Raw genomic sequence first — 72,089 nt, 5'->3', positions numbered from 1 at the left:
GACCCACCATTGCCACGGCAGAAGTGTTTGTCTCAACATTGCTATGGCAGGAAACTCATGCCATCACCACAGCAAATGAACTATCTATACATTGTTAAGGCAGGAAGATAACACCACTGCCCCAGTAGAGATTTATCTATACATTGTTAAGGGAGGAAACTGACTGACACCATGGAGCAACAGGGGAGGCTGATCCTGCAAAACTTAACCAAACCCCTGTGCATGTGCCCAGACCCAGGGTCAGGGGGATCAGGGTGCCTGGAGGCCTCTGAGGACCACCTGATGACATTGGGCACGTACACCATCGTTGGGTGGAAGGTATGGTTAAGCAGAACAGCTTGTAACAACTCTATAAAAGAACAGAACCAACCAACGTCGGACAGAACGTTCCCCCACCAGACTAGGAAACGAATCGGACTGTCGGGACGCCGCAGCTCCGGGGTGGTAGTTATTGCTGTGAACTCTTTCCTTCTTTCCTTCTTTCTTTCCTTCCTTTCTCTCTTTATGTCTCACCCTCTCTCCCTTTGCATTCGCAGATTTCTTGTTTGGCAAATAAAGTTCCTTGGCTCTTGACTCCGTTTTGAGTCTTAATTCCGTTCCTGAGAATACAAACAGAACCACGCTCTGGTCTCAGACCGGCATGCAACAGTCAGACACAATAATACACAATTATCACTGGCCATAAAAATACAAAGAATGATTTTTAAGAACTCATAAATAGGATAGCAGATAAAACACTACCTCATGTAAGTAATTCATAAGATTATTGTGCTTCCAACTCTTAATGTAACTGCTATAGTTCAAAAGGAAAGCATCAGAAAATATTACTATTTTCTAAATTAGCCAGTGTGATACTCATCTACAAGAAGGGCAGGAAGGAGGATCCAGGGACTACAGGCCTGTCAATCTCACCTCAGTTCTGGGGAATGTTATGGAGCAGATCATCCTGAGCACCATCACAGAGCACATACAGAACAACTGTGTGATCAGGTCCAGTCAGCATGGGTTTATGAAAGGCAGGTCCCACTTGACTAACCTGATCTCCTTCTACGACAAGGTGACCAATCTAGTGGGTGAGGGAAAGGCTGTGGATGTTATCTACCTGGGCCTTAGTAAAGCCTTTGCCCTGGTTTTGTCTAGGATAGAGTTAATTTTCTTCTTAGTAGCTGGTGCAGCACTGTGTTTTGGCTATGATGTGAGAACAATGTTGATAATGCACTTATGGTTTTTAGTTGTTGCTGGAAAATGTTTATACTAAGTCAAGGACTTTTCGGTTTCTTGGGCCCTGCCAGCAGGTCAGCTGACCTGAACCAGCCAAAGAGGTATTCCATACCATGGGACGTCATGCTTGGTATATAAACTGTGTGTGTGTGGGGTGTGTGTGTGTATGTGGTGTGTCTGGGGCCTGGCAATCACTGCTCAGGGACTGGCTGGGCATTGGTCAGCAGGTGATGAGCAATTCTATTGTGCATCACTTGTTTTCTTTCCTCCCTTCCCTTTGGATTTCATTCCTCTCCCCTTCTCCCTCCTTTTAATTATAACTGTTATTTTTATTATTTTAATTGTTCTTTTGGTTTTATTCTATTTCAATTATTAAATTGTTCACATCTCAATCCTCCAGTTTTCCATTACTTTCCGATTCTCCTGTCCATCCCTCTGGGTGAGGGGGGAGTGAGCGAGTGGCTGTGTGGTACTTACTTACCAGCAGGGGTTAAATCACAACAGTCTCCCACAGCATTCTCCTGGAGAAAATGGCTGCTCATGGCTTGGATGTGTGTACTTCACACTGGGTTAAAAGCTGGATGGACATCCGAGCCCAAAGAGTGGTAGTAAATGGAGTTACATCCACCTGGCAGCCAGTCACAAGTGGTGTTCCCCAGGGCTCAGTACTGGGGCCAGTTCTGTTTCATGTCTTTATTGATGATCTGGATGAGGGAATTGAGTTGTACCCTCAGTAAATTTGCAAACAAAATCAAGATGGTGAGTGGTGTTGATCTGCTTGAGGATAGGAAGGCTCTACAGAGGGTTCTGGACAGGCTGGATCGATGGGCCGAGGCCAATTGTATGAGATTCAACAAGAAGTACTGGGTCCTGCCCTTGGGTCACAACAACCCCACACAATGCTACAGGCTTGGGGAAGAGTGGCTGGAAAACTGCCTGGCAGAAAAGGACCTGGGGGTGTTGGTAGACAGCCAGCTTGAATATGGGCCAGCAGTGTGCCCAGGTCACAAAGAAGGCCAATAGCATCCTGGCTTGTATCAGAAATAGTGTGGCCAGCAGGACTAGGGAAGTGATTGTCCCCTGTACTCGGCACTGGTGAGGCTGCACCTCAAATACTGTGTTCAGTTTTGGGCCACTCACTTCAAGTGGGACATTGAGGTGCTGGAGCATGTCCAAAGAACTGGTGAAGTGTCTGGATCACACATTTTATGAGGAGCATTTGAGGGAACTAGGGTTATTCCGTCTGGAGAAGAGGAGGCTCAGGGGAGATCTTATTGTTCTCTACAACTACCTGAAAGGAGGTGGTAGACAGGTGGGGGTAGATCTGTTCTCCGAGACAGCAAGCAGATGTTACAGCATTTCTAGTTGGCTACATTAATAACTGCTAAGTTTATACCAACTATGCAAGATGATGTAAACAGCAGAATACATACTGTAAAAATCAGAGCAGCCTATTCAACAGCTTTTTATAAAAACTCTGATGCATAATCTAATTAAGTACAGGAAATTATTTTAATGGGTAAAAGATTTTTCAATTAATAATCTTTGAGCTTTTAAACCTCCTTGGTAGCAGACAGATTGTGAAGTGATGCTAGTTCTAGTGAACCAAAACACTTTAAAACACACCTCCTGGATCAGAGAATCACAGAACGGTCAGGGTTGGATAGCAGAAAAAACTCAAATACTAAAAACAAAGAAAAAAAATAATCACAAAACATAAGTTTAATTGCTACTTCAAAACATTCCAAAAACAGACAAGACAATACTAAAAAAAGGAAAAAACTGAAAACACACTGTAACAAGACTTACAGTACTCTGGAATAGCAACACATCTTTCATAAGATTTATGAACAGGGTATTACTAGTTTAAAAAACATCTAACACCACATTTATGAAAATAAATTTAGAAGTGTATTCTCTTGGAACTAAAATTTTAGAACAGTCACAGGGCAGAGAAGCTGAAAACTAGGCTTATTTATTGCTATGTTTAACTTAGTAGTGTTGATGACATTGTAAATGATCAATTTGATTACTGACAAATTAAATGGTATGAAAAAAAAGCAACAAACCAAGGTCAGACATAATTTAAAATAAGTTAAAAGCACTTTTGAAATAAGACATGTATACATTTTCATGTAAAGGGCTATGAAGCATGAGAACAGCAAATAAAAATTCTGCATGAAACGAAAAGAAACCAAAAGAGAATGTGAGAGAAGCAAAGCAAATCCTGTTAAAAGTTAACAAGTGGCACAAGAGAGACATTTGAACAAATGTTGGATTCAAATACAAAACCATTTAAGTCCAAGGCTGAAGTCACAAATTAATGTTCTTTAAACTCTACTCTTAGACTAAAGAAAGCTCAAAAATAATACTGCTTGTTTTCACTGTACACATGTAGTTCTACAGCATGTTGTAATAGCATTTGGTACAAACTTGTATAAAGTCAATGTTTTAATCATTGGTTGCTGGTGAGATAAGATCTTAAAAATTCTTTACTAGTTTGATGGCAATGACAGAGAGTTAACACACGCAAAAAGTCATCCAAGCCTAAAACCTACTGGTGTTCCCAAGGTGAAACACTTCAGTCAGTACAGCTGTCAGATATGTTCCCTTGCATTAATGTAACAGAAGGTATAGACTATTAAACTATTGTTCCAATGGGACAATCAGTACAGCAATAAAAACTATTATTTAAAGTCAGTATTTTGATTTTGCTATTCCATATTTACTGCAAGATGATCAATGCCAAAGAAGTTGTTACAGAAATAAACTGTGCCCTTTAGTTCAAAGTACTGCTACAATTAGAACTACATCCAGTTTTCAAGATCGTACTGGTTATCAGAATTACTAATCGCACCCCGACTGCCCACATTCTGTACGTAGCAATCTGGCCATCAGGTACTATCTCAGGTACCCCAGATTTACAGAGGTATCTACTCAAATTCATATTTTTAAGTGTATTCTTAAGCTCAGTATTTAAAACTGACTCACTGAAATTAGATCAGAAATCTGACTGTTCTCAGCAGAAACCAAGATTGACCTAATCTAATAATCCTGTTGTAATATTTATGTATTCAGCATGCAAATACCTTAAAAGTATGATACTAATTGAAATCAGTTCCAGCTTAGCCATGAAAAGTAAAAGCCAGATGAGTGAAATTACCTTCTCACAAACACTGTTTTCCAACCTCACAGGGAATACAAGCAATAAACATATGTATCAAAAATCCACCTAGAAGTAATTAAAATAACTGGGGCTCATTTTTCATAAACAAAAGAATCCTTAACTTATTGAAAGTAGATTAAATTGTTTCAATTGAAATATTCAGCAGATTAATGTTTAGTAAAGCTTGCTCTAGCAAATAGATGAGTCACAATATACTGCATACAACCACCCTTTTTTAGGCCATCAGTCCTCACAAATCCCAAATTCTTAGCAATGCAATAGATGTATTTTCTAGCTACTTTTTTTTTTTTAACACAATAAATGTTAGCACTAAAAGAGAAGCCATACAGAAGATAACAGAAGTTTTGCCTCGTGCTTCATAGAAAATGTTTGATTGGTTTTAGAAATAATCATGGGTCACTTCAATATTTTTACAAAAAATCATGAAAGATAGTGAACATTTATCAGTCACAGGGTTCATAAGGAGAACCTGTATGTACATTGATAGGAAGTTACAGCTACGTGCAACAGTGCAAGAAACCCAGATATAACTAGTTAATCCCATGCACTCTAAATCTAAAGTTTAGGTAATACGTGTTTCTTAAAATCTGCTTTTTCTACATAAACTTCTCTTAAAGGATTAAAAAGGAGCATGGTACTTCATCAGCTAAAATAAATACTAAGAATATATCTTATATAGTTAAAATACCTTATAAATACAGTTAAACTGTATAAGCATAAAATTCAATACCAGATTCTTACATTAGCTTCATAGAGGAATAAAAATTAAGACAGCATTGCAACTATTCAAGTGAACCTTGTACTCGGAAGTCCTGAACAGCAATTTCTAGAGATACTGTAGGAGACTAGTTCACTCATCTCAGAAAAGCTATATAGCAGTGTCCTGGTTTCACCTGGGATAGAGGTAATTTTCTTTTCAGTAGCGGGTACAATGCTGTGTTTTGGATTTAGGATGAGAATAATGTTGATAAGACACTGATGTTTTCAGTTGTTGCTAAGTAATGTTTCTACTAAATCAAGGACTTTTCAGTTTCTCATGCCCTGCCAGCGAGAAGGCTGGAGGAGCACAGGAAATTGGGAGGGGACACAGCCAGGACAGGTGACCTGAACTAGCCAAAGGGATATTCCATACCATAGAATGTCATGCTGAGTATATAAACTGGGGGAGTTGGCCAGGGCCTGGGGATTGCTGCTCTGGGACTGGCTGGGCATTGGTCAGCAGGTGGTGAGCAATTGTACTGTGCATCACTTGTTTGGTATGTTTTCTTTTGGTTTTTTATTCCTCTCCCCCGTCTCTCCTTTTCATTACAATTATTATATCATTATATTTTATTTCAGTTATTAAACTGTTCTTATCTCAACCCATGAGTTTCACTTTTTTCTCCAGTTCTCCCCATCCCGCTGGGGCAGGGGGGAGTGAGTGAGTAGCTACGTGGTACTTAGTTGTCGGCTGGGGTTAAACCATGACAGTCCTTTTTGGTGCCCAACATGGGGCACAAAGGGTTGAGATAACAAGTCTCACTAGAGTGTGTTAAAACAAAATTGTTATAAGTCCATGATCTCAGGGTTTCATTGTGTACTTTACTTGCAGTATGTGTTCCCTGGGGCCTGGGCTAAAGTTATCATTGTGTTGTACTATATAGTGCTGGCTTCTGATAGGATAGACACGCTAGCTGTGGCATTAATCTAGTCTGTTTACTCAGTATTGCCATCCCCTCTGTACTTTGGGAGTCATCTAATGGGAACTATTAATAATTACACCTTATCCCTTTTCTCCTCAGAGAGCCAATCTATGGAGGAGACGTCCTCACACATCTTCCCCTTCCCCATCAGGTTAATTACAGTAGCATTCGAGAACTTTGAAAAATTTTAATACCTTTGAGATGTTGAAACCAGAATGATCCTACTGCTAGGAATGCTGAATGTGCTCCAGATCTTGTTTAGGGTTAAACAACTATTTAAGAATACCACCCAGAGATCTGCCCCAAATTTGGATAGTTATGAGTGGCAGGGTGTGTGGGATAGTATAGGCAAGTACCTAGGACAGTGGGCACCTCCAGTGTTCTGGAACTTCACACATGAACAGCTGCAGAATCCAGAAAAGCTAGTAAAATATTTGGAAAGAGCATGCTGTCACCCTGGCAATTCCAGAGAGGCACAAATTACTGCAACGTGCTGAGGCCTAGCCCATGCCTACTGAGCTCTGTTCAACACTATTCAGTACCTTCAAGGGGAAAAGAAGCTCTCTGGAATTGACAGCAAAGCAACAGGCTGCGGCGAATGAAGAGACGGGACGCAGCTTGATGCAAGCAAATGTCAACTTATTGTACAGAAGCACGCGTTTTTATACACTTTCAGAAGCTGCGCGTTTTAAACTAATTGGTTCTTGAAGCTAAGCCTTGCATACTAGGCAATCCCTGATTGGTGGTTAACTACCAGCAATTAACAGCAAGGTGTTGCCTTTCCTTGGCGCCATCCTTGGCGCCATCCGTCTCCCACTCCCCCGTGCTCTGTAAACATGCCCCATCATGTTAATTGTTGTCTAGACAAGCTCGAGCACATTCCCCTCAGCTAACTGATTGCCACGCGTGGTCCTAGTTTCCAGCCCGCTCCTGCATCTCCCCCTTCCTGTTGCACAAAAGAACCCCTGAAACCGAGCAAAAACAAGGCACAAGTAATAGAACAAATAAAAAACCAACTAAGACACATTATCAATGTCAAAATAACCCACTGTCTTTGTTCCGTACAATTTTACAATTTCCCCTTTTTGTTTTTGAACAGCTAGTACCAGGTTTGCCATGTTCTGCAGGGCCCTTGCAAACATGACGGCAACCAAGGCAATAGCAAACAAACAATACTGCCAATTGAGTGAATGGATGCCAAAAAAGGCTGAAATTTTCTCAGATTTTGATAACATGTTGCTGCAATGGGGCGCCTAAAATCCACGCAGCACATACCATCAAAATCCTCACAGCCATGTCCCTGAACCAACAACAAAAAGCAGTGGCAATTTTGACTCACATTCTGAACTGCCTACCAAACAAGGTGATTTAACTCTTTAATGCTTTCCCTGCTGTTACTCTGGATAAGAGAAGAACCGCTGCGACACGTTCCCATCATAGCCTCCTACTACATTAGCATTGTGAGAAACTATGGACTAGGGTATTGTTTATTAAGATTTATGTTAAGCCCAATGTAAAGGTCAGACAGTGTGAGAAACTATGGACTAGGGTATTGTTTATTAAGATTTATGTTAAGCCCAATGTAAAGGTCAGACAGCAAAAGATATAAACAGCCACAAGATACCGCTTGTGCAAGATAAGATAACCACCAGATGTCCAGGAACCGACAGAAACAGGACAAACTACCCCATATAAGGACATATGAGTGAGGGGTCAACTATGGGACAAAGGAGGAAGACTTCTTACTTCGGCCTCAATGACCACCAGGAGGCAGAAAACGACCCCCTAACAACAACTGAAGCATGCGCAGAGTACCTCCACTACCTCATGAACACGGGAGTAAAGATGTATAAAAAGGGACTGTTTGAACTGCTCAGGACGGCAGTTGGCGGAGTGCAGACTCCCCTGTCGTCCAGCGCTGTTTTTGCTCATATTCTACTTGCTATAATTAATAAAATTTTAATTGGATTATGATCCATTGTGGTCTCAATTTATAACAATTTCTGGTGCCGTGACTCGGATAAGGAACGGTGGGCTTTGGTCCTCCGGGGAGGCGCCCCGCGACAATCCGCGGCCCCGCGACCGACAGCCTACCTCAACCTTACCGACGAACCTAAATTCTAGAATAATGAGCAAAGGAGAAACCGGTAAAATCCCATAAAATTCTGTGCACGGGAGTCCGGACGAAGACGCAGGACGCGTAAGTATATTGCGAATTTGTTCGCGGGTTTGCCGTTCGGGCGGGATTGGGTTTCCTGGGATATAACGAGTAAGAGGTTCGATATACTGAACCAAGCGAGTGTGGACTCTTAAGTACTGCGTTTCCCATCTCCCGCAAGGGACTGGGCCAGGAACAAGGGGAGCGAGTGAGTGTATGTTTGTGGATATTCCAGAAGATGGGGGCGAAGGGCAGCAAGCCTTCGACTCCCATGGGAAGGGTACCCACTGTACCTAAGAATACCCCTCTGGCATATATCTTAGACAATTGGAGATATTTCCCTGGAACCCTAGGGAAAGATAAGCAGAAGATGATAGAATATTGTACTAAGATATGGGGAGGGAAGAAGATTTCTAAAAATGCCTTTTGGCCAGTCTATGGGTCAGAAGAAGATTGGGTAAGACAGCAATTAAACCTCTGGGTTAATAATAAAAAACCCCTTAACCCGGAGGAGAGTCAATATGCGGAAGTGTGGCTAGAAAGACCGGGAGCTAGACTTTACCCGCTGAATGAAGTAAAAATTAAACAAAAGAAGAAGAAGGAAGAGTTAAATGAAACCCTTCTAACCCCCCTCCTTACATTCCTCCTCCTGCTCCCGCAGCCCCTCCAGAGGTCCCCAGAGCGCCCACTCCCCCACCAGAGTCGGAACAAGGGTCTCCCCCTCCTCCTAGACGCGTAACTAGAAGTCAAAAAGGGGCGGCTCAGATGTACCCCCTAAGGGAAATACCCATGGGGGGACCTCAACCTGTGATCGGATATATTTCCGTACCCCTAAACTCGGCTGACCTACGAGATTTTAAAAGAACCGAGATGGGAAACTTAATTGAGGACCCACTCGGTGTGGCAGAAAGATTAAACCAATTTTTGGGACCAAACCTTTATACTTGGGATGAGATGCAATCTATCCTTGGTCAATTATTTACTACCGAGGAAAGAGATATGATTAGACGAGCAGGAATGAGACTGTGGGATGCTCAACATGCCCAGGGACCCCAAGCAGATATTAAATGGCCACTCCAAAGACCTAATTGGGATAATCAGGATCCGGTGCATAGAACTCATATGCAGGACCTGAGAACTATAGTAATTCAGGGGATTAGAGAAGCAGTACCCCGTGGCCAGAATATCAATAAAGCATTTAATGAAATGCAAAAGAAAGATGAAAGCCCTACTGAGTGGCTGGAATGACTGAGGAAAGCCCTTCAGCTGTACTCTGGGGTAAATCCAGACAACCCTTTAGGGCAAGCGCTCCTCAAAACTCAGTTTGTGGCAAAATCATGGGAAGATATCAGAAAGAAGATTGAAAAGTTAGAAGACTGGCAGAATAGAGGGTTGGATGAATTATTGAGGGAAGCTCAGAAAGTCTACGTAAGGCGGGAAGAAGAGAGCAGCAAGCGACAAGTAAAAATGATGGTAGCAGCAGTCAGAGAGGATCGCAAAGGGCAAACTGGTGAACACAGATCTGCTGGAACAAAACAAGGGAACGTAGTAGTAAAGAAGGAACAGAGATGTTGTTTTTACTGTGGAAAAAAGGGACATATAAAACAGAATTGCAGAGAAAGCATCAGGGATGAGGAAATATTGAAAACGGAATAGGAGAGCCAGGGGCTCTATATCTTAGGGGACCGGAGTCATCATGAGCCCTTGATAAAATTAAAAATAGGTCCCCATAAACAAGAGTTCACCTTTTTAGTAGACACTGGGGCTGAGAAATCAACTATTAAGCAAATACCTGAGGGATGTAAAGTTTCCCCTGAAAAAGTACAAGTAATTGGGGCAAAAGGAGAACCCTTTAAAGTAAGCAAAATCAAAAATGTGGTATTCGAAACTGAAAATAAATTTGGAATGGGTGAACTCTTGCTCGTCCCTGAAGCAGAATTTAATCTGTTAGGACGAGATTTAATTGTTGAATTGCAATTAGAAATTAAAGTAAAAAATCAAGAGCTAACAGTGTCTGTTTATCCTTTGACCGTGGATGATCAAAACCAAATTAACCCCGATGTCTGGTACTCTCCGGACACAATTAGTAGACTGGAAATCCCACCGATTAAAATCCAAATTTCCAAACCCCACATACCTGTGAGGGTAAGACAATATCCCATATCCCTAGAAGGACGGAGAGGATTAAAACCAGAAATCGATCGATTGTTAGCACAAGGAATCTTAGAGCCTTGTATGTCACCCTTTAACACCCCCATTCTGCCTGTAAAGAAACCAAATGGGAAATATCGGCTCGTACATAATTTAAGGGAAATAAACAAAAGAACTATCACCCGGTTCCCTGTAGTAGCAAATCCATACACACTGCTAAGCAAGCTAGGACCCCATAACTCCTGGTATAGTGTGGCTGATTTAAAGGATGCCTTTTGGGCCTGTCCACTGGCAGAAGAATGCCGTGATTATTTTGCCTTTGAATGGGAAGACATAGAGACAGGCCGTAGGCAGCAATTGAGATGGACAATGCTTCCTCAAGGGTTCACTGAGTCCCCTAATCTGTTTGGACAGGCCCTGGAAGAGCTCTTAAAAGAATACCAAGTACAAACAGGAAACGTACTGTTACAGTATGTAGATGATCTGCTCATAGCAGGAAATAATAAGGAGGATGTAAGGAAAGAAAGCATTTGACTCCTAAACTTTCTTGCACAAAAGGGACTACGGGTATCACAAGAAAAGTTACAATTTGTGGAGGAAAAAGTGAAATATTTGGGGCATTATTTGTTTAACGGCAAGAAGATATTGGATCCAGAGCGCATTAAAGGAATTCTGGAATTACCTATGCCTGTCACTAAGAGGCAAATTCGGCAGGCATTAGGGCTATTTGGGTATTGTAGGCAATGGATAGAGAACTACAGCTTTAAAGTTAAATTCTTATATGAACAACTGTCTAAAGACAAAATACCCAAATGGACCCCTCAAGATCAAGAGCAGTTTGCCAGTCTCAAAAGTGAGCTAAGTCAAGCACTGGTTTTAAGCCTCCCAGATTTAAAGCGGCCATTCCATTTATTCGTTAACATACATGAAGGAACAGCATTTGGAGTATTAACTCAGGAATGGGCCGGACAAAAGAAACCGGTGGCATACTTATCAAAGCTGTTGGACCCTGTGAGCAGGGGTTGGCCGAGTTGTTTACAAATCATTGTTGCTGCTGCCTTATTACTTGAAGAAACGAATCGTATTACCTTTAATGGAGAAGTTGTCCTATATGCGCCTCATAATATAAGGGGGGTGCTTCAACAAAAAGCAGAAAAATGGCTTACAGATAGCCGACTACTAAAGTATGAGGGAACACTCATAGAATCTCCAAAACTATCCCTAAGGACTATCGGAGCTGTTAACCCTGCAGAATTTTTATACCCAGGGGAAAGTACTGAGTTAGTACATGATTGTCTTCAAACAATTGAACAACAGACACGCATTAGACCAGACTTAGAGGAAGAAGAACTACAATGTGGAGAAGTACTATTTATAGATGGGTCATCACGAATAGTGGAAGGTAAACGATTGTCTGGATATGCCATCGTTAAGTTAGAGAAAGGAGAATTTAAGACAATAGAATCGGGCCCCCTAAGTGTCAGCTGGTCGGCTCAAGCCTGTGAGCTGTATGCATTATGGAAAGCATTAGTGTCACTGAAGGGAAAGGATGGAACTATATATACAGACTCACGCTATGCGTTCGGAGTGGTACATACCTTTGGAAAAATATGGGAGGAAAGAGGATTTGTTAACTCACAGGGAAAAGAACTGATACACCCGGAATTAATTCGGCGAGTTCTGGGGGCATTGAAAACGCCGAATAAAATAGCAGTTGTATATATAAAGGGACACCAGCGAGGTACAAGTTATCAAGTTAGGGGAAATAATGCAGCTGATATAGAAGCAAAACGAGTGGCAGGCAATTATAGTATGATTTTGACTATGCAACAAGTACCTGTTAGTAAAAATTTGAGTTTTGAGTCTGCAGAAAAGGAAAAACTAGAACAAATGGGAGCTAAGGAACAAGATGGTAAGTACATATTGCCAGATGGAAGAGAAGTCTTGCCGAAGGGCATAGCACTCGAAATATTTTCAAAAATACACAGTAAAACACACTGGGGAACCCAGGCGTTAGTTGATCATTTCAATCAACAGTTTGCCTGTATAGGCGTATATAACATAGCAAAGACAGTCACGGCAGCCTGCGAGACCTGTCAAAAGGTTAATCGAAACAACATGAGACAAAAACCTCTTGGAGGACGTTCCCCAGCATACAGACCTTTCTCACACATACAAGTGGATTTTACTGAACTACCCAGGGTAGGGCATTACAAATATTTATTAGTAATGGTGGATCAATTAACACATTATGTTGAGGCTTTTCCTACCTCCAAGGCAACTGCTAACCAAGTTACTAAAGTGTTACTTGAACACATTATACCTCGATATGGAGTACCTGAAGTAATCGACTCGGACAGAGGAACACACTTTGTGTCAAAAATTGTTAGAGATCTAACAGAAAGCTTGGGTATTAAGTGGGAATACCATACGCCATGGCATCCACAAAGTTCGGGAAAAGTTGAAAGGATGAATGGAGAAATCAAAACTATTTTGACTAAATTAATGATAGAAACCAAATTATCATGGATTAAGTGCCTACCCATGGCACTATTAATTCTCAGAACCAGACCCCGAGCAGATGTAGGAATATCAGCGTTTGAAATGGTGTATGGAATGTCCTATAAAATCGAAAGTCCACAAACAAATGTTTTAATTCGAGACCGTGTGATTAATGAATATGTTTCACAATTAGCAGAACATCGTAACAAGCTTTGGGAACGTGGACTAATTGTGCAACGACCTCCGTTGGACTTAAAAATTCACAGTGTTAAACCTGGGGATTGGATATTAATTAAGGTGTGGAAGGAAGAAACCCTAAAACCCAATTGGGAGGGACCTTATCTTGTTCTGCTTACAACAGAAACGGCTGTCCGGACTGCTGAGCGTGGATGGACTCATGCCAGTCGCATTAAAGGCCCAGTGACGAGACCCCACTGGAAAGTAATCAGTACACCAGGTGACACCAAGATAACATTGAGAAGATAAAGCTATGATAGAGATTTTATTTTATTATTTTGACGCATTACCTTTTGGTATAAAGTGTGTATTGTTGTTTACATTTGCTATAGTTATCTCTCTTTTTATCTATTATATATGGAAGAGTAAGAAGTGTAATTGCTAAGCTCATGCAGCCACACAATATTGAATATAGAAAATATGCTGATGTGAATGATATATGCATTTTGGATATACGAATTAGGTGTAATAATTTGAACTGCAATTGTTATCCATTTGCTTGTTTTAAATGTAAGGTATGCCAGGATAAATGGTGGACACACTGTGAATTCGGATACCCTCCGACAGGAGTTTGCACACAGTGTTGGAAAAATTCAAAGAACTCTCACTGAGTGGAGACTAAAACAATTAGAGTCTAAACAAGAAATTATTCGGGAATCCCAAGAGTGGTGGGAAATTTTTGCTAAAGGAATAAACCCTCAATATTATTGTTACCACTCCAACGAACCAGTCCCCTTTGTAGCTGAAATTTTAGTTATAAAGTGCAGGAGGGAAGTACTAACCGTGTCTTGCTTGGCCCCATTAATTAAAGCTGTGAAGTAGGAAGCCTATGTAAACAGGCAAAAAGCCCGGAACAGCTATTCTCCTGAAGAATTCCCTTGCTGCCGAGAAGATGGTACACCCCGTGGCTCGAAGCAACCGAGTCGACGGGCGAGGCAGAGGAGAAACAAACCGTGGAGAAAAGAGCCAGAAAAATGGGATGCAAAAGCAGCCATGGCCGAACTTCCCCAGGACTGGTAAGAATATACTTAAATTGGCAAAATTAACAAACACCCTTTTTCCTGGTATACCGTTAATTGTGCTATTGATAATAACCCAAGCAAAAGGGGGAAACCCACATGAACCATTTAAGTGGGAACTAATATCTTGGGAAGGAACGAGAAAACAATAGCCACTTTTAGCAACCCAGGGCCACCTGAATTCGTAGTGAAACTTTGTAATTTAGTACCAATACCTTGTGAAAAAGGACCTCCATTTTATTTATGCCCAGCCTCTGGACAGCCTTACTGTAATTATCCCGGACACTATTATTGTGGTTATTGGGGATGTGAGACAATAGCCTCGGGCTGGACAGTAAAGGCTCCTGATAAATATATAAAAGCAACCTGGACTCCTAACGGATGTGTACCTGAACAAACGGGTGTAGATCTTACAGGTCTGCGCGACGTGGATTATGTAGCTCCACGTAACAAAAAAGTCTGTACCCACATCAAATTTCAAGTATTGCATCCCCTAGAAGACGAGTGGTTAGTAGGACGAACATGGGGAATACGTGTCTATGCAGGAATCCCTAAAGATTGGGGAGGGCACTTTCTCATAAGAAAAATTAAAATACCATATGATTCACTCCCTGTTGGGCCGAATAAAGTATTGAATTCACCCACTTTCCCTAAGAAAAAGATTGTCCCCACAAGTGTTACAACCACTCGTCCAAACTCCCTATCAGTAACAGATAAAACAACTAATGACACGGTGACTGAGTCCTCTTTAGTTAGGGATTCAGGAGTGTCAGAGTCTAAAGACCCCTTATGGGATTTAATGCAAGCCTCTTATCGTGCCCTTAATGAAAGCAAACCAAATTTAACTAAGGAATGCTGGTTATGTTACAATGTTAGACCACCATATTTTGAGGCAATTGGAAAACCAGATAGGATTCAATGGTCTAGTGGTTCAAACCCACAAGAATGCCCATGGGATGACCAGAGGAACCATATGCAAGGAATTACTATTCAATTGGTAACAGGTCAAGGAAAATGTATAGGTACAGTGCCTGAAAAGTATCAGCCTTTGTGCAACCGAACAGTCACTAACACCAATATAGAGAAACACAAGAATCAAAATGACAAATGGGCTATCCCGACACCAGGAGCTAAATGGGTTTGTTCAGACTTCGGAGTAACGCCTTGCCTATCCCTAAACGTGTTTAATCAAGCTCAGTTTTGCGTACAGGTGATTATTGTTCCTCGTCTGATCTATCACACCTCTGAGGAGGTGTTACGCCACTTTGAAGGAGACCTGAATAGACAAAAACGAGAGCCAATTACAGTGGTAACCCTAGCTACACTGCTGATAGCGGACGAAGTTGGAGCAGGTACAGGCATAGCCTCCCTAGTAAAAGGTCAGGAATTACAAAGTTTGCAGATGGCTGTAAATGAGGATTTAACAAGAATAGAACAATCTATTAAAAATTTAGCCACTTCAGTAAAGTCTTTATCAGAAGTAGTGCTGCAAAATAGAAGAGGATTAGATCTATTGTTCTTAAAAGAAGGAGGGTTATGTGTAGCTCTCAAAGAGGAATGTTGCTCTTTTGCTGATCATACGGGAGTAGTCCTGGATGCCATGTCTGAACTCCGGAAAAGGTTGGAACAACGTAAAAAGAATCTTGAGGCGGGCAGGTCATGGTATGAAAACTGGTTTAATATTTCACCTTGGCTAACCACTTTGTTGTCTGCTTTAGCAGGACCACTTATTATGTTGATTCTAGGACTTATATTTGGGCCTTGTATATTACGCTATATTTTACATTTTATTAAAGAACGGTTTGACATAGCTAAATTGCTTATTTTAACTACGAGGTCTGGGGCAAAGTATAAGAGTGTATCTATTAATGAGGATGAAGATTGTTGCGAATGCGTTATGCCACGTGAGAACTATGCCTATTGTAATTGTGAGGTATTACCTTGTGAGTGTTATGATAAATGTTGGGATTGTGGAAAAAGGTTTGTTCGCAGTGCCGAGAATGAAAGCAGCGTCTAATAAACAATAATAGGATAAAAAGAAAAAGGGGGGATTGTGAGAAACTATGGACTAGGGTATTGTTTATTAAGATTTATGTTAAGCCCAATGTAAAGGTCAGACAGCAAAAGATATAAACAGCCACAAGATACCGCTTGTGCAAGATAAGATAACCACCAGATGTCCAGGAACCGACAGAAACAGGACAAACTACCCCATATAAGGACATATGAGTGAGGGGTCAACTATGGGACAAAGGAGGAAGACTTCTTACTTCGGCCTCAATGACCACCAGGAGGCAGAAAACGACCCCCTAACAACAACTGAAGCATGCGCAGAGTACCTCCACTACCTCATGAACACGGGAGTAAAGATGTATAAAAAGGGACTGTTTGAACTGCTCAGGACGGCAGTTGGCGGAGTGCAGACTCCCCTGTCGTCCAGCGCTGTTTTTGCTCATATTCTACTTGCTATAATTAATAAAATTTTAATTGGATTATGATCCGTTGTGGTCTCAATTTATAACAGCATCTACAGAAAGACAATTATCGACAAAGTGTAAAGAATATCAGCTTCTTTTGGATTAACATTATACATGGGTGGAAGGGCACACCAAACAAGAACTGGTTCAGTCAAAAAGTTCGAAACATAGCATGCCTTCTCTGAACATACCTCGGGGTCATTCCCTTCATTCCTTCTCTTTTTTATGCAAAGAGAAACACTTTTACCATAACAGAGAAGCCCCTATTTACATCTCTGAGCCCGGACACAAACCGCAGCTGTATGCGCCACCAGGCTCAGGGCAGAAACCATTCATGTAGTTACATAACTATATATCTCTACAAGTGTGCAGACACCTATTAAACACTAGATAACCATGTTTATCTTTCCTAGTCTCCTTCACAATACCTAGTTGTTTTCTCATCTCTTGTTAGGTCAAATACTCTCCAGCTTCCTCTCCTACATCTCTCTTCAGACATTCTCTATCCTCCTCTCTTTTGCTTGTTAATTGCGACAATGCAAAGGTTGTGTGTAGCTGGGTGACCATGACCTGATTTATGTTACAATCAACTAAACACTGAATACAGGAAAAAAAAAAAAAGCATGGGAGACATAAGGCAAACATCAATAAGGTGGTTAAAGATAATTATAATAAAACCTGTAATACTTTTGAGTCGTGGCCCAAAGTTTCCCAGCCATGAGAAGAGACCAAAGGCATCCCGCCCCTGGCTCTGTTGCAGATCTTTGTTTTAAGGCTTTTGAGTTTTGTATACTTTTGTAAATTAATTCACAGTGGTCACTCAGATTCACGTAACACATCCTATCAAAGTCTTCACACTTGTGTCCCTGTGCTAATAATAAAAATCAATAGCAACTCGGTTCTGTAGCAGCATATGATGGACAGAATCAACATCTGTTAATAAGCCAAAAAAAAATAGTATTTGTAGTATTACTTTGTTTAGCAAGCTAGCAGCCTAATTTACTAAGCAAGTTAAGAGCGTGTACTATTCTTACAGAAGAGATTAGAGAAGCAAAAATCTGTTATGCTGCATTCCAGAACTCAGCCTGAGAATTACAGTCTGCTGTGAGTTCTGCGTTACAATCATTTGACACATGTTGGGGTTGCGATTGTGAAAGTTGCCCGTTTACAATTTTCATTGACATTATCACAGCTAGTTGTTTTAAAAGCAACCCTTGAGCTTCCTGATGTTCGACTTGTTGCAAAATATTCTGAAGCCAATCAATCAAGTTAGTATTAAAGTTAGTGACTCTCTAGGACCCTGCAAGACTGTGGCAAGACTCCCGCATCCTGACTGCCTTAATACCCATCTCATTCATTTGCAAACAGTTGTCCCTGGGATACCTTGCCTGAGTCACAGAATCGGCACAGTTAATTGCTCCAGCCAACTGCTCATAGTTAACAGCAATTCCCCGATTAAGGTTTTCAGTCAAGGCCACTACACATAGCTCACAAAAATCAGATAACCACATCATATACTGTATCAGTTAGTACCATACAAAGCAATAACTTCCAATCATGCAGTGTGAGTGTATAAGGCTCTGCCATCACTTCAAGAAGGGACATAGCAAATGTATTATGAATCCTCCCTTCCCGCACTGCTTTGCTTAACTCTTTAACAGCCTCGTATTGCACAGGCTGCCACTCTGCAGGTTGATTTGTCTGACAAAATACTGAACATGCCCTAGCGACTCCCAAATCCCCTCGCTTAAGTGTTTCCCACTTGCATTCCTGCCACCAATCCCTCAGACCCCCTTTCACCCTCCCCCAAAATACAATCAATGCATCAGGAGAGACAAGGGGGTGGGGGAAAGGAATAGCTCCTTTTCCAGATCTATAGGACCTGGATCAAAAGGTTTATCAGTGTCAATGGAATCATTGTCCGAGTTGTCCTGTTCCCGTGCTTGGTCCTGTGTTGTGAGGGTCGCTGCAATCAGTGACAGAAGCTTTGGGGGCAGAAGAGGTGTGGACAGACTCGCCGTCGCTGACGGTGTCTTGAGAAGAGTCGCGCTGTCGGTGGAATTTACAGCTTCCTCTGGTTTAGCACCGTTAGCAGAATTAGTCCACACTTGGCAAAGAGTAGTCAGAATTTGCCACCAAGGTGCTAAATGCATTCCCGACACGGAGTTCCCCTCCGCGGCAGCATCATACAATTGGCTGCTGTCTGTACACACTTTCATTCTTTCAAAGTCTCTAAGGTTTCTTGGCTGCTCACCTGTCTCGATGCATACAGGCGTTATCCTCGGGGTTTAGGTTGTCCGCCTGGTCCAGACAGCAAGACGATCGTTCAGCCAAGCCGTCTCCTCTGGAACGCAGCCCTCTTCCACGAGCTGTCTTTTTTCCGTCCTTATTCTTCCAAGGCTTCGGAACACCACCATAGGGGTCACCATTTGAGGAGACTGAGGCACGGACTCCCTGATCTGACTAGAAGACCCTTCATGAGTCCATATACGTCTCTTTCTGGGGACGAAGCCTGATTCCCCGTTACGGATTTCCCACAGCTCTCCTCTCAACTCCGGAGGGATTTCAGGCCGGCTCCTGCTTCCTTTCAGCAGATCATTCAAAGTTCTGTGGGATTCGCTGCATGTCGCTCAGTTAGGCGATTCGAGAGCCCTTCACGTCAGATCCTTAAACGCATCACGTCGGGGTCACCAATTTGCGGCGAATGAAGAGACGGGACGCAGCTTGATGCAAGCAAATGTCAATTTATTGTACAGAAGCACGAGTTTTTATACACTTTCAGAAGCTGCGCGTTTTAAACTAATTGGTTCTTGAAGCTAAGCCTTGCATACTAGGCAATCCCTGATTGGTGGTTAACTGCCAGCAATTAACAGCAAGGTGTTGCCTTTCCTTGGCGCCATCCGTCTCCCACTCCCCCGTGCTCTGTAAACATGCCCCATCATGTTAATTGTTGTCTAGACAAGCTCGAGCACATTCCCCTCAGCTAACTGATTGCCATGCATGGTCCTAGTTTCCAGCCCGCTCCTGCAACAGGCACCATGGCTGAACCAGAGAACAAACCTGTGCCAGTATTTGTCGCCCATATACACAAGAAGAAATGGACACGGAAAACAGCTCGTTTAGTAAAGGAAGATGAAGCAGGGCCATCACAGGAATAGGAGAAGAGGAAGAACAAGAGGTAACCACTTGATCCCTATCCATGAATGAGCTGCAGGACATGTGAAAAGATTTCAGCTGTCATCCAGGTGAGTGCATTATAACCCGGTTGCTCCAATGCTAGGATAACAGGGCTAATAGTTTAGAACAGGAGGGTAGGGAAGTGAGGCAGCTGGGATTACTTTCTAAAGAATGGGGCATTGACAAGGCAAATGGAAAAGGGACACAAGCCTTCAGTCTTTGGACATGACTCCTGTCAAGCGTGAAGGAAAGGTATCCCTTCAAGGAGGATATTACGTCACCCAGGCAAGTGGACTGCAATAGAGAGAGGTATCCAGTACCTCAGGAAATTAGACATGAAAGAGCTGATTTATTATGACCAGAAGAATGCAGTTACACACAGATCCCAACGAAGGCCAATGCACACAACCCATGTGGCGGAAATTTGTACGGAGTGTACCATCGTCATATGACAACTCATTGGCAGCAATGAACTGGAAAGATAAAGCAGCACCCATGGTGGATGAAGTGGCTCACTAACTCTAGGAATACAAAGATAACATCTCTATCTCCCTCATCTCAGCTGTGGAGAGGCTAGTCCAGCAACTCAAAGAGGACAGATCCTACTCAACAACTGTACAGGCCCACATCTCAGCTATTAACAGTAAGCACCCTTCTGCTCGAGAGAAAGAATATAGGAGATACACACCACCGAGTACCCTGTGGTTTTACCTGCGGGACCATGGAGAGGACATGAAGAAGTGGGATGGAAAACCTCTCTCAACCCTAGAGGCAGAGATATGTGAATGTTTTTCCTTGCAAATCACAAATAGGGGTTCTTTCAGGAAGGTTGCTGCTCCCATCTCCAGAGGGCAGTTTCCCAGACAGAGTGGAAGGACTGATCTTATTCCTGATACTATGAAAATGAATTCTAATCTATTTTTACAAGTAGTAAGTGGGCAGGGCTGCTCCACGCTACAGCTGCTCCACACCGCTTGCTGCCCTGGTAGAAAATCCTATGACCAGGACTAGAGGGGCCATGCCACCAGCCAGGTGGAGGAGAGGGACAACTAGGTTTACTGGACTGTGTGGATCCAATGGCCTGGCACATTAGATCCACAGGAGTATAAAACACCAGCAGATACCGGTGCACAGTGTACCCTAATGCAATCAAGCTATGAGGGGGCAGAACATATTAGCATTTCCAGAGTGACAGGGGCATTCCAACAACTAACTGTATTGGAGGCTGAAAGAAGCCTGACTGGGAATGAGTGGCAAAAGCACCTCATTGTGAATGGCCCAGAGGCTTCGTGCACCCTTGGCATAGACTGTCTTAGGAGAGGATGCTTTAAAGACCCAAAAGGGTACCAGTGGGCTTTTGGTATAGCTGCCTTGGAGACAGAGGAAACTAAACAGCTGTCTACCTTGCCCAGTCTCTCAGAAGAACCTTCCATTATGGGGTTACTGAAGGTTGAAGAACAACAGGTGCCGATCGCTACCACAGTGGTGCACCGGCAGCAATACTGTACCAACCAAGACTCCCTGATTCCCATCCAGGAGCTGATTCGTTGACTGGAGATCCAAGGAGTGATCAGCAGAACCCGTTCACCCTTTAATAGCCCCATATGGTCAGTGCAAAAGTCTAATGGAGAATGGAGACTAACAGTGGACTATTGTGGCCTGAATGAAGTCACACCGCCGTTAAGTGCTGCCGTACCAGACATGCTAGAACTTCAATATGAACTGGAATCAAAGGCAGCCAAGTGGTATGCCACTATTGATACTGCAAATGCATTTTTCCCGATCCCTTTGGCTGCAGAGTGCAGGCCACAGTTTGCTGTAACTTGGAGGGGTGTCCAATACACCTGGAATCAACTGCCCCAGGGGTGGAAACACAGCCCTACCATCTGCCATGGACTGATCCAGGCCGCACTGGAACAGGGTGAAGCTCCAGAACATCTGCAATATATTGATGACATCATCGTATGGGGCAATAAAGCAGAAGAAGTTTTTGAGAAAAGGGAGAAAATAGTTCGAGTCTTTCTGAAAGCTGTTTTTGCCATGAAACAAAGTAAAGGGCAAGGGACCTGCACAGGAGATCCAGTTTTGGGAATAAAATGGCAAGATGGAAATCATGAGGTCCCAATGGATGTGATAAAAAAAATAACAGCTATGTCTCCACCAACTAATAAGAAAGAAACTCAGGCTTTCTCAAGGCACTGTTTGTTTTTGGAGAATGCATATTCCAAACTACAGTATGATTGTAAGCCCTCTTTATCATATGACCCAAAAGAAGAATGATTTTAAATGGGGCCCTGAGCAGGGACAAGACTTTGTACAAATTAAACGGGACATAGACCAAGCAGTAGCCTTTGGGCCAGTTCGGACTGGGCAAGATGTAAAAACATTGTGCTTTACACCACAGCCAGGGAGAATGGCCCTACCTGGAGCCTCTGGCAGAAAGCACCAGGGGAGACTCAAGGTCGACCCCTTGGGCTTTTGGAGTTGGGGATACAGAGGATCTGAGGCCTACTATACTCCAACTGAAAAAGAGAGATTGGCAATTTATGAAAGGGTTCAATCTGCTTTGGAAGTGATTGGTACTGAAGCGCAGCTCCTCCTGGCACCCCGATTACCAGTGCTGGGCTGGATGTTTAAAGGGAGGGTTTCTTCTACACATCATGCAACTGATGCTACATGGAGCAAGTGGGTTGCACTAATTACATAATGAGTTCAACTAGAAAATCCCAGTTGTCCAGGAATTTTGGAAATTTTGATGGGCTGGCCAGAAGGTAAAGATTTTGGGATGTCACCAGAGGAGGACGTGACACGTGCTGAAGAAGCCCCATTGTATAATGAACTACCAGAACATGGTAAGCAATATGCCTTGTTTACTGATGGGTCCTGCCATATTGTAGGAAAGCATCGGAGGTGGAAGGCGGCTGTATGGAGTCCCCTACGACAAGTTGCAGAAACTGTTGAAGGAGAAGGTGAATCGAGTTAGTTTGCAGAAGTGAAAGCTATCCAGCTGCCTTTAGACGTTGCTGAACGAGAAAGGTGGCAAATACTTTACCTCTATACTGACTCATGGATGGTGGCAAATGCCTTGTGGAGGTGGCTGCGGCAATGCAAGCTGAGCAACTGGCAGCACAGAGTTAAACCCATCTGGGCTGTCGTATTATGGAAAGATATTGCTGCCTGGGTGGAGAACCTGTTTGTGAAGGTATATCACATAGATGGTCATGTACCCAAGAGCCAGGCAACTGAAGAGCATCAAAGAACCAGCAGGTGGATCAGGCTGCTAAGATTGAAGTGGCTCAGGTGGATCTGAATTGGCAACATAAGGGTGAATTATTCATAGCCCAGTGGGCCCATGACACCTCAGGCCATCAAGGAAGAGATGCAACATATAGATTGGGCTGTGATTGAGGGGTGGACTTGACCATGGACATTATCATACAGGTTTATCCACAAATGCTGGACCCAAACTAGCCAAAGGGATATTCCATACCAGCTGGGGTTAAATGACAACTAGGGTCTGTTTATTTCTGTTTGCATACAGCACTATTTGTTTGCTGCTTTTAAGAAAAGCTATGAACTGGAAAGCTACCATCCCAGGAATTACACCCAAGTTAGAAAGTGCGAAGCACAAGTATTTGCAGCAATCACCTGCTGACTCCTAAAGACATATGTTTGGCAAACAAGCATTTGCTGAAACATCTACCAGTATTCACAATAATGAATGTCTCAACCACCTGAAAGGCCAGAACTCACAGGAGTCATACACCTGGCAGATACAAAAGTTTAATAGTTACCCCACAGCACCAGCTGAGTATTTGGAAAACACAAAGCACCACTTCCATTCAGACCAAAACTAGATTAAAAGTTGTCATATCCTTTTCCTGTAATGTAACAAGTAATCAAGTATCCACTCAACACATGCAAGTAGTTAGGAAGGCAGTTCAAACAATTCCATACATGTACTGGAGTCTACACTCCATACATTCTGGGAAAAAAATTACCCTTAGCAAGACACTCGCTTTGGAAGCTACAGTACTGTGTAGACACTTCTTAATCTTCACATAAAGAACTTAATTATCAGTGCACGCTATGGTAGATACTGCATTGAGGTGTTTCTGCTGACTCAGCTGTTTCAAGTGATTAGCAAATAGTAGTTGGGAATCAGAAGTGGAGTCAATTCTCTCCAGTCTGATTCTCGTGAAAGACAGATGATGCTTATGTTGTTTTGATCTACTGAGTTATACCTTCTTATATATTTTGAGACCTAGAGTTACAGAATCTTACATTCTTTTCATCTCATCTGAGAAAGTCTATGTGGAAGGAACAAGCAGCAAGGAAGGATTTTTCTTGTTCTGCTTCTCCCCACAGTAGAGAACACGAGGTTATTAAACAAATGCTAGAGTGATGTCTTGCCTCATAGAAGTCTATGGCAATTTAAGGGATCTTAGTAGTGCCAGGATTTCACACTTCATTTTTCTTCAAAGACTGCCACCTCAAATATACAAACTGTTCCTTTTGCTAGCACAACTATGTTTATTCAGCATGTATCCTTTATAAAAGGAGGAGACTGGCTGTTTACTTTCATACTCTGATGAAGCTCAATATCTAGTGGTTAAAAACAAATAAAAATATCAAGAACACTTGAAGAAAGGTGATGAATCCCAAAAGGAAGTCCAACTCAGTATTTTAAATGTGTGTATCCTGTGTCCCATATGGTTTAGTTATACCCTAGTGTTTTTTAAAAAAATAATAACTTCCTTACAAATAGGATGAATTAACAATCAATATTTCATTTTTAAGCCAGCTTTCCTTTTTTCTTGGGTGGACCTTTGTAACCTTTGGCCTTTCTGCGCAAATTTCTCCGATCTACAATGGGTACCTCAATTTCTGCTTCCTCAGAGCTGCTGTCAGCAGCCCTCTCTGCCACTGTCTGCGTGTACTGATCTATCTGCTCAGCAGATTCTTCTGAGTGTTCTTCCAACTGGTTCTTCTGTACTTCCTGTCCAGAAGGCTGCTGAAAAGAAACACCCTCAAGTTCAACCAATATCAAAGAGCTCTGACTCAAGGCAACAGGAGCCTCCTGTGAGTTGTGCCCTGCTTCCTCATTTTGATCTTCCAATGAGGAAGCTGTTTTGGGCAATACATTTTCAGAAACGGATTCTTCTGCTGCTTCAATTACCATAGAGTGGGGCAGGCCAGAGGGTTCTTCCTTGGGTGCTGAAGCAGCTGCATTTTCAGTGGATGAGGACTTCTTTTCAAATTCTTGGTGTTGCTCTTCAGTGTCCTCCTCCTCTACTGATGTGCTTTCTTCAGTCAGCACGTCTGAATCATTTGCATTTAAAAACTGCAGGGGGAGAGGAAGTGTGCCAAAACAATCAAAGGGACAATTAATTGAAGATACAAGAGGCTGAACAACTACTGCCTCTATTTAGCAACCTCAGAAGCTATTTTAGCATTCAGCATGACTACATGCACAGTCAACAAACCAGTCCTCTCTTCCTTTTTGCACAAGACTATTTTGTGAACTGCATTTGATCTCCAGAATTGCTCTCCTATTTTCAAATTCAAATTATTCAATGGATTATTCAGGTACAGTAAAAACATTCTGAAGTTAATCCGGGGGGAGAATAAAGTTGTTTTACTTTAGACAGATACAATCATCATTTTGCTAGCATATAACAATCTGCTTTTGCGCTATAAACAAAAACCAGCAAAATCTGTGTTCTAGAAGGGTATTTTACCATTAATTAATTGCTTGTACACTTCACCAGGGCAGAATTACTAGACAAAGTAAGGACGTGGCTCTTCACTCATATCTAACTAACATTTTAGTGAGAAATAGCTGTTTCATTACTGCCAAGGCAAACTGGAGCAACGTATCTTTCTTTTTGGTATCACATACTTATATGCTCTACTCCTGCGTATTAAAACAGAAACATTAGTATATTCTGTTTATGGACTTATATCATGTGGCCTAATAATTGCTTCTCCCAAGAATTTCATATAATGGTAGGGGCTACTTTCTATCTGTTACTTAAGAAAAGAAAAAACAGCAAGGTGTGTACGCTCTGAAGGAAAGATGACCTGACACTTCATTTCAATTCTCTCACCTCTGATACAGTGTCTTCTGAAGGTTTTGCTGGAGACTCCAGGATTAATGGAACAAACAATGTTAAGGGTTCTTCTCCTTGACTCTCAGACTGCAATTTTGATTCACCACCTAGAACTTCATTTTCTGTTTCCTCTTCAGCCATAAGTGAGGTCTTACCAATTTCTTCTGTTACCTCACCATTAAGAGGTTCAGATGGAGTTTCCTAAAAATCACATTTCTAAGTCAAGATTATGCCCAACTATTGTTCCCAAACACTAGTGGGTGTGTCTGTGATCCATCTGAGAAGCAGCTAGCTCAGGTACCTAGAAATTACTAAGAAGGTATAGCTTAGCGTAGAATAGCTATCCAACTACTTAACCAGCTTGGTGTTGTCACCTGCACTGTTTCTGACAATGGCTTACACTGTTAGGGGCCAAGCCGAGTAGTTTTTATGCATCTCACAAGGACACATGCTGAAGTCCTTCCTTGAAACCATATGTTAACAAACCCAACATAGCATAAGATCCACTTTCTCACCAATCAGTAAGAACATAAAACCCTGGAGGTATTGCTAGGCACAGAGGGTACTCCCAGATTTTAATTCAAGCTGGTAACAAGTATTTGTAGACCAAAGTTGGATTTTAAAAAATCAAAGCAGGATTTTAAGGGGAGAAATAAATTATTTCTTTAAGGGGAGAAATAAAAAGTCAACAGTAGCCACCAAAGCATACCAGTTATCTTCAGAGATTTTTTTATTTTTTAAAAAATTGGAGATACTGGATCAGATCTTGACCCTACTGCAGTTCTCCACAATATTTGAGTAGGACAAATCAATTAAGAAAGTTAGGTTGATAGACAAGCTAGAAATTTGCCTTACTGAAGATCCTATGAACTCTATCATTCAAAATAAGTAAAGGAATATTCCCTGATACTAATTCTATAGTAGCTTTAGCTTCTCAGATATACTTCTCAACAAAGCATTGGTTAAAAAAATGTAAAAATAATCAAAGAGTTGATAGTCACGTGGATCAAGGCAGCAAGGACCATACTTAAACTGTAGCTGTATTTCAAACTTCTTATCTGCTATCATTATCACATCCAGCTCACCTCCTCCTCATTCCATTTCTCAGGGGGTGATGCACATGACTCCATTTCTGATACAGATCGGTCCTCATTTTCAACAGTCATTTCCTCATCATTCTCAACAGCATTCTCCTCAGGTTCTACTACGTCTTCAGAGCTTTCAAATGTGTGGGTAGGAAGTTTCAGCCTGCAGCAGGTTTTAAGATATATAACCTTTAAGTCTTTTAGATTAATACATAACTTTGGTGATCTCAGCAGCAGGGAAATTCTTTCATGACCATTTTTCTACTGCTGTATCACATACTTGCCATAGGAAATACAAATCCAGAAAACTAAACACATCTAAAACTAGCCAACTCCTAATTAGGAAAAATACATTAACTAAAAAAATTGCTGTGACAATTATAAAATGAAGACATCTATCCCACTTCCATTTTGTGAATAAGAGTCAGACATGTGTTTAAGTTTATTATTTTAAATTTAGAAAGCAGTAATCAATTATTTGGAACCTACAAAGAGGTGAGAACGGAAGCAACTTGTCCCAGCCTCACTGAAGAAACAGTTTAAAATTGTGGATCTATAAAAGCAAATATGCTTGTATAAACATTTAATATACATATATTACAAAGACCATAACTGGAAAAGAATTCAAGGTGATAAACACATCAAGGCTGAAGAAGATTCAAATCAGCTTGAGATTAAATTTGCAAAAAGCTAAAAGATGAAGCTCTGATGCACCTGGTAGGTAGCAACACCATCTTAAACATTTATTTTTGAGATGATAAAACTTAGATGTACTGGAAGTATTATATACAAGCAAAGAAAAAAAGTACACACAATAGATTTGCAGGAGGCTGCTTCACAATCTCATAATAAAGGCAGTATTGGAGTGTTTTATCCCAAGTGCCAGTCTTGAGATGAAGGCAATCCAGAGGAGAGTCCCTAACAGAAGGCCCTGCTGCATTTGCTAATGTGTATGGAAGGGAAGAATCAAGCTGATATCCTGCCCTGGTGCCATCAGGATTCACTGTAGCTCTGCTCATGAGCACCATCTTGTTCAAAGTAGTGGCACCTTGTTGACTCCACCTTGCAAGGACTAAAATACTGATGTTCAAGAACAGGCTAGTCCTCTCACATACCAAGTAGCCAATTAGTAGTAGTAGCAAAGAATTTCTCAACCTGTGGCAGAGTCACGCCATGCCATTTGGCCTGTTCTGAACCAGCTTAGGGCAGCACACTGACAGTGCAGGACAGCAATTCTGTATCTCTCTAGTTCCACAGGGCGATTTAAATGCAAAAATTAGGCTGTAGCTAGCTGAAGAACTCTGCCTCACAGGAAAAGAAAAACAAACAAAAAACCCACACAAAACCAAAACCTAATTTTATCTGTTTAAAGAAAGCTAATGGAATAAGTTTGAAGGATTTCCCAGAAAATGATCATGTCATCTTCAGTTCCCAAAATGAGGGTTTGAGGGTTTGTGCTTTTTTGTTTGTTTATTGGGGGTGAGGGTTATTGGGGGGGGAGGAAGGATCTATTTATTTATTTATTTTAAATAGGCATAGCTCTGCTTTCTGGATGGAATCCAATCCAAATTAGTACTTCAGGCCCTGTCTTGTATGACCTGTTATAGAACACAACTGGTACAATTTTTCACATCCTCACTGGATGGTTATTATACAAGATAACATTCTTTAAACTGGAGACGACACAGTATTTGTGGATACATGTCCAGTCATATTATTGCAAGAAACTATACTGTATGAATACGGATGGTTTTACCTCAATGCATACTCAGTTATAACAGAACACATCCCCTTGTACATACACCCTCAGTCCTCACCATTTTCTTATTGTTATTTCCAATATCTACTGAGCTTTCAGAGACACCAGACATTTTGGTGCAGTCACTCTTTAGGTGATGTCTCAATTTCCTTTCTCACACCAGGCAATTTTAAGCAATTTTCAGCAATTTTAAAATCAAGCACTTAGAGTAGAAAAAAAGCAGAATAAATACCAATTAGCACACTGGGAGACAGTTTGTGACTGCCCAAACAAAATAAGAAATAATCAATTAAATACGGGCTCCTTTACCTGCTTTCTGACACATGAAGAACATTGTCCTCATTTCCTTGGGAAGTTTCAGGTTCGGATTCCTGGCTATTTTTTCCCATCCGAAGACGTTTTAAATGACTGCTTCGTGTCCGAATGGAAACAGGAGTTATGTCAGGGTCTTGAGGAAAAATAAAAAATAAAAATAAATAAATGCAAGTGAAAAAATGCAGTCTGTAAGATCTGCACATATTCCTCCCCCCGCCCCAAGTTTCATTAAAGAAACTGAGTGCAAGTAAAACATTTCACTGTGGTACTTATTTTCTGAATATACATGCATAGTCTCTTTACCAAGACTCATAACAATTTTATCTGAAGACCTCAAAATATTTATGAGTTGAGCCTCAGCACCTTAGAGGAAGGCCTGGGGATTTTGGGGTTTTTGGTGGGTTGTTTTGTTTTGGTGTTTTAGTGTGGGTTTTTTAATATGCTTTGCAGATGAATACACTAAGCTTGAAAGTGGTAAGAAAGCCTGCTGGGCTACTAATCCCCAGTAATCACAGTAATGATAATCAAGGTTATTTTTACCTTCAGGTGTGCTTTCATGGACATCTATTGATTCTTTACCTTTTTGAGAATCAGCCTGTGAAGCAAAAGCAAGGCAAATGTTATTCCAAAAACTTCTGAATTGACTGAAATACCTTCATCTCCCTACCTGTGGTTGCATCTTTCTAAAGCACTCTTTCATAGTAATATTCCTATGGAAGAGCTGCTATCACCATTCTAAATTTAAGATACTTATAGGTATGTATCTTATCTCCCAAAAGATTAAATATTTTTTATCTTCTTTACCACAAGCATGACTATTTTTTTCTGCATTTTAATTCTGGCCTCAACATAGAAGATAAGACTTTAAATTAACCTGACATTATAAACAACACTACCAACTTTTTCCTAACCACTCAGTTTATAACAGGTGTTCACAGAATTAAATGCTAGAAGACTTTTTTTTTTTTCTTTTTTTTTCTCTCTCCTCCTTTATGTATAAACCCAGGGGACTGTACTACAGTAGTTGACAAAATTTATTAGGATAGTTTTATTTTTATGCTTGTATTCTATTTTGTAGCCTGTTGTGGTTTAACCCAGCAGGCAGCTAAACACCACACAGCCACTCGCTCATTCCACGCCCCCCCCCAATGAGATGGAGAAGAGAATAGGGGAAAAAGTAAAATTCATGGGTTGAGATAAATACAACTTAATAGGACAGAAAAGGAAGCAATAATAATAACAGTAGTAATAGTAATAACAATGATAAAAGAATTAGAATACACAAGTGATGCACAATGCAATTGCTCGCCAAGTGATGCCCAGCTAGTTCCCAAGCAGCGATCAGCCCCCAGCAAGCTTTCCCCCTAGTTTATACAATGAGCATGATGTCATATGTTATGGAATATCCCTCTGACCAGTTTGGATCAGCTGTCCTGTCTGTGTCTCCTCCTAGCTTCTTGTGCCACCCAGCCTACTCGCTGGTGGGGTGGTGTGAGTAAGCCAAAAAGTCCTTGACTTAGTGTAAACACTGCTTAGCAATAGCTAAAATCATGTGTGTTATCAACATTATTCTCCTCCTAAATCCAAAACACAGCACTACACCAGCTACTAGGAAGAAAATTAACTCTATCCCAGCTGAAACCAGGACATAGTCTTATTTCTATTGTGGCAGGCAATAAAATATGACAGCCCATGGGTTATCTTAGAAGACAAAAAAAGAAAGGAAAAAAGAAAAAAGAAACCTAGAAGAGAGAGATAAGACAAGGAAAAAAACAGAACTTAGTGGTTCAAGTACTTCCAGTACTACCCAAGAAGGCCAGAAACAAGTGGCCATATCTACATTCTGGTGCCTGAAATAGTTTCAGGTAAGCTCTAAATACATAAGAATTTGTAGGCTAATGATAAATCATTCTAGCATCAAAACACACAAAAATAGGGAGCACTAAGTGAAAGGTGAAAATGTAATTTGTGGAAAGTTTTTTTCTGGTTGTGGGAAGGTGAGGTGTTTTATTTTTGTTTAGTGGTCCAACAATTTTCAAAGCATTGCAGAGCTCATTACAGATAGTGCAGGTGCCAAGAAGAGAGCTGCCAGCAATTCTACCAAGCTATGAGGATTTGGAACACTTTGGTATCTATCATCTTCCTCTTCTGGAAGAAGAGGAGAGTCAGGGCTTGAGTTCTTAACTCACAGCCACAAAAAGCCTAAGAACTAATAATATCCTCTTCTATTTTCTCCAAGTATATCCATGTAGCTTTACAACCAAAACATAAATTTTTGAGATCATTTTGCTGATACTATCATTATTGGAATCTGAATCTAGAACCCAGTGATGATGCTCAAGACACTGTTACAAATTAAAGATAACTATGAGTTGTTGCTTCTGATCATTTAAAGACTGAAAACATCACTACTTTGCTGTCAGTTTTGCTTTGGGAAACGCTGATTTCCCTCATCTGGGAAAAGGGACGTTTGATTTACATTTCAAATCTAAAGTTCAGATACGAAGAGCCGAGAGTACCAATTCAACCATTATTTCCTATTTTTAATTAAAGCATTGACTTCTATGAGAGTATGGTCATGTGAATACTACAGACAGTCCTGAAGCACACAAATCCATCCTCACTGTATTTGGAGCTACAAGTTTTTCTCAGGCACATTCTGTGTGGCCTCAGAATGCAAACGAGACAGAATATTATGAAGCTGTTCCTCTAAGAGAAATGTATTCATGACCACATATCCATATGTAGCTGAAATGTGGTTGAGATTTCAAATATGTACAAAGGAAGCTGCAGTTCTCCTATATGGTCAATGTATAACTCTGAATGCAAGCTAAACACTTCCCATTGTATTGAACTGTGATGTGAATGTGCACTTCTATAAACACTTTTCCTCATTCTCTCCACTCTTATGATGACTATACTGTTCAATAACCTTTCTAGACAGTTTAATCTCAGAGCCAGTTGAAAAACTCTCATTCTCTAAACTGCTAGCAAACAGCTCAAATTACTAGACCCTGACAGGTGTGACAGAACCCTCTATATTCATAGGGGGACATATTCCTCCTCCCTTCCCCCCACAAAAAAAAAAAACAAACAAAAAGTATTTTTAATCCCAGTTTTGTCCTCGGTGTTACATCAGTGGAAAGCATAACAATCACCCAAAAAGTAACAAAAGCATTTGTCTTTATATATAGTGCAGACTTGAGCCAATTCAATTATAATGAGATGGTTTAAAAGCATTTCTTATATTTTATGGGGTTTTTAGCAACAAAGCAATCCAAAAAAAGAGGTATCACTTTCTGGTGATGCCTCTAATAAAACCATGGGCTCTGTCAGACTGGCTGCTACTTAGACAAAGTGAAGAGATATGAAAAGTACAAGATCTCTTGCATAACCCAGGACTGTTCTTTGAGAACTTGCAGTAGAAATATAAAGCAAGCATAACATGCAGTTGATCAAACATCCTAATCTGCTGAAAACATTTTTTAATTTCAGAAATGCATTATTTTGTAGAAATTGAAAATATTTACTGAATATAAAGAACAGGTAATTACAGTCAGAAGAACAGGACAAGATACATTACATGATTATAGAAAACTCTTAAAAGCTTTCAAGTCTTTTTAATATATGGAAAACAGTCTGTGTACCCACACTTAGACATGTTTCTAGCTCAGTCTTTTGTCCACTTACTTCAGATTCTGCTGCAGACTGTTGAAAATAATCCTCTGCTTGCAAACTCATATTTTCTTTCTCAGACACCTCTGCTGTTAAGTTTTAAAAGAGGAAACAGGGAAAAGGAAAATTATAGTACCTTTATACAACAAATTAACCATTCCAAATATGATTCTCACTGATCTCAGGACAAATTAAAATCTTTCTGCTAGTTTCCATGGGCAATGATCACAGAAGTCACTGTCGAACAATCTACAGTACAACTTTTACAAAGTATCAGAAAACAAAACAAAGCATCCATACCTGCAATTCTGAGCTTTTCCCTTTGCAATGCAGTGGTAACAGGTTTTCTCTGGAACCAATATCCTGCTCCCTCCACTTCCCACAAAAGGTTATGATGCCCAGGGTGCTTCTCAAGATAGTGCTTACAAGCTGAACAAACATGAGAAAACACATCTTACTATATAGTATATATATATACACTATATACTCAGCTGTACCTCAGTTTTTAAAGTTTATCTGAAATCAAATTAATTTGCAATCTTCCATCATACACATAAACCACCACAGAAAGAACTGTTCAACAAAACTGTCCAGTCTCAAATAAACATAATATTGCTTCACCCTACACCTAGTCATCCTTCTCAATAAATCCTTTCTTCAGGTTTAAGCACTTTCCATTATTATCTTAAACTGCAAACAAAGATAGATGGGGCTTTTTTCTCTTCTTCTCTAAGTGCCCACTTTGGAGTTTCACAACTTCACTGGTCACTGTCCCTGCCAATCACAAGACCCAACCAGGATGGCAAGGGCTCTTAAGATGGAGGATGTAGTCAAGTGATTTTAGTTACCTCATACTATAGCCGCTTGTGAAAAGCACTCTTTGAGAACACAAACACATTGCCGTTGCATGGTTTGTCATCTACTCACTGTTCACTTTTGGAATATTTTCTTCTCTGGTAGCCCTCCACCTCTTTCCTCTCAATACACATACTAAACATCCACGTGGAGAGGAATGTTTTGATGTTCTGTAGTAGCTACAAGGAAAACTACCATTTTTCACCTGATTCACTATTGATGCATAATCTCAGTGGACAAGATGCCTGCCATATCATTCCTTGGTCAGGGAAATGGATTAGTTATTAAATTCTGCTCAAGACAGTTTGCTGGTTGAAGCCTGACCAACCAGGTCTAGACAGATCCAATAGCAGACAGTGGTACCTGGAAAAGCAGAAAGTTTCCAGTGCCTAAGTAAGAAGGCCAGATGAAAATGTTAAATAGAAGGAAGCCTGACAGATAGCCTAAGAGTAGGCCTTGAGAAACTGGACAAAGGAAATGCTTCTTGCCTGAACACAGTCCCAAGCAACATCGTTTCCAAAATGTGTGTCATTTCCTAGCTGACATAACCTTCTTGGGCTGTTAATAGAAGAGCCATAAGTGTTTTCCTTGTATATTAGAACTGTGCTTTCTTATACCCACGTTAAAATAGCCTAGTATGTCCACTTGACCAGAAGTTCTGAGAAAGACTGAATTAAATGACCTTGTGAGGCTTAGGAGTGAGCAAGAGAAAGGTGCTATGAAGATGTACATTAGGAGATCATACACAAAGACAATTCAGCCCACTCTAGAGTCTTGGGGCTGGGGGGGGGGGGATATAGTGGTAAACTGCACATTAGCAGAAAGCCAACAGAGATCCAATAACCTAACCTCACACAGAGGATTAAAATCTAATCAGGAAACCATCTTCAACAAAACAGGATTTTTAACCTTCACTGAAGAGCAGGACATTTAATACAAAAACTGAGGATGCAGCCACAAACATGAAGCTTGAACAACAGCACTCATTTGGACACATAAAGAACGCACAAAGAAAAACAGAAGAATAAATCAAAGAGCTTGCCTATGTACACAAAGGATGACAGTGGGTATCGTAGGCCAAGAGCGTCATCAGTAAAGGAATCCACAAAATCTTCCAACACAATTAGCTCAAAGTCTTTCCCACGATGTTTCTTTCTTACAAACATTGTGTCTAGCACTGGCAGCCGATAAGTCTGAGTAAGAGAAAAGCTACAAATACTTCCTGAAATAATAGGGGGGGAGGGGATAAGAAATCCATTAGTACTTCAGCATTGACATATTGCCACATGTATTTTAGCATATTCAGATAAAGACCTTTATAATTTATAAAAATTACATCAAACTGTATTATTAGTCATAAATATAAAAAGTTATATTACAATTATAAAAATAAATAATCACTAACAGACATTTATTGGTCTTTGGGCAGGCTCCATATAATGATGCCAAGATATATCATAGATTAATATGTTTGAAAGAGTCTGCTAAAGCAGTCCAGTAATACCAGAAAAGAACAGCAGAGATAGAGAGGAAAGGATCATTTTGAAATCCAACTATACAATGCCATAGGAAAACCATACTAAAAAGGGAGGAGGGAAAAGGAGACAATAAAATGCTTGACTTGTGTGTTTATGTAGATTATATAACTCCTCAGGACAAATACGAAGACTACAATTCAGCTCTTGTTTAAGGACTAAAACAATAATTCCAATTTTTTAAATGAAAGCACAAAAAAATCCTAGGATGCTTTACATTGAAATTCTCCCATAAATAATACATTATCCATAATTAAATGAAGATGAAACAGACTGTCACAACACATACGTACTTCAGCATCAGAGGATTCAAAGGGTAGCTTATGGACTCAGTGGTGAACAAAGTGATGCCATATAATGCCATTAAGATAGCATGTCAACTATCCAATCCATTTTCAGGCCCTCATTTTGCCAGTCAGTGTGAATAATAAAAAAATAAAAAATAATAATAAAAATATAGCCCTTTCCTCTGACAAGGCCAAAGAGAAGCATACAGTCTATACAACATATTTTGTCTTCACAACCTTGTACTTTTGAGACCAATGAACATACTTATCATTTATCAAACAAGGAAAATGTGGGCAGAGAGGTTACATTACTTGGGTACCTTTTGAAATACCAGTCAAGCTCCACCACTCTTTCCTAACCATCTGTATCCAGAGTTGCCTTTCTCCATATGGGCTACTCATTTAGACAATACGACACACAATCAAACATGGGAGAAATATCGATAATGCCTTCGGTGTTTGCTAACTCAGGACAAGTAAATGGGAGAGCATCATAAAAACTATAACAAACAAGCATGAGTATAGCAAAACTTCAGTGACACGTAAACAAGCGTCCCCATTCTAGACTAAAAATAGAACCACTACTCTAATTTCCAGCTTTATAAGGCCACAACAAAAGCCACTGCAATGCAAATACTGCTTTGTGACCACCATGCTACAGCATTTTTTTTACATTAAAAATAATACTGAGAATTATACAAATTATGCAATGCATCATTTATTTTTTTAAGAAATCCACAAAAATATAACAATCAGAACAAATCAGCTGGTTGCTTTCCTATATTGATTGACAGACCAGAATAGGTCAGTGATCTGGACAGTTTACTACTGTATTTTTAACGGTTTGCAAAGGCATATATGTATGTCAGATGGGGGAAGTCTCCAGCGAGCCTCCAGTATCACCATTAATCCTGAATTCATAAACCCCCTCTAGAGATCAAACAAAAGTGCTAGACTGTTTCTTCTTGATCCAAAAGTTGATATTCTACAAAGTGCTATCAACGTGTTAAACAGCCTACTCAAATATCAGATTTTATTCAGTAAAAAATGAAAAACACAATTAAGTCTAAAATAACTAAAGGGAAATTATAATGTTTTAGAAAAAAAACCCAAAAACAACAGAAAATCTGTACTGTTAATGACATAAACCTGCTAGCTAAACCGTAATCTCTGAGGGAATGCATGTGTGGAAGTAAAGGGAATCTTTTAGTTACCACCAAGTATAGCTGAATCTTGTGCCTGTAAGCAAAGTTTCTATGTTGTAATGCTATAAAAGTGTTTCAGTGATGACATCTGATGCTACAATAATTTCAGATAAACAGGATCTCTGCATTCTGGAGCTAGGAAAAAAAACCCCACAAAAACAAACAACACAAAAAGAAACAACCAAACCCAAAGCATAGACCAATCTACCAGTAAAAAATTGTTCTACAGGGAAAAAAAAAAAGGGAAGAAAAAAAAAGCTTTCAGGTATACCTCATTTCTACAATTTAAAATCTATTTTGTAGAATATGAAGAAATCTAAAAACTTTCTCAGATTACTAAAGGACACAAGTATTTAAGCCAGACATTTTAACTGCAGTCTCACTTCTTATGAATTCAAGAAAACACCAACTTACTAGGCCTGCAAGGCTAAGAATCATAGAATCATTTAGGTTGGAAAAGACCTTTGAGATCAAGTGCAACTTTTAACCCAGGACTGAAAAGTCCAACATTAAACCATGTCCCTAAACACATCATCTATGCATTTTTTAAACACCTCCAGGGATGGTGATTCTACCACCTCCCTGGGCAGCCTGTTCCAATGCTTCACCACCATTTCAGGGAAGAAATTTTTCCTAATATCCAACCTAAACCTCCCCTGGTGTAACTTGAGCCCATTTCCTCTTGTCCTGTTCGCTACTTATCTGGGAGAAAAGACCTACTCCCGCCTGCCTACCACCTCCTTTCAGGTAGTTGTAGAGAGCAATAAAGTCTCCCCTGAGCCTCCTCTTCTCCAGACTAAACAACCACAGTTCCCTCAGATGCTCCTCATAAGACTTGTTCTCCAGACCCTTCACTTGGCTTCACTGCCCTTCTGTGGACATGCTCCAGCATCTCTACATCCCTCTTGAAGTGAGTGGCCCAAAACTGAACACAGTATTTGAGGTGCAACTTCACCAGTGCCGAGTACAGGGGGACAGTCACTTCCCTTGTCCTGCTGGCCACACTGTTTCTGATACAAACCAGGATGCTATTGGCCTTCTTGGCCACCTGAGCACACTGCTGGCTCATGTTCAGCCAGCCATCAACCAGCACCCCCAGGTCCTTTTCCACCAGGCAGCTTTCCAGCCACTCTTCCCCAAGCCTATAGCATTGCATGGGGTTGTTGTGACCCAAGGGCAGGACCCAGCACTTCTCCTTGTTGAATCTCATACAATTGCCCTCGGCCCATCGATCCAGCCTGTCCAGAACCCTCTGCAGAGCCGTTCTACCCTCAAGCAGATCAACACCCTTGCCCAACTTGGTGTCATCTGCAAACTTTCTGAGGGTGCACTCAATCCCCTCATCCAGATTGTTGATAAAGACATGAAACAGAACTGGCCCCAATACTGAGCCCTGGGGAACACCACTTGTGACCAGCTGCCAGGTGGATGTAACTCCATTTACTACCACTTGTTGGGCTTGCCATCCATCCAGCTTTTAACCCAGCGTAGAGTACACCCATCCAAGCCATGAGCAGCCAGTTTCTCAAGAAGACTGCTGTGAGAAATGATGTCAAAGGCTTTACTAAGGTCCAGGAAGATAACATCCACAGCTTTTCCCTCGTCCACTGAGTGGGTCATCTTGTCATAGAAGGAGATCAGGTTTGTCAAGCAGGACCTGCCTTTCATAAACCCATGCTGGCTGGGCCTGATCCCCTGGTTGTCCTGCACATACCACCTGATGGCGCTCAGGATGATCTCTATAACCTTCCCTGGCACCGAGGTCAGGCTGGCAGGCCTGTAGTTCCCCGGATCCTTCATCCTGCCCTTCTTGTAGATAGGTGCCACATTAGCTAACCTCTAGTCTTCTGGGACCTCTGCAGTAAGCCAAGAGTGCTGATAAATGATGGAGAACAGCTCTGCGAGCACCTATGCCAGCTCCCTCAGTATCCCCGGGTGGATCCCATTTGGCCCCATAGACTTATGCATGTCTAAGTGGAGTAGCAGGTCACTAACCATTTCCTCCTGGACTGTGAGGACTTCATTCTGCTCCTCCTCATCCCTGTCTTCCAGCTCAGGGGGCTGAGTACCCAGAGGGAAGCTGGTCTTGCTATTAAAGACTGAGGCAAAGAAAGCATTAAGTACCTCAGCCTTTTCCTCATCCTACATGGCAATGTTCCCCACTGCATCAAATAAAGGATTAAGATTATCCTTGGCCCTCCTTTTGTTTCAAATATATTTGTAAAAATGTTTTTTGTTATCTTTTATGGCAGCGGCCAGCCAGAGTTCTAACTGGGCTTTTGCCTCTCTTATCTTCACCCTGCATAACCTGTTGATGTCCTTATAGTCCTCCAGAGTTGCCTGCCTCTTCTTCCAAAGGTGGCAAACTCTCCTTTTTTCCCCTGAGTTCCAGCCAAAGCTCTCTGTTCAGCCATGCCAGTCTTCTCCCTCACTGGCTCATCTTTTGGCACGTGGGGATGGCCTATTCCTGTGTTTTTAAGACTGTCTTCTCTAAGAATGTCCAGCCTTCCTGGACCTCTTGGCCCTTCAGAATCATCTCCCAAGAGACTCTGTCAACCGGGCTCCTAAACAGGCCATAGTCAGCCCTCTGGAAGTCCAAGGTAGTGGTTCTGCTGACCCCCCTCCTTACTTCTCCAAGAACTGAAAACTCTTATCATCTCATGATTGCTATGATGAAGCCATCCTCTGACCACCTGTCCTGGTTTCAGTTGGGATAGAGTTAATTTTGTTATCAGTAGCTGGTGCAGTGCTGTGTTTTAGATTTGGTGTGAGAACAATGCTGATAACATGCTGATGGTTTTAGTTGTTGCTAGGTAATGTTTATACTAAGTCAAGGACTTTAGGACTTTTCGGTTTCTTGGGCCCTGCCAGCAAGAGGGGACACAGCCAGGAGAGCTGACCCGAACTAGCCAAAGGGATATTCCATACCATAGAATGTAATGCTGGATATATAGGCTGGGGGAAAAAGGACAAAGGGGGGGACATTCAGCATTATGGCATTAGTCTTTCCAAGTAACCATTGCACATTCCTGGAGATGGCCGAACACCTGCCTGCTGGTGGGAAGTAGTGAACTAATTCCTTGCTTGCATGCACAGCTTTTGCTTTACTTATTAAACTGTCTTTATCTCAACCCACAAGTTTTCTCACTTTTACTCTTCTGATCCTCTCCCCCATCCCACTGTGGGGAGAGTGAGCAAGGAGTTGCATAGTGCTTGGTTGCCAGCTGGGGTTAAACCACAACACCATCACATCGCCCACCAGTCCTTCCGTGCTTGTAAACAGCAGGTCCAGTGAGGCATCTCCCCTGGTTGGCTCACTGACCAGCTGCGTCAGGAAGTTGTCTTTCACACACTCCAAAAAACTCCCAGACTGTTTCCTCTCTCCTGTATTGTATTTCCAGTGGAGATCTGGTAGGTTAAAGTCCCCCATGAGAACAAGGTCTAACAGTCTTGAGACCTTTCCCAGTTGCTTGTAGAATGTTTCATCTGTCTCTTCATCCTGGTTGGGTGGTCTGTAATAGATTCCCACCAGGATATCCGCCTTGTTGGCCCTCCCCCTGATTCTTTACCCATAAACACTCAACCCTACTGCTGTAAAGTCTATTTGTAGACTACCCTTGTAAAGTTAACTAAACAATATTTGTCAAACAAGCTCCCTATCTACCTCCCTCCACCCCCTCAAATCCTACAATACACAACTGTTTTACCTGCAGGTTTAACAGAATAGAACCCAATGGCCTCTCCTTTTTTCCACATGATCTTAGCATAGTCGTTGCTACCGTGACAGAGAAATGGGATCTCATTTCTTGCTATTTCTCGTGTCCGATAGATAATTCGATTCAGAACATAGAGAACCACCCTCTCTCCAACAGACTTCACCTAAGGAAACACAGAAAAACATTTTAGAAGAGTGGTCAGCTTAGTTGGTACTCACACATCAGGGACCTTATTTTTCAAAGTTGCCAGCTAACACAGCTGCAGACATGTTACGGGAGGGTTAAGGTTTAATCTTAAGAATTTAGAAGTAGTCATGCATCCCAGGTTTGAACAGTTAGTGTTAAGGTACCTTGATTGTTTGAAACTAATCTTTGTATGCTTGCAAGCAATGAATTCAGGTTCTAACAAAGGGGTAGCCCTGGAGGATGAAGGAAAACCACCCCAAGGCCAGTGATTCCAGGCCAAGAAAGAGTAAGAGACCGACATGACCTGATTTAAGGCCGTATATGGGGACTACAAAGGAGAACTCTGGCCAACTGAATAGAGCAGTGGGCAGATTTTCAGACTCTTGAGACCACCAAAGACTCCCGCTCTGGACAATTGGGCATGTGCGAGGGAGAGGGTGAATATTATAATTAGTTTTGGGTAATCTCATTAATATGTATGTATTTTCTGGGAAGTTTGTTGAATATGTATACATGTACTGCACAAAAAGAGCTACCTGAGAGAAGGAAGCCATGCAAATTAGGCAGAACAAACCCTCATGCATCTGGCACTGTAATAAAGAATGCCTGCTTCTTAATGCTACATTGGTGTCAAGGAGTTTTCTTATTCCCGATTTTGGTGACAGACTGAGTCAAGAGAAGCTGTAAGTGCTAAGGCAAGATGAAGCTCTGGGGTTTGGTTGAGACTCAGGAGATGCTCTGAAGCCATAGCAATAGGTGAAGTATAAAGCGCTACCATACACAGAGGATATTTCGCAACTTCAACGTCACTCACAATCCAATGGGTAAAAGCTGAGAGAAGTGCTAGGAGTGGGGTAGTGGGAAGAATGCTTTGATTTTAACTCAAAACTATTTTGGGATTTAAGAAACATTCACCACATAAAATAGCAGTATGCAAGCCTCAGATTTCCCAGGCTAGCAGGTAATTGGAGTCCTACAAAGAAGAAACAATGAGCCTCATGGGGTAGCAGGACTCGGCACGCTCAATCACTGCTGATAGAGTGGCAAGACAACAGGACACGATGCAGTAGAAGAACTAATCACAACAGTTTCTGTGGCATGAAACAAGGAATTCAATATCCTTTTCTCTCTTCTGCAGGGTTCATTTTACACATGAAATTTAAGTTCACCACTATCCTACTCACTGTGAAGGAAGAATGGAGAAAACAAGTGCTCTCTCTTTCAAATGCCCAAAGTCTCAGCTACCCTACCTGTAAGAGACTCAGCTTTCCTGATTTACTCACCATCCTACCATTATGAAGCACACAGAAAACAAGGCTATGTGCCAAACTCACTCTAGAGTAAATATAAATACAAAAATCAAGGATGAGCGCCCAGGTATGAATTACACTCCTGGAAAAATACAGGTTTCCAGTTTTGGAAGAAATCAGAACTCCATACTATATAGGTGTCAGCAATGGTAACACAACTCAATGATGAGCAATAAAGTCGATACCAGGCAACTTGCAGGCCACCAGCTCCAACTTGCCTCTATCAAACAGGTTCCTTTCAATATTTTTAGCTTACTAGTCTCCTAATAAGGCCGATAGGCACTGCTATGATAGAATGCACCACTCTACTAAGACGTTTCAATACAATCAGACATACTATGTTCAAAAAAGTAAAGAAAAAACCTCTTCTTAACATCATTAACATATAAATAGCTTGCATATGAAGCTACTGTACAAGAGTCCCTCTTTCTCTAGACACCATATTCACAACCCTTGCACCTAGTAAACATTTCCTCTATTCCCATTGACCTTGCTTTTGACATGAGACAGCTAACTCATTTCTGAAAGAAATTAAAACATTAACATCTCACACACTAGCTATTTGCCATTACTTGCCATTATCTCGAAGGATAAGAATAATTGCTAGGTGAATGTTGGAGCACTTTACCTGCTGAAGCCCCTCTCTAGAAGGGTCAGATGTTCTCACAATGTCATCAATTGACCACCACTGGTCAGCAAGATACAGGGCTACAGCTTGAAAGAAACAAGGGGAAATAAAAAGTTAGTGATTCTTACCATTCCAAAACAAAACATATTCATTAAAGCTGATAAACAATTAGGAATAACACTGTAGTAACCAAGTTAAGCATCTTCTAGTTGGCACTAAATTTAACACAGCTCTTACTACCTTAGCACAACATATGTGGTGCTATACACACACACACACAGACCCACATGCAATGCTATATTGGGTTTGTGTGACAAGGTTTTGGTAGCAGGGGGGCTACAGGGGTGGCTTCTGTAAGAAGCTGCTAGAAGCTTCCCCCATGTCCAATACAGCCAATGCCAGCCTGCTCCAAGACAGACCTGCTGCTGGCCAACGCTGAGACAATCAGCAATGGCGGTATCACCTCTGTGATAATATATTTAAGAAGGGGGAAAAAACCCAAAACTCAAACACTGTCCAACAGCAACTGGAAGAGAGAAGAGTGAGAATATGTGAGAGCAACAACTCTGCAGACACCAAGGTCGGTGAAGAAGGAGAGGGAGGAGGTGCTCCAGGTTCCGGAGTAAAGATTCCCCTGCAGCCCATGGTGAAGATCATGGTGAGGCAGGTTGTCCCCCTGCAGCCCATGGAGGCCCATGGTGGAGAAAATATCAACCTGCAGCCTGTGAAGGACCCCACGCCAGAGCAGGTGGATGTGCCCAAAGGAGGCTGTGACCCTGTGGAGAGCCTGTGCTGGAGTAGGGTCCTGGCAGGGCCTGTGACCCCATGGAGAGAAGACCCCAAGCCGGAGCAGGTTTTCTGGCAGGACTTGTGACCCCATGGGGGACCCAAGCTGGAGCAGTCCGTTTCTGAAGGACTGCACCCTGTGGAAAGGGCCTGTTGCAAAGTATCTTAAGTTTTACTGAATCATTCTATATTTTGTGTTTGTTTGTAAAACAGCTATAGGAACATCTTGATTTTAAGAAGTTAACCTCTGTGTTAGCATTATGTTAGTACTTATTAACCAATGATGTATGGATTGCTTTTCTGCTTGTTATCCGAGGCTGTGTTACTTGAAGTCCCTATTCTATAGACCATAGTAACCTTAGTCTTCTACTCTCTAGACCATAACCAGAGCACCTGGGTTCTACTGTGTATAGGATGAGTTATTGGACAACTTGGCAAGGTAGATATATAGCTGGCCAACTTGGCAACAAAACTTACTTTTAACGTATCCCAAAGTGAACTACCCTCATTATAATACTAAAGAACACACCCACAGGTCAGGAAGACCCTTGCCCAAGTGAAGACCCTTCCTCTGCACAAGCATAGTAACAGAAAAGAATGACACAGCAGATATTATAATGATATGCAAATTACTAACCAATTGGTTATTGGTTGGGAGTGTACTACCTTGTAATTTTTGCATATAAATGTAACGGTAAAATCGGCACAGGTGTGCTTGATTTGTGGAGATTCCACCTAGTACCCAGCGCTGCAATAAGGAAGTGCCTGCTTATCTGCTTTGTGTAGATGGGTTTTTCATTCCCCAGATAACAGGCCCATGCTGGAGCAGTCTGTTTCTGAAGGACTGCACCCCGTGGAAAGGGCCCATGCTGTAGCAGTGTGTGAAGAACTGCAGCCTTTGGGAAGGACCCACATTGGAGAAGTTCGTGGAGGACTGTATTCCATGGGAGAGACACCACGCTGGAGTGAGGAGGGAGTGGCAGAGACAGCATGTGAATTGACCACAACCCCCATTCCCTGTCCCTCAGCACCACTCAGGGGGAGGAGCTAGAGAAATCAGGAGTGAAGTTGAGCCTGGAAAGAAGGGAGAGGGAGGGGGAGGAGTGGTGGTAGAAGGTGTAAAATTTGTTCTTATTTCTCATTACCTTACTCTGACTTTTAATTGGTAATAAATTAAACTAATTTCCCCAAACTGAGTCTGGTCTTTGTCTGTGATTGTAATTGGTGAGTGATCTCCCTGTCCTTATCTCGAGCCACAAGCCTTTTGTCATATTTTTCTCTCCTTGTCCAGTTAAGGAGGGGGAGTGATAGAGTGGCTTGGTGAGCACCTGGCAGCCAGCCAAGGTCAGCCCACCACAAGCACTCCCTGGTCCAAAATTTGTTTGAAAACTGAGAACAATAAAACCAAATGCAGTTTTTTTGCATCATGATATACAGGAACGGTATCACTGTGCTCCAAACCTCCTTCCAATAAAAACTGGGCCTGCCAAGAAGAGTCTCATTCATACATCTATTTTAATTTTGGGTTGTCAATGGATATTGATTTGAAGAATCAGTCAGCAATATGCAGGCGAGCGGAGGTTATCTTTATTCGGCAGCACTGGGTGCATGGGGGATCACTCCACCAAAGTCATGCACACCGAGGGGGCTTTTCAGTCCCCCCTTTATACAAGCCACTCATACCTATTCATTAGTTTTCCAAGAAATGGTTTACATATTCCTTACAATTCTGAGAATTCATTTACATATCTCGTGCCTGCGCAATGTCCTTGAGGAGTTGTCTCTGCACAGACTCTATTCCTTAGCGGCCATGTTTAAAGTCTCCGTCTTCGCCACGTTGCATGTACCACAGGAATCGAAGACCAAATGTCCCTTCTAAAGATAACCAACCCAAGGACTTAGCAGTCTGTGCATCCGTCATGTGGCAATAAGGGTCCCTGGACATTTCCCGACTTTTAACTAAACAGGTGCGTCATCCTTTACATAAGTGGTACAGCATTCACTATTCAATATTGAAACTGTGTAAGTTTTAGGGAGCCAGATGAATGTAAAAAGGCTGATGGCCACATCACTGGCAATCAGGAAGAGTTTGATCCACAGGTATTTGTGGCAAGCTTAGCAACCATATACATGGCATTATATAGAAACAGAAGAAAACATGAAGGACTGGAAAGGGAGAAAGGGAAGAAAAAAAAACCAACCAAAGAAATGGTGAGATGTCACCTTGGCCAGAGCTATGTTAGGTTCTGAAGGTAAAGACAAATTTACACTTGATGCTGATCAGCCACTGCTAATAAAGAGCATCTAAATTCATGGGCAACTAATTAGATTCTATGAATGCTCAATAAACCCCTTTTGGAGAGGTGAGGTGTACATAAAGCTATCAAGAAACACATGTACTTGGATTCAGATGAGCACCACGTTATTTTCTACATAACTTCTGAATTCAGGGGGTCCAGTTCTACTCTGATTAGAGAGCAATATTTTATCACTTGTGTATATGAACCCACAACAAGAATAGTATGAGAACAAGAAGACAGCGAACAAATGCAAAAGTGGCAAAGTTATGAGCTACACTAGCATGGAATGAGCAAGGGCCTGGTTACTTGTATTTGTCACAGAAAAAGAAACAGCAACACACACAGAGAATTCAATCTTAAAATAAAACCTGTGTGCAGGTCCTCCGGTGTAAACAAAGCAAGAACTTTGTGTGTCTGCTCTCCACCATAAAGAGGAACGAAGCCCACAGTTGACAAGCTAATAGGAACCTGGAACAAGAATGTACAATACTTCATTAGACTCTTGCTAATACAACATTAGTAAAATATACAGAGAAGGTTTAGCAGGGTAAGCAAGACAAATGTTGAAAACTGAATGCTTAACAGTTAACTGTAAAAGACAAGAATCAGACCTTGGCCCGCCCTTTAGACATTTTCTTCCTAAAGACAGACTACATTATAGAGAGCTCTGACTCTCAAGCTTTGGCAGATTTAGCTACAGCAATTTATACTGTTACAGCTCTCTGCTGTCAGCAGTTTGCATTTATGTGCACAACTGAAGTAAGGTGTGCAAAGAGCCAGCAGTATGTTCACTTCAACTGCCCCAGCTACCCAAGCTCTCAAAACTGACAGAAGAAAGAAGCAGGGAGTCAGGCACAGAAACAAACTGGCACAAGCAAAATTACTCTTTGTTGACATGAGCCCTAACATGTCAAGTTGGGAAGGCTGGATTCAAAGGGGTTTTCTTCCCTTAAATTGCATACATTTTAGTAATTCCAAATTTGTCTGCTTGACTTTCCCTCAGGAACAACATGAGAAGAGTCAAATCAATCCACCTTTCAGGAGTTGAGGACCCTTGCGAAAATGCATTTTTATATTGAAATTCACACATTTTCAATATTTAATTAATGCATAAAAACTAGACAGGTATTAATGGTGTGGTAAATAGACTTGCTTACCTTATTTAAGATTATGATAAGCTATGTCACAAACAATGATGTTAATACAGGCAACTATTTAAGTATAAAGCACCTGCAGAAATGCAGGAAAGTACTCAAGACTCTGCTTCTGCCAAGGAATCCACAGCACTGACCTTTTGTTCCCACAGGAATCCTCTCAGCTCACTTATTTTTCATTACAGTTACACACCATTGCTTTTATTGGTACTAGTTCTTTTAGAAACGCTCATCTAGACAGAACCAACATTGACTAACTTATCATTCAAGGGATAAGTGTTTAAAGCATGAAGTGTCACAGCCAGCCTCTACGAGAGCTCCCAACAACAGCAGGGAATATTTCAGATAAAAAGAAAAGAATCACTTCTAAAATTAGTGAAACCTGCTGATCAAGAATTGAACCCAACCATGAAGATCACTGAAGGACTGAAATATAGAGAGTGCCAGTTAGCTTCAATAAATCATGAACCCCTTAGTTATGGTGATAGGTTTTTGTGACTATGTGAGTTAGCGTTTTTAGAAAAGAGTTTGATTCCTTGGTTGAGATTTTAAGGGTTGGTTTTGGTTTTTTAAATTACTTAATGCATACAGATCCATTGCCTAGAAGCAGAAAACAGACACTGACACCCAAATTCAGACCAAATTACAGAAAAGAAAAAAAAAATGTAAAAAAAAAGTAGAGCTTTACACACAAACAGGAATTTGGAAAATATAAAAGCTTTGCTAAAATAGTGATGTAATTCAATAGCTGTGGTCTGGATATTTTAAATATACAAGTATATCAAGAAAAGTGGAACTAAGGTACTTGCTGGTTCTTACTTTGCCATGGTCTGGCAGGGGCAAGAATTCAGGACTATTTGGACGCCCACACCGAAAGCTGGACAAGTAGTCTTGTGCAGAGTTCTTCAAGTCCTCATGACTGTAGCTGTTCAACATATCCACAGGGAATGCCATCATCTTGAAATATAAGCAACATTATTACTGCAGAAAGTTTGAGAGATATGATGCACAGTTTATCACATATTCCTGCTAAACATATAACTACGACTGTTGAACATTGATATAGTGAAAAACCTAAAACTGCTGCAGACAGAAGATTCATAGATAACAGAAACATTAACACCCGAGAAAGAGCTTAGCACTTAGCACTTCGAAAAGGGACAATTAGTACCAATCTAGATGAGCTCAACAAGAATGTAAATAAGGAGCCTTCTGACAGTACATGCTAACTGCTAAAAGAAAATAAACTAGGGCAGGGGTCTTCAAACTACGGCCCGAGGGCCAGATACGGCCCCCCAGGGTCCTCAATCCGGCCCCCGGTATTTACAGACACCCCCCGCCCCCCCCTCCATCTCCTCTGCCGGGCAAGCTCAGTCGGCAGCCTCTGCACTGCGAGGTCCAGCCAACTCGGGCGAATCGCCAGAGCCCCGGCGCGGCAAAGTCCCTTCAGTCCCTTCTGGCCACCCTGTCCGGACTGCGCGGCCGGGCTGAGGAGGGGGGCGGCGGCATCAGCGAGGGGGGCGGCTGCCCTGTCAGGACAAGCAAGCCAGCACCAGTGGGAAGTGCACGCACCATCATGTCAAAAAAAAGAAAAATTGACTCTGAGTGCGGGGTGTTCCAAGAAAAGTGGACTTCTGATTATTTTTCCACAGAGTACAAAGAGCGAGCTGTTTGTCTGATATGCCAGAATTCAGTGTCTGTGTCAAAGGAATACAATTTGTGTCAACACTACGAAACTCAACATAAAGGTAAATATGATTCTTTGGTCGGACAAGTGAGAAAAGATAAAATATTAAGACTGAAACATGGATTGACAACTCAGCAAAATACGTTTGTGAAGCAAAAGCAGCTCGATATGTCATCACTTCGAGCAAGCTATCAAGTTGCCAAGCTCGTAGCGCGCACTGGCAGAGCATTCACAGAGGGAGAATTTGTTAAAGAATGCCTTCTTTCTGTGGCCAAAGAGATGTGTCCAGAGAAGGCGGATTTATTTAGTACAGTGAGGCTTTCAGGACCTGCAATTACACGAAGGACTGAAGAAACGGGGGAAAATTTGAATCGGCAGTTGCAAAACTCCTCAAAAAAACTTTGCTGTTTCTCATTGGCACTCGCCAAAAGCAATGATGTTCGTGATTCTGCACAACTTCTAATTTTCATTTGTGGGACAAATGATTCTTTCGAAGTCACAGAGGAGCTTGCTGCACTAAAAAGCATCAAAGGAACAACTACAGGAGAGGATATCCATGAGAAAGTTTGCCAAACTATGAACGATTTGGAGCTGGACTGGGGTAAACTATTCAGTGTGACACCTGGTGGTGCTCCTAGCGTGGTGGGGTCCATGAAAGGAGTGGTTGCACACATTAACAAAGAGATGGACAAACGCAGCCATTCACATCCAATAGCCATACACCGCATCATCCACCAACAAGCACTGTGTTGTAAATCACTGAAGCTGGACTCTGGCATGAAAATTGTGCTTTCTTGTGTTAACTGCATTAGAGCTCATGCACTAAACCACAGACAGTGTCAGGAATTTCTGTCTGAGCTAAATGTTGCCTATGAAGATATTCTGTACCACACAGAAGTCCGCTGGCTGAGTCGAGGGACAGTTTTGAAACGATTTTATGACTTCCACAGGTTTATGATTTTGTGCTTTCTAAAAACAAAGAAGTACCAGAGCTCAAAGATGCAGAATGGAAATGGCACCTTGCGTTTCTGACAGATGTAACAGAGCTACTCAACAATTTCCATGTCCAACTTCAAGGAAAGGGGAAGCTCATCTGTGATATGTATTCACATGTGAAAGCATTTCAAGTCAAATTAGACCTGCTCATTAACCAAGTAAAGGAGGAAAACTTCTGCCATCTCCCCACAACTCAAAACCTGTCTGCAGAAAAACCAGCAGTCGCATTCCCAAACAAAACATGTATGGATGTACTAGAAATGTTGCAAAAGGAGTTTCAAATTAGATTTAAAGAGCTTCGCCTCCATGAACAGGACATGCAGCTTTTCCGGAACCCATTTTCTGTTGACATTGAAACTGTTGATCCGATTTACCAAATGGAATTGGCCGAGCTACAGACTTGTGACTCGCTGAAAGATGCATTCAAATCAAGCAGCCTTACTAATTTCTATGCGTCTCTCCCCTCAGAGACATCTCATAATCTCAGGAACCATGCACTCCAAATTGCAACCATCTTTGGCAGCACCTATGTCTGTGAGCAGACTTTTTCCCAAATGAAACATCTGAAATCTCCAGTCAGATCCAGACTAACTGATGAACACTTGCATCACTTGCTACGACTGGCAGTGACAAATATGGAACCTAACATTGACCATCTCATTAGCCAAAAGCAGGCCCATAGTTCACATTGAAATATTATTGGTTTTGTTGATTACAATTGTTCTTCATTTTAAATATTGCATTCTTTTTCCTGGTTTTTGTGCACTACTACAAATAAGATATGTGCAGTGTGCATAGGAATTTGTTCATTTTTTTCCAAACTATAGTCCGGCCCCCGACAGTGTCTGAGGGACAGTGAACCGGCCCCCTGTTTAAAAAGTTTGAGGACCCCTGAACTAGGGTAAAATAATTGTGGTAGTAGGACATCAGTGATCTCCTACTCAAATGGCCCCCACCCTGAAGAGGGTGGATCCCCGGTTCAGGGATCATGCTGATATAGATTAAAACCAGCCCAGTGGGCATGTATTAGCTTGACATGTTTAGAGTGGACAATAAGGAAGGGCTCATCATTAGCTAGCAGATGTTTTAAGATAACAGAAACTAAACAACAAAGACTGCTAATGTATGCAAAGATAAACAGGAACTTAAGGTAACTGCTCAAGATGGTAAAAAGTAAGTACATCCTGAAGAGGCGCCAGAGGAAGGAGATTCTGAATTTTCGGAAACCTTATGTATATGGATGACTTTGTATAATAAATACCTGGCTGCTTGTTGAAAGGGTGTGCAAGTTAGGAGGAGCAATCCCCCTTGCACCCGGCTCCGCAATAAACATACCTGCTTTATAACTCTCCTTGAGTTGTAGAGTTCAATTTCGCACGTCAACATCCCCCTCTGCTGCTCTCTAGAGCACTCTATGTCCAAGTCAGAAAGTAGAAATGCTCCAGGCATTTAGTTAGGATGCTGCCTATTAACACCCAGTCTGTAAAATGATACATGAACCCAATATGTGTTTATAAGCAGAAAAGGAAAGGTTTAGTCCATAGAACCCCCTAGACCCAAACGTGGCAGATTTCCAACTCACAACTCCCCGTTTGCAGCACATTTTCAATAGACCACATGCTGCCTTAGGTGGCAAGCTCAGTTATCTCCCTCCCAGCTGATGTTTTTGAAGGCACAGATTAAGCAAATAAAAAGTAAACAGTCCAAAAGATAACAACAGGAAGGAGGAGTTCATTTATTTTGGAGACTTTGCATTGAAATCCATCTCTGAGGAAACAAGTATTGTTCAGAACTTCTCTATAACTGGCCAGTTAGCGTGCCTACCAGCTGGTTGTTTCCAAAAGCATTTCAACTGTGTACAGGAGATGCTACAAGCTCATTAAAATCAAGAGCCCACAACGGTCTAAAGAGATACTTTAAGGAGGTGAGAAGACAAAAAACTAAAGCACCGAAGACCAACCATAGTGGTGATAGCTCCTTGAAAGCTCTTTAATTCAAATTCTCCTTGTCAAAGCAGTGTCAAGTTAAGATGAACAAGAGCTCCTGGAATCCGCTGAGTGCTCTTCAGCCAAGGCTCTTCTAGGTCTATAGAACTATACACAGATACAGACCCCTCAGCTCCTTTCAAGCTATAGCCCAAACTCTCATAAGTATGAGCTGCCACAAGTTCATGAGTTCAATCTGTTCTGGAGGAATCTCTTTAGGTTGGAGAAGTCCCATTCTGATCTACAGCAGAGCATAAGACAGTAGTCTAACAGTTCAAAGTGCAAGCATCCTCATATTGAAAGGCACAGTAACTTAGCAAAGACAAATCAAATGGCTACCAATGGTGATAAATTCAAACATTTCCCTCATAAAACACATAACTGGTTTGCCAGTGTCTTTAAAAAAAAATATTAAAAATATAGATGGCTCCACATCTAGACAGTCTCTTGAGTAATGCATGAGAAAGAAAGAGGGAGAGAGAAAATAGCTTTTCAGTTTTCCTGGACAAGTGCATTACACATTTTTCTCCACAGAGGCAACACAAATGTCTGCCATGCAGTCGATCATACCCCTTTTTCATTGCTCTAAGCCTCCATGTGTTGCACAACTGTAAAACTCAGGTCAAATCCTTGTCTTACACTGTAGGACCGTGCTCTGCTCATGGGGTACCACTCCAACTGGTTAGCGATTCTACAAATCTTCATTACTGTAAGCATTAAAATACAAAAAAAATTATATATTTTTTAATAGAGAATAAATGGGCAATGTTAGAAATTTATTTAATTAGAAATTACAGCTGCAGCCCCTATTTCATCTTAGGAGCATATGAAGGAGAGATGCACAGTCCACACAGCTTCCAGGCCATGTGAGGATTTCGGCAGACTCTTAGAATCATGAGATCTGGTTGCCTCCCCCTAAAGATCCTAAATACCGAGGGCCACAAAATAAACAGAATAGGAAGCCAAAAGCTATATTGTTACTTACAGCACGTCACAGGGCCTAAACGCAGCTTGGGGTGCCTTTATCTTGGAGGAAATGAAGCCTAAGTGGTTAGGCTGCCAGCCAAGGATTTAGAGGCATCAGGATGAATTTCCAGCTCTAACACAGACTGTTGAGGAAATTACACCACCTTGCCAGGAATTATGCTGCTGTCCTTGGCCCATGTTGAGGGAGTAATCAGGGTAATCTAATCACCTTCTGCTTCTCCAAGGTGCCTCTTCAACAAGTCCATAAAATATGCCTCCTCTCTAGTTTTCTGCAACTTTCTTTACCATTCACTACCAGAATACTGATATCATAAAGTCGGTCATGGAGAAAAACCATCTAAGACTTGATTTTAAGTTTTAGAAGGCAGGCATTCTTTATTACAGCGCTGTGAGCATGGGGGAATGTTTCCTCCTAACATGCTCACCAAGTTACTCGAGAGTACACATTATATACAGCAGAGTACTTGCACATTCATAGTGTATTATATATCCATTTTCATTCACATACATGATTGGTTACAAGTTTATCGCTTCTAATACAAACTAGTATGCATCCTCAGATAACACTACTGAAGTTTTTTACCAACTATGCATGCCCCCGAAGCAGGGGTTTGCCCTCTTTCGAGGAGGGGCTATTTGAGTCAGAGGTCACAATCTCCCACTGCCACAATTACCTTTGTCCTACTTTCAACTAATTTTCTGTGGGTTGCAACACCTTATCAGCTTGTCTCCTCTTGCAGCCAGAACTTTCTCACTTGGAGGCTTCTTTCTGGATAATTTAGATAACGGTGTTCTTATCATTATATGTTCTTTGTTTCCCAAGGTTGACTCTCTTGATTGGAAGTCCTTTCATTCATCAGTTTTGACAACTTGAGAGTCAGCTTGGCCTAAATTTTGTGCACAGATTTGTTTAATGTATAGCTAAACACTAAATCAGAGTTTGATAATACAGGAGTTTAGATACTTTGTCCCTTATATGACAGAGCAAAAGGTTAAGGACTTTTGCTGAGCCAGCAACCTTCCCTTAACAAAATACTTTGACATAAATGTATATACAGTGATATCTATACTGATACCAGTGATACCAGAAGTTTAATGTATAACCTTAGTATAATTATTAGATTGTAATTAAGAAGTCTTTGTATTAGTATAATTATTAAGACTGTGATCAAGAAGACCTGGTATTGCATGGACGAGATTTATGATCCAACTTGAAAAGAACATCTAGGATGAAAGAAAATAATTGATTGAATCTCATGGAAAACTAGCAAGTTTTGCCAAGAAAACAATGTAAAAAGGACTAAGATGACTAAGTCATGAAGTATTTAGAAATTAATTTGGGTCGGTGATCACAAAAACAGCCCTTCAACTCAATTCAGAGGAAACTATGCATGTGCAAAAGAAGGAGGGACTAATGTAAATGAATTTCAGGAAGATAATTGAATATGTATGGGATTTGGGGGAAATTTAATGCATACGTATGATTATACAGAATATAAGGGACATGTATTAGAGGACAAAGTGAGCACATTAGGAGGAGATATCCCCTGTGCTCCCAACACTGTAATAAAGAATATCTGCTTTCTAAACTTCAAAACAAGTCTTAGAAGGTTCATTTGACTGATCTTTTGGTGACATTTTGGCAACCCAGATGGGACATTGCTCCTAAAGATTGGCAGTTCAGGGAATCGTGGACCCTCCAGCCAGCATCGAGAAGCTTTCTTGAGGAGACTCCCTGATTCCTGACCCAACGATCTCAGAGCCAAAAATATTGGTAAGATTTAAGGCATTCTTTTCTGTGTTTATTTTGGATTTATTCTGGTTCTGCCTGCCTGTCAGACAGTGGCTAAAGCCCTGCAAGGTTGGGATAAAGGGTACCTGACGGGTTGGACCCCTCCTGGTTGAATTGCGTGGTGAAAGCCTCAAGTTCCTCATCTGGTTTGAGGATTTTGGAGTGATTTTTCTGGTTTAAAACTTTTGGCTCTGTTATTTTGACTAAGATTGTGTTAAAGAACTTGGTAACATGAGGGTGGGCTCATCTCGAGGGAATATTATGAAGAAGTCACTTTTAGGATATATACTACAACATTTGAAAGAAATTGGTGGACCCCCAGGAGGGTTGGTAGATCAAGGAATGTTAATTAAGTATTGTAATCAATGGTGACCTCTTTATAAACTGGATGATGGGGAGAAATGGCCTATGAATGGATCTTTAAATTATAATACTTTGTTACAATTAATGTTGTTTTTAAGATGGGAAGTGGGATGAGGTGAAGAATCAATGTGCATTTTGCAAGAGGGAAGGACATTGGAAACGAGAATGCCCAGAACAACGAGGGACTCCTGATGCCATAATTTGGTTGAAATAGAGGATTGAAGGGGACCAGAGGAATCCTTCCCAGCGGAATCTCTGGTTAAGGCAGAGCCGGGAAATGAGAAAATTGAATTTCTAGTAGATACTGGGGCTACATATTCTGTGTTAAATACATTGGAAGGGGAATTGTAGAGGGATTTTTAAGGGATCGAGGACATATGTTACCATTGTCCGGGTTGGACAACCCAGGCCTGTTAGTTGAAGCTGCAGAGCAACTTTAAATTGTCCTGGGAACAAGCAGTGGGAGAAGGAAAACAAGCTATGCACAAACAAGAAGCCAGGTGCAGAGCAAGTCCTGGGAACCGCGGAATCAACACACTCTGATCGGCACACTCTGATCAGGCGCCTGCAGCATGCTCACCGATCAGCGACACGGACCCCCACGTGACCAGAGACTTTTATCCAATCACCTGTGTGTAAAGTCGGGTGAGCGGTCGGTTAAAGTTATAAATATGACCTGTTTGTTTAATAAAGTGAGCACGGCATGTAGCCATATTGGTGTGATTGTTGTGACTTAGCTGACTCTCCACGGGGGACCCTCTTCGGGGAATTAAGTATTAAAAGTGTAAATATTGTTGGTCCAACAGGGTCAAGCAAATATCGACCATTCTTTAAACCTTTGACAATAAAATCAGGAAAGCAATGGATCACTCATCAATTTTTATACTTGCCAAATTCACCCAAACCTTTACTGGGAAAGGATATACTAGAAAGACAGGAAGCAGAAATTAAATTTTAAAACGAAGAAGTTGAAATCCTAATTCCTGAAACTAAAAGTGTTGAAGCCTTTATATTACAGAATATAACCTCCAAGGAGATACCAATTCCTTCCGAAGTAGAGGATGCTGTAATTCCCATTGTGTGGGCAGGAGAAATACCTGGAAGATCTAAGAGAGCAGAGCCAGTGAGAACTGAATTGAAAACAGGATCAACTCCAGTAAGAATTAAACAATATCCCCTGAAAATAAAAGGAAAGCAAGGACTGGCACCTATAATACAAAAGTTTATAAAATACAAGTTACTGATAGAATGTGAGTCAAAATATAATACCCCCATTTTACCAGTTAGAAAGGCCAATGGCAAGAGCTATTGGCTAGTTCAGGACTTAAGGGCGATAAATCAGATAGTCCAGAATATTCACCCCATAGTGGCAAATTCATATATTCTGCTAACATCACTTACAGAAGAACAGGGTTGGTTAACAGTGTTAGATTAAAAAGATGCCTTTTTCTGCATTCCTCTTCATACTGAGAGTCAAGAGCTTTTTGCATTTGAATGGAAAATCCTGAAACAGGAAGGAAAACACAATATACCTGGACAGTTCTACCTCAGGACTTTAAAATTAGCCCAACTATTTTTGGAAACCAACTAGCAAAAAAATTAGAAACTTGGAGAAAATAAAATAATCAAGGCATTGTGTTGCAATATGTAGATGATATTTTAATTGCAGCAGAGACCAAGAAGCAATGTACTGATTTGACCATAAGCCTTCTGAATTTCTTGGGAATTAGTGGATACTGAGTGACAAAAGAAAAGGCTCAGATTGTTCAAGAATCAGTTATGTATTTGGGATTCAAAATTTTTAAAGGTCAGAGACAATTAGGATCCGAAAGAAAAGAAGCTATTTGCCATCTCCCTGAACCAAAGATCATAAGGGAGCTGCAAGCCTTTCTGGGAATTACAGGATGGTGTCATTTATGGATCATGAATTATGGACTATTGGTAAAGTCTCTATATGAGTTAATCAAAATCTCCCAGAATGGATATTTAAATTGGACTGAGGAAAGTAAGGCTGCATTCAGACAACTGAAACAAGCTTTGATGAAAGCTGATTTGAATTAATGCATATGTATGATTATACAGAATATAATACAGTATTTGAGGACAAGGAGAGCACGTTAGGGGGAGATATCCCCCATGCTCCCGGTGCCGTAATAAAGAATGCTTGCTTTCTGAACTTCAAAACAAGTCTTAGAAAGTTTCTTCAACCAATCTTTCAGTAACAAGAAGGATGGAAAAAAGGCACATATGAACTAGAACCAAACTCCATTATCTGAAAAATAATCATTCAAGAAATGCAAATTCAAACATCAATATGACTAAGCAGCTAGCAAAAGAGTGAGGCATCTTGTAGGCTGTTCAAGCTAGAAGAAACAAAAAAAGTAACAAGGTCTGGTATTTCTCATCTATGTAAAAGTCCTGTTCCCAGAACAAAGGAAGAATAAAACATCAAAAGAATATTTAATTGCTCAGAGCCCTCAAGAATCTCTTCAGACATCAATTGACTTACAACCCTCTTCTCTAAGCTTTCCAATGGGACCACACAAACAGGCAGCAAGCATCTCAGGGCACACAGTCTTCCCCAAAATTAATCACTTCTCCCTGCTGTCCATACCTATTGCCATCAAAACCAATATTTAGCAAACTCCTCAGCAGACAGAACACATTCCTGAGCAGCTCAGTGTTTGCCTTTGCTTTCAGCAGTCTCATACTTGCAGATGGTTCATTTTTGTTCCCCACAACTGTCTGGGTATAACCACTGCTGGTTTAGTTCAACCTATCACAGCTTCATTATAAAAAACAGTCGCTGACATGCATTCACTAGCTATCAGTGAACACGTTACCACAGGACTGACGTTCTACATCTGAGAACATTAGCAAGAATGTCTCTAATAGCAGAAAGGAATTCACATACAACCTCCTCCCTTGTGTCATCCTGTTCTTTCCTCCATCATCAACCATCCTAACATCCATCCAAGGACTCACATGCTTTTGTGAATATACTGCATTTCCCCTGCTTCACACTGTACTATATGTTTGTGCACTTCAAACTTCTAGGCTATACATCTTAGTACCCAGGCTATCCTGTCCTGGATGTACTTGATTTTTTTAAATAAGTGCCTTAAAAGCTTCAATAACTTATTTTCTCTAGAAATACAGATGTTGCTTGTTAGGGGTGAGTTTAGGACAAAGATAAGCAAGCTAATCAGACCTCTGAACATATCACCATACCACACTGTATAAATTACTGGAACAGTATCAGCACTGCTAACCTAAATTAGCGTTCAGCTTTAAGCCTCAGATGCAGGAACCAGGTTCTTCCCTCCTGCTTCTTCAGAAAACTCATTTCTGCAGTTTCAAAGTAAAGGCTGACAGTACAAACTCTCAGTGCTACAGTATCAAAAGAAATAAAGTACTCCAACATTTTAAAATCCTTTAAATTGCCTGTGCTGCACTGTAATAATGTTTACATTGTTATTGTTAACATCCCTAACTACTTTATTATCAACTCACAAATCATTCAAATTCCCCAAAATGATGAATTTTCCTGGTTAATTCTACAACAGCTGTGAGAAATGCTATTCCAGCTAGCAAAGCCTTTATACTTGCAGGATTTTCTACCTGCAAAAGAGCTAGATAAAAGATAGGTCTTCTAGCAATACATTTCCTAACCTAAATACATTGCACATTTTTACATCTGGTGTATGAGAAATATAAAATCAGTTAGGGTTAATGCAGCATTCCATACCATTTGAGGTTGTCCTGGTTTTGGCTGGGGTAGCTGGTGCAGTGCTGTGTTTTGGATTTGGTGTGAGAACAATGTTAATAGGACACTGACGATTTTGGTTGTTGCTGGGTAATGTTTATACTAAGTCAAGGACTTTTCAGTTTCTTAGGCCCTGCCAGCGAGAGGGCTGGAGGGGCACAGGGAACTGGGAGGGGACACAGCCAAGACAGGTGACCCAAGCTAACCAGAGAGGGATTCCATACCGTGGGACGTCATGCTGAGTATATAAACTGGGGGAAGAAGAAGGAAGGGGGGGACATCTAGCACTATGGCATTTGTCTTCCTGAGTAACCGTTACACGTGATGGAGCCCTGCTTTCCTGGGGATGGCTGAACACCTGCCTGCCCATGGGAAGTAGTGAACACATTCCTTCCTTTGCTTTGCTTGCATGTGTGGCTTTTGCTTTATTTACTAAACTGTTCTTATCTCAGCCCTTGAGTTTTACATTCCAATTCTCCTGCCCATCCCTCTGGGTGAAGTGAAAAGGAAAAAGGCCTAAAAACCTAAAGATCCACCTGAGAAAAGTCTCAGGTAAAAGTTCTGTCCTGCCTTACAAGATTGCTCAACTTGGTTCCTGAGGAACCACAGCATGTAGCGCTGAATCGCCCTGTTCTTGCTCACTGTGCCCAGGCCTCAGCCATTGTTGGAACTTGCTGTACCAGGTACTAGAAATCATAAATTAGGTAGAGTTAGACACATCAATAGAAGAAAGTGATAACAAGGCAAGATTCATGTTCAAGATCCTGGCAGGGTCACTTATGAAAGAAAGTTGAAAAGTGCAACTCTGAGGAAGACCACCTGTGCGAGGCCGAAGGCCTGAACGGCCCTCTAAAAATTGATGCCAAGAGAAGACTCCGTCTAAACTCCACCCAGGCCCCGCCTAGACTCTGCCCATCATTAATATGCAATGAGATGTAATTACATGAATAATGCATGAGAAGATGTTGCAATCATGTTTGTCAAATGTATAAATCAGCCTGTTTCACACCTGTACTTTGGAGCGAGTTTCTGTGGTGCGAACTACCTCCTCCCCTGCGCAGAAAATAAATACCTTGCTGCTAAAAGTACAAAAAGTCTTTTAGCAGTTTTCTTCATTCTGAGGTTTTTCAACATCAGAAGGGAGAGTGAGCGAGCGGCTGCGCGGTGTTTGTTTGCCAGCCAAGGTTAAACCACAACAGAACTTCATAGATATTCAGTGCTTGGGAAAGGCAAGTGCAGCAGCAGGCTCACCACCACCATGCTAGAACTACTGAACAAGGTGTATTCTTCTAGTACTGCCTCAGGGGTTACTGATTTGACAGAGACCACACCTTCACTGATTCTTCTTCAGTGATTCCACAGGATTAAAGAAACCTATTTAACCACCCTTATTTCACATGTTTTGATGAAGCCTAGAAGAAAGGGCAATGGTGAATTTGATTGATCTTGGCCCATAAACAATCTCTAACCATAAGCAGGATTGAGATATGCTGCCACTGTGAATACACAGGTCCCTTGTTCCACAGTAATAATAAAATCATAGGATAGTTTTTTACTACAAAAATAAAGTACAGGACTGTCATGGTTTAACCCTGGCTGGCAACAAAGCACCACGCAGCTGCTCGCTCACTCCCCCTCACCCAGAGGGATGGAGGAGGGAGGGGAGGGGAGGAGAACCAGAAAGGAATGTAAAACTCAAGGGTTGAGATAAGAATAATTTAATAGGTAAAGCAAAAGCTGTGCGCCAAGCAAAGCAAAGCAAGGAATTCATTCGCTACTTCCCATCAGCAGTCTCCAGGAAAGCAGGGCTCCATCACGTGTAACGGTTACTTGGGAAGACAAACACCATAATGCCAGATGTCCCCTCCCTTCCTTCTTCTTCCCCCAGTTTCTATACTCAGCATGACGTCATATGGTATGGAATACCTCTTTGTCTAGCTTGGGTCACCTGTCCTGGCTGTGTCCCCTCCCCATGTCCCGTGCCCCCCCAGCCCTCTTACTGGCAGGGCCCAAGGAATTGAAAAGTCCTTGATTTAGTATAAGCATCACCCAGCAACAACTAAAAACATCAGTGTCCTATCAACATTGTTCTCACATCAGAGCCAACACACAGCACTGTAATAACTACTAAGAAGAAAATTAACTCTATCCCAGCTGAAACCAGGACAAGGACCAAGAGAGAAACAACCCATACTTGATACCAAATAAAACCCAAAAAATCTAAAATGCTATTTTTGAATAGCTGTACAACAAACAGTTCAGTACACAACTCAGACAAATCCATCTTGCTAGATCTGCAACTCAAGGAATCATTTAAGTATATATAGATATAACATTTAGAACATTCTAGTTTTTTCCAGTTAACTTTGAAAGCAAAGAAAGAGATGTCAGTCCTGACTATTCTCAGTAATTTTAGTGAGATTTTAGGGAATATTTGAAAGCTCATCACTCTTTTGAAGAAGGATCCTTTTACATATTTTAGGGAGATATTTAAAAGCTTCTTTGGAGTCTCAGGCTCACTGGAGAACACCAACTAAATTTATGACAGCTAAATAAATATATGCTGTCACATCCCATTGTTCAAAACAAAAACAACAAAAAAGTCAGCAACAGCAAACAAAACTGCAAGAATACCAGAGAAGAGCTATCAAGACACTGCATATGCCATTTCAGTCATATTTAAAACTGCAGTAGGGGAAACACATTAAAGCAGGGTTTTCCAATCAGGCTTGTTTCATCCATACTGAAACAGCTGGAAGCAGATGTTTGGGAGGAGTGTTGAATTTTGCTTGATTTTTTTTAATCTCATTTCTATCATATGAAAAGGTTTTTTTGTTTGTTTGTTTTTAAAGTTTGCAAATAGACTATCCAAGAGTCATTCACTGATGAAAACAGTTCCAAAGAAAAGCATGCACCTATACCATAGCTGCCCCAAACTTCACATTTCAAAGATCAAAGGATGACTAAGGTTTTCTGGATTGTATAGCTGATACAATTTGATGAATAGTTTACAAACTTGTGGGGCTGAAGGAAGGAATTTATCAGTAAGGAAATGAGAAGCTAGTAACTTGAATACAGAAATATCTAAGGAATAGCAATGTGAAAATAAGCATAGAGTAAACCACTTCAGCTCTAATAATGCTATTTGTACTTGAAGTTTATAAGTGTAATTGGTAACACCTTTACATGATTACTACTACTTGATATTCATTGATTGGTATGAGATATTGATAAATGAGCCTTATTATACCTAAGAACATAAGCAAGTAAAGGGCTCTTCTACTCTGATGAGTTTCTCCAATACCACCGAATTCCATGTTCTTCTCTTAGTGATTTCATATCAAAACATTTACACTTTTCACATATAAAAAATACCACACACCAATAAAAAAACTATCAAAAAACCAAAAGCATTATTAAATGTCAGCCTTAACACTGAAGTGAACTCCATCCATCTTCCACTGGCAAGGATTCTGCACTGTAATAGGTGTGCAATTACAACTATTTAAACCAACCTGCAGATAGGATGCTTGGATAAGGAGAGATTTAAGTTTGTTCTGAGTTGTGTTATTTTTGCAATACTAATAAGGATTAAAAAAATATCTATTTTTAATTATTAAAGAGACCTTATCTATGTTAATATGCATACAGAAGAAATTAAGAGTATTTTACAAGTCACTTGTCAGAATAATGCCTCTTTGTAAAGGAGCTAGGTTATGAAACACTTCAAAAAGACTTCATACTGTGCATCTTGATCATGCATTCCTGGAGATAGTTCATTGGAAAAGTACAGTAGAATCCCATTTTAATTACTCATCTTCCACAACAGTAAAGAAAGGCACCATAAAAGATTTGCTTCTGCACAGAGCAGATGCTAAGTAAGATCAGGGAAAGGGGAAGCAACTTAGACACCAGTTTGCTATATCAGAGTCCCCAGTAGCTTTTCATTCATAAAATAAAGTTGAAATTAAGATGATCACTGAAGTTGATAACACCTGAATTCAAACGTTTATAGTATAAACATCTCTCTGCCCCAATGTTTTCCTCTATGAAATAAGTGCTAAAAGGTTTTCTCACTAGCCACCATTAAGACAAGAAGTTCTTCAATATTTAAATCAAGCAGAGGTCAATTAAACAAGAAAGGTGCTGGTGTGGTTAAGGAAACAGAGGGAAAATGTTTTCAGTCCCCATAGGAAGTTTTGAGGAGAAGAGAGGCCACAATCACTCTAATCTGCAGCAGTCTTTTATAGGTCCTCAAGCAAAGCAGCACTAATTTTATTATACCGATCACTGCCACAATACTTATTCCCCTTAAAAACTTGTAGGTTATATACCAGACTGTGACCAACGGTGTGGCCTAATGTGTTAACACGTAGTATAGTCTTTTTTAGCTTTGTAACTGTATTGTTTGTTTCAGTATAATCACTATGGAGAGATTACTAACCAACCTTAGTTGTGTAATTTTATGCCAAGAGGGAAAGAGTCATCTAAAATTTATGGTCGCTGAGGAGACCATTGTGTTACAGAAGGGCTAAGGTTTAATCTTAAGAATTTAGAAGTAGTCATGCATCCCAGGTTCGAACAGTTAGTGTTAAGGTACCTTGTTTGTTTGAAACTAATCTTTGTTAAATTCAGGTTCTAACAAAGAGGTAGCCCTGGAGGATTAAGGAAAACCACCCCAAGGCCAGTGATTCCAGGCCAAGAAAGAGTAAGAGACCGACATGACCTGATTTAAGGCCATATATGGGGACTACAAAGGAGAACTCTGGCCACTGAACTCTGCAGTGGGCAGAGTGAATATTATAATTAGTATTGGGTGATCTCATGAATATGCATGTGTGTTTCTGGGAAGACTGTTAAATATAAATAAATATAAATAAATATAAATAAATATAAATAAATATAAATAAATATAAATAAATAAATAAATACATGTACTGCACAAAAAGAGCTACCTGAGGGAAGGAAGCCATGCACATTAGGTTGAACAATCCCCGGTGCATCCAGCGCTGCAATAAAGAATGCCTGCTTCTTAATGCTACATTGGTGTTAAGGAGTTTCATATTCACAATTTCAGTGACAGTTGTATAGGTAACTAATGAAACAAATTTGGACTCTTCATATAAGGGAAGTAAATTAATGTTCAGTGATTGGTTAGCTGTAACTATACGGTTGACTATTGTTTGAGACCCCTTAGAAGACTAAAATACCTGTCAGGAGCATCCATGACATTTAATTAACACGGTACCTCCTATTTAATGAATATGTATGACTTTTCCAAGAAATGTAATGCATAAACATAAGTGTGGACTATTTAATTTTGCTTGAATTAAACATATGGCATGCACGTTAGGTGGAGCGATTCCCCATGCATCCAGTGCTGCAATAAAGGAATGCCTGCTTCTTAATGCAACATTGGTGTTAAGGAGTTTTCTTATTCCCAATTTCAGTAACAAATGCACAAAACAAGTATCTGAACTTAAGCAGGAAGGAGAAAAAGTTCCCTCCTCTCTTGCACACACACACACGCGCACGCACACACACAAAAGTATCAGCTGGACAGTGTCTCCACACCAAAGGGTAGTTTTCAAAATTTCTCATTATTAATACTTGAAAACACCACAGCCCAAAACAGCTTATAGATCACTCTTTAAATACTTCCACTAAATAGGACACTAATGTGCATCTAAAACCAGTGAATTAATATATTTTGTTTTCATTTAACACTAGTAAAACCTTTTGCTCTACCTCCAAAAGTAACTCACTTTCTCAGGCTGGATTTAATACTCCATAAGCAGGATAGCAATGCTGCATCAATGGATATCTTGGGCAAAATTCTTCAATGTTTCAAAGAACGTCTTCAGAATTTCTTAGTGATTAAGTATTCTTTATTGTCGGCGCCGGGTGTACGGGGGATCCTTCCACCAATCGTACACACCCAGAGGGGCAGATTATCTTATATTTATATAATGAAACAATGAATATTCCATTAACGCCTATACATATTCATCACCTGAACCCGCCTACCCTCGCTTCGTATGCTAATTAGCTTATCAGCCCTTCACACTTGCGCAGATTCTTCCAAAAATTGTGGGCCGGGGTCTTTAGAATGTGGGCAGTGGTCTATGGGAGGAAGGCCGTAGGTCTTCCTCATGGTGTACTTTTCACCTTAGTTCTCAAAAGTGATGAGTTGGCAGACTTGTAGAAATCTTTCCCGGGGTTTTTACAATACTCCTTGTTAATTTTACTCAAGGCCATCCTGCTGTCCCGTTATCTCCTTGGTAGGGCAGCTTGCTTTGCAGATAAGGAGGACAGCTCCCCTTTCAGAGATTTGCAACTTTCTTGCCAGAACAGTCTATATATGATCTTTCAGACATTTTAACCCCTTTGTCGCTATACAATTACAAGCTTATTTATGCATTAAAATGAATATTGGTTTATGAATACAAACTTGACCATATTATTTACAGCTTATTCACATCATCCCCTTGTTTTAAGAGGGGAGAATCAACCCTACACTCAAAATAAAATTTTAAAAAACCCACACATATAGGAAAACAGGGGGAGGACACTGTATGTGTCCACATGTATTTTCACACATATGCACACAGAGAGCCATCTACTGCAGCACTGCAAATTTTATTTTCATATAGATGCATAAAGATATACATACATATAATAGATCTTATATATGTGTGTGGCTGTAATATGTAAATTGCAATGCTACAATGGGTGCTGCTGCAAGAGGTGACTGGCCCTACCAAACACGGAGTGACCTAGGCCAAAACGTGGCCGTTTTCCTGAAAAATCACACAAGACTCGGCACCACGCAAGCACCGGCCCACACCCCACGGCGCCCGGGTTCCGCGCTGGGCGGAAGCCAAGCGAGGCGAGGGACAGCGGGCCTAGCCGAAAGGAAGCCGGGCCGGGCTGCCCCCTAGCGGGGTAGGGCCTGGCTGGCCCCCGCGCCCTGACAAAGCCTCATCTGGCCCCCCCTGCGGCCCCACGACGGCGGGCTCGGCGCGGCCACACCAGCCTGCCCTGCGATGGCCGCGGAAGCCGGGCGCTGCCTACAGGGATGGGAGCGTAGCACTAGCGGGAGATGGCTGAGGGGGGGGTGCAGGCGGACACCTGGCGCCAGGGCCTGCCGCGGCAGCGGGCTCGCGGCCGCTCCGGCCCGCCACCTGCCTGCCTGCCTCCCAAGCGGGGCAGTACGCCCCGCGCCCACCGGCGCGGCAGGTCGGACCTGCCTCCCTTACCCCGGCCACAGCAGGCGGACACCGAGTCCTTCCACTCGCCTAGCCAGACCTGGGTGGACTGTGCGGAGAAGCAGGACGCCTCGGTAGGTTACCCTTCGCATCCCCGCCACGCCTCACCTCAGCCGGCCACACAGCCGGCAGCGACGGCGGGGCTCCCTGGCAGCGCTCGCCAGCTTACCTCCAGTCCTGCTGCCCGGCGCCTGATATAATCCCCTCCGGCGGCCTTCCCTCCTGCCCCTCCTCGCTGACGTACTCCCGCTGCTACACCTCGAGCCGCCACTGCTCGCCCTGCGCCTCCTGACATGGCGGCTCCTGTGGCACTACAGCCGTCGGTGGCAGTGATGGTACCCGTGACCCCCCCACCATGGCGGCAGCAGTGGTGCTACCTGCACCATCGCCTGCCGTGGTGGGGGTGGTGGTACCAGCCCCGTGGCCCAGGCGCATAAAGGGAGCCTGGGGCTGCCTCAGAGCTCGGTAGTATCCACAGGAAGGAGCAAGGCCATGCGTGGTCTCCTAGCACTGGGCACATCACCATGAGACTAGGGGTAAAATATCCCCTCTGCAAGAAAGGCAGCCCCATGTCTATGTCCAGTAAGGGCTACCTCCCCATCTCTGACAGACACCCATGCCATGGGCCAGCCTGAGGCCTCACCACTGCTCCCGTTCACCAAACTGGGGGGCCAACTGAACTGAGTTACTGTCAGGAGCATGTTTCCCAAAGGAAAACAGCCAACAGCTAGCCCTTTTCCCCAGCACTGACCACCAATAGGCTGTGGCACCAGAGCATCCAGCCCTAAGAAGACCTGCATGCCAGGGAACTGAAGAGCAACAATTAAACAAAGGTTCTTGCAAGAGGATGGCACTCATGTTTGACTTAAGCTATCCAACATACCCTTCCTTTGTAGTGTATGATCTTTTGCACTGAACTGGGGAAGTACTAGGTGCACAGCTGTGGTGACATTGTTGGGACAGAGGCGACAGCACAAAATGGAGTCACTGCCCTATGTGAAGGACAGCAGTCATTCCATTGACTTCACAATGATGTCTGCCAAAGATCGGTTTGTTGCTCCAGGGGCCAGAGGAGCAGGGATTCAGTGCATTAATGATGATGATTACCTACCACATGCATGTCTAAAACATTGTAACTTTGCTGAAACTATCAGATTACAAGAGGGGTTTTGGGAGACAGCATGAACAGAACTTTTTAAATACAGCAATTACCTTAAAAATCCATTTATGACCAAGCTTTGACAAAGGTCTGTTGGCTACAGAAAAAGAGATTAATATGGGAAAAACTTTTAGGTCATACTAAAACACACTTAATCCATCAAGAAGCCTTGTGAGCTCAAAGATCAACTCATACAGCTCCATGTAGCAGGACCAAAGTTTATGTTTTTAATCCTAATAAGAATAATACCGATTATATTTTGCACTTGCCTTTCAAAGACAGACAGAAAATTTTATTTACAGTGTTACATAGTGAAAATTGTTCTGCAATATATAGTAGAAAACAAGACATGTTAATGGGTGAAGACTGGAATTTAAACCTGTCAGGAAATTCCTAAAATTAGTAACTCCACTTCCTGTACATTTTGCTTTCATGACAAATGAAGGAAAGAACCTAGAAAATGGTTGTGGGTTTCTTTCTTCATTTTTGCTCAGTTTCATGGAAGGACCAAGAACTTTTGGGCCTTTTTTGGTGAAAATTTTTTCATCCAACTTTGTTGTGGTTATTTACTAGGAGATAAGGAAATTTTAACAATACACAATGTAATTTAATAACAGTATTTCCCTTCTTATTATCTTATTATTCCTTCCTCCAACAAATCATTGCCTTCACAAGTCACCTCCAATATTGTTTAGAAATAGATTTACATTTCATTTCTTTTTTTTTAATTGTTATTATTTCTTTCACATTGTCTTTTATGTCTAGAAGAACATCCTTGCAAAATCTGCAAAGAAATACCCACTTTCTGATTTCTCTTTAAATTCGGTTGTGAGGCTTACAGAAATCTTGACAAAAGATGTTTGTTCATGGCTAGTGCTTTTTATGGAAAACATTAATCTCACTGCAGGTTTGTGTATCCATTCCTTCTCTCCTATTTCATATTTACCTTGCAAATTTTTTAAAAGCATGTTCAACCTTACTAATACGACTACTCACACCAATAGCATTAAATACATGCAGTGGGGGAATCATATAGATTACAGATTTGGGATGATCCCCTGCATATATATGCAATAGATTATACACAGGTGCGCATTCCCACCTGCCACAAGGGAGCCTTTAGCTCTTCTTCGGCATTTTGGGTTGCCATGACAATTTTTACAGTAAAGACCATACCCTATCACATAGTAGTGTATAGGAAAAGGAGATGTTCCCACAACTAAATACTTTTGTAAAACCTTCACGTTAAAGAGAGAATGTAGAAGTGGAAGGTCTAGCATCTTACCCTGTATTTTCACATCTTCTCTCTCCAGTCTCTTAGAGCAACTGATACTTATCAAGAAATGTCAGATTGGAAGGAACCTCAACAAATTGTCCAGGCCACCTTGCAGTGAGACAAATCTTGTGGGAGGATGGGTATTAAATTAGGTGGAAAAAGAAAGGGTGAATTACACTCTGAATACAGTGTGCTGTCCAGTGGAGTCTCTATAGTGAGCTCTGACAGACTGGTTGGGCACAAGGGTCTCATCTTTCCTGGGATGTTGACAGACTAGTTGAACATAAAGGGTGGGGAAGGAGGGGGAAACTTTCCCCTTAACATGACCGGTGCTTATGGTTAATAGCCAAGATGTGGGTCTATACAGGTGGGGAGTAGGATATAGCCTCATCAAGTCACTGGACCAGTCTCTCCATAGTAAAGATTAGGGAGACAGAGATGCTATCTTCATAGTCCCAGAGATGGCAAATCACTTCATCCACCACTGGTGGTGCATTGTCTTTCCAGCTCATTATTGCCAATGAGTGCACTCAATACAAATTTCCACCACATGGGTCATGTACATTGGCCTTTGTCAGGATCTGCGGGTAACTGTGCACTGTTCTGGTCATAATAAATCATTGCTTTCACAGCTAATTCCCTCACATACTGAATACCTTTATTGCATTCCACTTCCCTGGGCAACATGTATCTCTTCAAGGAGGATATTACCTTTCCTTCATGGTTGACAGGAGTCATCCCCAAAGGCTGAGGACTTGTGTCAATGCCCCCTCCTTTAGAAAGTAATCCCAGCTTCTTGGCTTCCCTACCCTCTAATTCCAAACTATTAGCACCATTATCCCAGCACTGAAGCAGCCAAGTGAAGTGTTCATGTGGATAATGGCTAAAATCTTTTTCATATCCCACAGCTCACTCAGGCATAGGGATCAAGTGGTTACCTCTTGTTCTACCTCTTCCTCCTGTTCCTGTAGTGGCCCTGCTTTGTCCTCTTTTAGTAAACAAGCTTCTTTTCCATGTCCATTTTTTCTTGTGTATAGAGCAACTAGTACTGGCATGTTAGTCCTCTGGATCACTCATTGCTGGGGCTGGAGTGGCTGCAGTGCTTGCTATGGGGGCTGAACTGGCTAAGGGGGCTGGAGTAGTCACAGTTAGTTACTTAATTCTCAATCAGGTCCAGGAGGTCAAAAAACATTCAGTATTCCTAGTAATAGTAGCAGGACCAGCGCTATGCTGGTTCCAGCATCCTAAAGATATTCAGAATTTCCAAAAAGTCTTAAATGCTTCAGTAGTTAGCCCTGGGGAGAAGGGGAAGGTGTATGCCCACCCATAGGTTGGCTCTCTGAAAAGCCAAAGTTACAATTGTTAGTATTCCCCGCTAGATGGCACCCGAGGGACAGAGGTGAAGACAACGCTGAGTACACAGACCAGATTACTTTCACGACCAGCGAGTCCATCATATCAGAAGCCAGCACTATAAGGTACAACACAATGATAACTTTAGCCCAGGCCCCAAGGACAATAAACGGCACCACAGTGAACACATACTGCAAGTAAAGTACATAACGCAACTCTGAGTTCAAGGGCAACAACTTTAAGAGAAAAAAAAACAGCACTGCGGCCAGTAATTGTTAAACCAATACAATGAATACTTATAACAGTTTTGTTTTGACACACCCTGATGAGACTCTTTATCTCAACCCTTCGTGTCCCACGTTGGGCACCAAAAAATGACTGTCATGGTTTAACCCCAGCTGGTGAAAGAGTACCACACAGCCGCTCACTCGTTCCTCCCCCCCCCCAAAAGGGATAGGGAGGATAAAAAGGTAAAAACTCAGGGGTTGAGATAAGACTAATATAATAATTGAAATAAAAACAATCATAATAATAGTAATAACAGTTATAACAAAAAGATGCGAGAAGGGGAGAGGAATAAAAACTAAACAGAAGGGAGAAAAAAAACAAGTGATGTACAATGTAATTGCTCACCACCTGCTGACTGATGCTCAGCCAGTCCCCAAGCAGTGATCAGCAGCTCCTGGCAAACTCCCCCCAGTTTATATACTCAGCATGACATTTTGTGGTATGGAATACCTCTTTGGCTAGTTCAGGTCAGCTGTCCTGGTTGTGTCCCCTCCCAATTTCTCATGCCCCTCCAGCCTCCTCACTGGCAAGGCCTGAGAAACTGAGAAGTCCTTGACTTAGTGTCACAGCACTATCAAAACTAGCCAACTACAGCAAGGCTTTTACCATCCCATACCAGGTTAATTTCAAACATTTTTCAGGGTAAGAAAGAGTTAAAACAGAAGTGCTGTTGCAGAGGCAGGCTTGTGTAACCTGCAGAGCAGGAAGAGCATCTCCTGCCCCGAACCCTTCTGCTGGGGAGGAGGAGGGGGTTGCTATTGCTGACAATTGAGCAGAAGGACCTGACAATGTCACCCCAATTGCCGCAGCATTTGCAGTACAACAGGACCGTAACGGCCCCTCTAGGGCAGGGAATGGGTATGAGGTGGAATTTTAGTGAATACAAAACCAACTTATTTGTTAAACTTCAGTAAAAAAAAAATAAAAAATAAATTTGTTACAGTTGTGGGAGCTGCTGGCCACCAGGAAAACATCCTGAAACCTTTAAAGTACAAACTAAGAAAAGAAATAAGAATGCCAAATTCACCAAAATCTTTGTTGGGATGAGATTTATTAGAACATCTAGACGTTTAAAGAAGGGGAAATGAAACTAAAAGTTAAAAATGATCAAGTAATTGAAATCTTGAGCTTATCTTTAATTCAACAGAAAAGTGGAAAAGAAGACCTCCCTGAAGTAAAAGAAATCTATAACCAGGTATATCTGGAAATAAAGTCCAGGTAAGGCAAAAAAAAAAAAAATGCTTTACCTGCTACAGTAAAAATGATAAGGGGAAGGCCTGCCTAGTTCAGGTAAAACAATATCCCTTGGTCAGCAGGGCTGTAGGGGATATTGGCATGAAAACTAAAATAAATTGCACTCTGTAGTAGTTCTACTAATGTAAATCTGTGTGTTTTGCCATGACAGTGACTTGTTATGGGATGTGCAGATGAAACTCTGCATTGACAACGAAGTACAAGGAATAAGGTTGGTCAGGTGCCTCCTACCATAGTCAAGGGCAAGACTGGGTTGGCCTCGGTGTTTGCCACCAAGAAGAATCTTGAGCTCCGCTGTTGGCTGCAACCCAGTGGGCATTGAGCGGTGGGAACATATGCCGTGCCAGACCTTGATGTGAGGAATGGCCCCCGCTGTTATAAGAGGGTCATCCAGGAAGGAAGAACATAAGATGGCCCATTGAGGCACTGATTTGGAAATTGGAAACCGCCTGGCCGACCACGAGGCCAGACGAGCAGCAGAGAACGTAGGAAAAGAGGAATTATCCTTAATACCAGACGGTAAAATCCAAACTGTAAGTACAGATCAGGAGCCAAACTATTCTAAAGAAGACCTAAAGCTAATTCAGGACATGAATGGTAAAATAAAATTAAATAAGTGGGCCTATTTGGCAGATGGCCGTACAGTGGTACCATCCAATTTAATATGGACCACAGCCCTAACAGAACATAAGACTCATTGGGGAGCTGACACGATATATAAAAGTCTAAATAAAAAATTGATAGGGCGAAACTTATATATTGTAATAAAACAGGTGACTCAGCAATGCAAAGTGTGTTCACTTAGTAATCCCAATGCAACAAATACAATAAAACTAGGGAACATTAGTAGAGGAAATTGTCCAGGACAACAGTGGCAAATTGATATTTCCAAACTCCCAAGAAAAGGGGGGTACCGATATTTATTAGTTATGACTGATACATTTTCAGGTTGGACAGAAGCTTTTCCTTGTCGAAAAAATAAAGCAAGAGAGGTAACGAAGGGATTGTTGAATGAGATTATTCGCCGCTTTGGGGTACCGGCAACAATCTCTTCTGATAGAGGCTCACACTTTTGTGCCAAAATAATACAACAAGTGAGTACAGTATTGGGAATAGATTGGCAATTACACACTCCTTATAGGCCTCAAGCAAGTGGGCAAGTGGAAAAAATGAACCATTTAATTAAACAACAAAT

The 72,089-nt window shown here is 41.5% G+C and overlaps 1 protein-coding gene across 1 annotated transcript; it reads right to left on the bottom strand.

Moving 5' to 3' along the window:
• Window positions 1-23,350: 23,350 nt before the first annotated feature.
• On the bottom strand, window positions 23,351-47,677 carry LOC130141857 (soluble lamin-associated protein of 75 kDa-like). The gene is made up of 12 exons (XM_056323085.1): window positions 47,540-47,677; window positions 45,935-46,034; window positions 42,481-42,566; window positions 40,348-40,519; window positions 34,656-34,835; window positions 33,059-33,187; window positions 32,774-32,847; window positions 29,624-29,678; window positions 29,078-29,216; window positions 27,010-27,172; window positions 25,922-26,125; window positions 23,351-25,155 (listed from the first exon to the last, which is right to left on the bottom strand). The coding sequence occupies exons 1-12, from the start codon at window positions 47,675-47,677 to the stop codon at window positions 24,607-24,609; spliced, it is 1,989 nt and encodes a 662-aa protein (XP_056179060.1). The 3' UTR covers window positions 23,351-24,606.
• Between the last annotated feature and the right edge of the window lie 24,412 nt (window positions 47,678-72,089).

This window comes from Falco biarmicus, chromosome W, assembly GCF_023638135.1.
Source record: "Falco biarmicus isolate bFalBia1 chromosome W, bFalBia1.pri, whole genome shotgun sequence".
Classification (NCBI taxonomy): domain Eukaryota; kingdom Metazoa; phylum Chordata; class Aves; order Falconiformes; family Falconidae; genus Falco; species Falco biarmicus.
This window is presented reverse-complemented; position numbering and strand designations above follow the sequence as displayed.

Coding starts and splice junctions, on each gene's coding strand:
- LOC130141857 (XM_056323085.1), bottom strand. CDS start 47,677: ATGATGGCATTCCCTGTGGATATGTTGAACAGCTACAGTCATGAGGAC. Junction 33,188..34,655: donor GTCATCCTTTGTGTACATAG/GCAAGCTCTTTG, acceptor ATGTTTGTTCAG/CTTGTAAGCACTATCTTGAG. Junction 32,848..33,058: donor GGAAAAGCTCAGAATTGCAG/GTATGGATGCTT, acceptor AAAACTTAACAG/CAGAGGTGTCTGAGAAAGAA.